This window comes from Lycorma delicatula, chromosome 6 (genome assembly GCF_047948215.1).
Source record: "Lycorma delicatula isolate Av1 chromosome 6, ASM4794821v1, whole genome shotgun sequence".
Classification (NCBI taxonomy): Eukaryota; Metazoa; Arthropoda; class Insecta; order Hemiptera; family Fulgoridae; genus Lycorma; species Lycorma delicatula.
In genome coordinates, this window is record NC_134460.1 from 134,945,514 (window position 1) to 135,000,340 (window position 54,827).

The following is a 54,827-nucleotide window of genomic DNA, read 5'->3' on the forward strand; positions in this document are numbered from 1 at the left end:
TCTTAAAGATATTTTTGTAAAGAATAACATTTTATTGTAATGAAACACATGCTTTTAGAAATTATTGAATGCGGTGTAACAGGACAATGGTAAATAAAGGGGTTGATAAAATATGAAATGAAGTCTTCAAACAAATAGGTGAGAAAAGAAGTTTGAGGCAGAATCTTGAACTAGGTTGTGAGTCATATAATAGGACGTCAAAGTGTAGTTTATTTGATGATAGAGAGATGTAAAGGGGGCTAGTATTGTATAAAAAGAAAAATATTGGAATACATAAAATATATAGTTGAAGATACTAGATGTAGTATTATGTTGTGGTTAAAACATTTGATAATATTAATTCATAAAAACAACTAACCAAAAACTTTTTTATATGTGTTCAAGTACTTTTGCATATCAAATCCATCTTCAGGAACTGAAAAAACTTTTATATTATTCTTAAAATAAAAAAAAAAAAACTAAAACTCATTCATCGTAAGTCATTATGTAAAATGTAAAAATGTACAACAGTGGTCGTCATGTTTTAAAAAATTATGTTGACTTAGCGTGCAGTCATAATAAAAGTTTCCACCATGCACGTTGAATGCTGGAAACTGTTATTATAACTGGACACTAAGTCAACATAATTTTTTAAAACATGATGACCACTGTTGTACATATTTACCTTTTACATAATGATTTACATACGATAAATGAGTTTTAGGTTTTTTTATTTTAACAATAATCTAAAAGTTTTTTGAGTTCCTGAAGATGGATTTGGTATCCGAAAGTACTTGAACAGACATAAAAAGGTTGTTGGTAAGTGGTTTTTATAAATTATTATTATTATTGTATAATCACACCAATGGGCCATGTTTGATAAAATTATTATAAAACATTTGAATAGAACACAAAGTTATTATGATCATAGGATGGATCAAAGTAGTCAAATGACTGTTGATTCCAAAAAAAATTCCATTCGCCTTCTTTTCTACGTTTCTTCTTAGTTTTCAGGTAAACAAACATATTATAAATTAATCCTGTCTGATTTTATAGCCAAGCAGTCTTTCTACACAAGAAATAATAAAAATATTTTTATAAGAACAATGTGATTACAATTTCTTGAGTTTTTTCACTGGTAGTGATGGAGCTATATTTTTCTGTAATAAAGGATAGTTAGGATTAATTATCATCATCATAATAATCAATGTTCATAGATAACTTATTTATATTACTCTTTTTCTGGCATATTTGCCAAATGTATCTCTTCTAATTCTTTTACAGTTTAATTTCTCTTTGCTATGATAATTTATAACTGTTACCTACTTTTTACAAATGTTTTATATTTTGTGTTTCTTTTCGTTGGATTTTTTTATATCTCAAAGTTTGTACAAAGTTTGAACAGGTTAATTCTTTATAATTTTTCCATTGTCATCCCTTTAAGAAAGAACTCATGAATTTCAATTACCTCTATTCTATTGATTTTTTTCTTTTGTAACTATTTCTATGGTATAAAATAATAAATCATTATATTATAAATCTTAGTTATCTGAATTTTGTTTGTGAAAACAATTTTTTGTACATTGGTAGTCTAACAAAAATTTTGCCCATGTTATGTTTGATTCATAAGAAACTTTATTATTGCTTTTTGCTCAGATTAAGTGTTTTTTTTTGTTTTTACTTTCTTTTAAAAACAAAATAATTAATACTTCCTCAAAATTTTCCAAATGTTACTCTCCTGTTTCACGTACCATTAATTCCCTCAAAATATATGTTAAATGTAATTATTTTAAATAAACATTTGTGTAATAAAGATTTGAGTTTGTTCATCCTAATGCAGGGCATTGTGTTCATTATTTTTGTTTATTTTGATGGAAAGGTCTTCAGACAGTTTATTAAAAATTACTTCTTAATTGATAATATGATATGAAAATATTTATGCATATTATTTAATCATGATCCCTGATTTATTGTGTGCGATGTAGAAAAAAATAAATATGGATTAAATTAAAAACTAAAATAAATTTTGTCTATGATGATTCAATTTTAAGTAGAATTTTATTGTAGAATAATTTGAAGATAACACAGATACATGATAGAAATAAGTTTGGACATAGCCCTGATCATGATTGTGGATTGCATTTCATACAACTACTGTATGTACTAACTCTTAATCTTGCTTTTACTGTCTTTAATTATCAGCAAACATTAAAGTAGGGTGTCATATCAAGATTATTATTGGTTAAAAATTTCTTCCTTTCTTTCTTGTAGATTATTAATATATAAATTATTTCATTATTGGCTGTTATATTATTTCTGATGTCGTCTTCCTGATGTATGTAGCACATTTTTTAAATATACTAATCTTTTATCAAATTAATTAATTGTTATGGCATCCTCTTTTTTATCTGCCACAGGACTACTCTATCTATACAATCAAAAGCTTATCTCTAAATCTAGAAAAAATCATGTGTACTACTTTTTCAGCTAATATCTCTTTAGTGCATCTCTTGTAATTAAAAAAAAAAATCATTTCTCAGATAGGACTGGGTTCTAAGAAAAACAAGAAAGAAACAGATTTTTCTTAATTATTTTATTCACTTTTTAATTATTTTATGGTTTTAATTCATAATGATAAATATCCCTCCAACATAACAATCATTTGGTACATTATGGTAATTAATAATATAGTCACTTATGGTTTTAATATGAAACAGACATATAATGCTATGAAAACAGTTACTGAAGAAATAAATTATAGAAAATATATGTAGAATGAGTCAAGAGATTTAAAAGTACTTGTGGTCAGTTGTGCATCATGGTCATGTCAATGAGGTTAAGTACTACACAATAAAAAAAAGGAACTATTTTAGCATTTGCCTGGATGAGTCAGGATAATTCATGGTAAAAGCTTGATCAGAACAGCATCAAAGAATGCACAATTTATTATAAAATAAAAAGTAGATGTAATTAGAAGTACATATTAATAATTTAATTTAAAAAAATGAAATAACAGTAAATTATTTACATGTAAAGATACTAAATGAACCAAATAAATAACGATTCAAAGGCCAATTCTACTTGATTCATGTATGGCTTTTAATGAAATTTATTTATGTACATGTTAAGCAAGGGTGTAATTGTAAATTTTCCATGTACCAGAACATTTGATTTTGTATTAAACAGACCACAATAATATTGCCTTCAACTACAGGTGGCTGGCTACATGACACTCTTATGAAAAATTCACATTCATTTCGATGTTTATATTGATAAGATGCAAAACTTATCTTTTTGCCAGATGTTTAACTTATTTTGTGAATTAGATTTTTTGTGCCTTATTTTGTCATCATTTGCCTACATATGTTCAAGCATAGCAATGTCCTGTCATACTCCATTTAAGGAAGTGAAAATATCTTTCATTAAGAAATTAATAGCAATAAATATTTAATATTAAAAAAAAAAAAACATAGACAAGCCTTTAAGTAAAAATAAATTTTATGTGAAAGAACAATTTTTTATTTATTCCAAAAAGCGGTACTGGAATGGGATTCTGGCACCAGTGCCAGAAGATGATGTTAAATGGAGGTGTAAAAAATTCAGGTTTTTTATAATTTGTAATAAATATCAATCTATATGATTGATATATGGGTGCAAATAATGATCTCAGAGATAATGTAATATAACAGCAAATATCAATGATCTGTATTATTTGCCTACAAGTACCAGTAAATTAGATATCAAAAGCACATTAGCCTATAAATGAAGAAGTCTAAAGAAATTTCTTAGTATAAAAATTTAGATCTATGAATCAGGAAAACTGTAAAAAGTATTTGTAAAAGTAAAGTAAATTGTAAGTAAAAAGTAAATTGTAAAAGTAAAAGTATTATGTCAAGAGCCTTGGACAATAAAAAAAAACCCAGAAAGGTAAAGAATAGAGGCCTTTGAAATGTAATGTTGCAAAAGGACATTCAAAATTATTTTGTTTATTAGAATTAAACATTTTTATTGCAATTAGGGAAGGAGAAAAATTTTGACAAAATATCATAAAGAGATAACTAGATATGCCAAATTCTTGTAACAGATCAGAAGAATATATATGGAGAATATAGAGAGGGAGAAAATTATTGGATAGAGTTTTGAAGGTGGAAAAGAAATAAATGATTTCAGAAAGGATCTATTTTTAAAACAAGTTGTACATACAGCTTCAGAAGATTTAAATTAAAATAAACCAGTAAGAGTAAATAATTACCACCTTAATTATTATATACCACCTTGAAAAGATGTTGCAAATCAGTCTGGTACCTATTTTTGAAGTTGAAAGTCCTGAGGTCAAATCCTAGTAAAAGTGAATTACTCTTATACAGATTTGAATATTATGCAGTGGATACTGGTGTACTTTGGTGGTTGGGGTTCAATTAACCACATTTATCAGGAATGATTGGCTTGAGTACATACAAGACCACACCTCATTTGCATGTCATATATATCATCCTCATTGGACCATGGGGACTTGCTTACTGTTCATTAGTTGAACAGATTACAACATAACTTTAGGAAAATAAAAAAAAAATAAAAAAAATTATTATCTTGTTTAGAAGAACCAGAAATAAGGCAGAACCATATGATTAATTAGGAGAGGATTAATCATATAAATGACACACAGGTTTAGTAAAACCAAGAATGTTTAGAGGAACTATTATGAGAAGGTTGTATAGATTAGTATATGACACTCATGTAACTGGTAAGTACCCTTGAAATTTAAAAACATGCAATTGTTACTTTATCAAAGAAAAAAGGAAATATTAATATGAAAACTGTTCATTGAAGAAGTTCATGCCTTGAAAATATTAGAACAGTTGACTGTAGAATAGAAGCTTGATGGAAGGTGTAATGCATGAAGAATAAAAGTACAAAGTATCCCATTCTGCCTTACAAGGGAACTTACAAGAAAGGAACAAAGCCACTTACATGACATTTTTAACATAAAAATGAATAAAATGTTTAAAATTGTATGAAAAGAAATGAAATTCAGGGGAAAATGCTATTTACAAACTGTGCAAGAATCATATAGCTACAATTTGAGAAGATCAATGAAGACAAGTTCTATGTAAAAAGGAATGAAACAAGATTATAGTTATTCGTATTCCTATTCAATTTTTCTTCATAAAATATGCAATAAAAGTATTTGAAAGCTATTAGATAAAATATATTAATATAAGGATATTGTAACAAATTAACACTTAAAAATAAAATTTTATTCTACAATAAATTACTTAAGTTTTAAAATTCCATTAAAACAGAAAATTTAGTAACAAAACTATTTTAGTGATCGAAAGATGGTAAACGAATAATGAATAGAATAGAAAATCTATTGCACTACCATGTATTTTGTTATTGTATTGCCACAATGTACTGAAATGATTAATAACTGATTACCAGTATTATAATACTCCTACTTTACCCATTGAAAAACTGAATCATAAGATGATATAGTTTTATTTTTACTTGTAAATTTCCTTTTGTATCTTATTTTTCTTCCATTTCTTTTTATATTTTCTTTTTTTGATGTTTTAATTATGTTAAGTTTATTATAAATAAATCGTTCAATCAATAAAATTATAAGAGAAAAACATATTCCACATAATAGTATTATGTAAGCAACAATTAATGTTTGCACTTCTATACTTATTACATCATCTTTTCCTGTACAAACTGGTTTTAATTTTCTCCACGCTTTATTCTCCCTATCTATTATACCATATTCCCTCATTAAAGAAATTCTAAAAGAAAAAAATGAAGATACATGTAATAAATTAATTTTATAAATAAAAAGTTATTAAACATTTATTTTGTTTTTACAGTAAACTTTTTCATGAAATAGGCATTACATATTCCTGTTATTAGGTTACATGGCACTATAATGCTAACTGTTATTATCATGGCTAGGTAATGACTTTGAATTATGAACATAAATATTTCAGAAAATCTATCTTCGCAATTTTCAAAAATAATTTTTTATTGAAAGTGCTAATTTCATTTTATTAGTTTGAGAAAGGTTTCTAAAACCAACTTGGTAGTTTTAAACTGCATTGCATTCACATGTGCCATATTTTTATCTTATGATTAATATTTTAAGTTATGTTGTTCATTGTTGTAAATAATTTCAGGATTATTAAAATATGTCTTTCCATCAACACTTTATATTTCACAAGAAACTTTGAAAGGCAAGATTTCTGCCGTGAAAGGCAGAACGTCATTATTTCTTCCAAAAATATCTTGAATGGTTTTACACATCTTTTATACATTACACTTGAACTCTATTTAGTAACTTTCCATGTACTGACTTGCAGTTTGATACTGTTCTTTTGTTGTTTCTCACAATTCGATCCTTTTCTCACAAATTTCCTTTTTACAATATTTTATTTTTTCTAAATTCCTTTTATACTTTTTGTTAATAGAGCTGAAAACTCTCTCACTTAGTATCCAATTCAAAAATAATTTCTCTTGTCATTAAAAGAGTTGTGAGGAGCCTTGTAGTGTATTTCTGAAAAGGATTCTAGGTGACGAATTTCTTAGATTCATCAGTATGATGAAAGTATGTTTATTGTTTATGAAAGCATGATTCGTTTTCTACATGCCTGGAAATGAGCTTCAGATCTTTTCATATCTACAATATAGACTGTTCTTCATTTGCAATACAGGTGGTACTTCTCTTAAAAGAGATCAAGAAACTCTACATTGTATTATGTTTATTTTGCATGTTTTTTTTTGTTGTCAGATTGAGTATTTATATTACAATTATTTTGAGTGTGTTATTTTATCAGTAGTAACTGTTCTATAAAGATTAGTTTGTTGATTAATATACGTGATTTTCCAGCTGATAAAGTGGTTCTTTTTTTATCTAATTTTTGGGACTATACACTTGTCACCAAACTAATGTGAAACACATACTGTTTCACAAAATTGGAATGCTATTTGCCTAAAGTAAATGTGTTTTGTACTATTTCCCGTAAAAAAGTACCAGACAGTTTTTCATGAACATGTAGTAAGTGGAGGAATGGCTAACCCCTCAGCTCAAGGAAGCCAATTAGAACTTCATTCTTGTATGATGGAGTTCCACCTCAATGACATATACAGGTTCAAAATTATGTCAATGAACATCATCCAAGGAGTTATATTTGGCTGTGCAACTGATGACAGCGTTGCAAACATGGCATTGATATATTGGCCTCCAAGAAGTCCAGTATTACCTTTTGGTATTCTGAACAGTTTTAATTACTGTTAATAGCCTTGTGACTACTTTTTGTGGGGTATTATAAAAGACAAAGATTTCATCCTTCTCCTTCCTGTTGATGTAAGTGATCTAAAACAATGTACCACAAACACTATTGTTAGTATTGAATGGGGTTTGCATCCAAATGTTAAGATGAATTGGACTATTATGCTGATGTCTGTCGTGTGACTCACGTTGTATGGTATGTTTACAAAGTTTCAGGTTAAAATTTTCCTCTAAAGCCATGTAAGTAATAATTACCATATTTAAAAAAACTTTCTTTAAATTATCAAAATCATCTATTCTGTTTATAATCATCCTTATCAATAAGCATATTATTCATTAATAAGTTCTTCATTTACAGAAGATAAGTCAAGAAAGGTCTTCAAATTCCATTTTGCAAAAATTGTTTACATATATAAAATTCAAGATTTTCTATACTTAAATTACAACTTTGTGGTTTTATGTGCATGTGGGTGTGTGTACGTACGCATGTCTCTGTGTAGCTATCAATGAAAAATAAAATATACTCTTTTTGTAGTTGTACTAAAAAGGGAAAATTATGTTACAAAAGGTTTAGAAAATTTTAATAAATTTTATAGTTCTACAGTTTTCTTACAACTTACAGGCTCAGTCATCACAAAATCATTAATTCCCCGATCCTGAAGAGAGTAAAAACTAAAAATTTCAAATTCCTTCATCCTTGAGCATGAGAGATGAATTTCCAACTCAGGTAAATGAAACAAGTTAAAGTACATATGCTGACAGGTTTTTATGATTAATGAAACAATAATATTTCTTTCTTAAGCTATGAACTCGTACACTGTAATCCACAATTCCTAAAAACTAATTTACAGCTGTTCCTGATGTTTAGTTAAAAAATCTGATGTGGGCATTACATGACTTCATTGTACGACTATTAAATTACATATACACATTTTTCAAAAATGAAAAGTACATAAAATTTTATTTCGTTAATAACTTATTGAATTCTAATTTATCGTAATTTTTTTTTACAGTCAGAGGTTAATAATTGTTAATAAATCAAACATGAACTTTATTTATATAATTAACATTATTATAATTGGTATAAATTAACTGTAAATAATTAACTTTTAAGATCATTTTGTGTATATGTTAATGATGAATTAAATAAGACGATGAAGTGCATCGAATGAGTACTGCAATAGAACTTTACTCAACGAGAGACGACCAAGGAAAGAATAAAAAGATTAAGAGTATAATGAATATAAAGAGAGAGGAAATTTGAAAACTAGAGAACGTGTACACAAATTAAAATCAGAAGAATTATATCAAACCAAAGAGCGATTAAATGATTGGCTACAAAAAACAAAAAAACGAAATGATCAACTCTGACTTAGGGAGAATATTGTCTGACAATATCAGAGGAGTAATGAACTGAAAGATAAGAATTTTTTGCAATTTATTAAAGATCAGGCACGTATGCCTACAGAACAGCATGTGTACATGCTGTTCTTGTGAGGGTATATTTTTAAGTCATTTTGTAGTTAACATTAATGTAGATAAATTAAAAAGAAATTTCAGAATAATTAATTAAGATTAAAATAAGTACCACTTATGATACATCACTGAATAGCTTTCAATGAGGGCTTATTACTGAAGTTAAGAAAAGTCCAAAATCCAAATTTTTTTGGATTTTTGGCTTTTTTGGACACTTTTGGTTCAGTCGATTGCAATCAAAAGGGGGAGGTGCACAACTAGATGTACAGCAGTCCTAAATCCAAAAATTTCAACATCCTATGGCTAATTGTTTTTCAGTTATGCGAGATATGTGCATATATACATATGTAGAGACATCATGCTGAAGCTACTCAAAATGGATTCAGGGATGGTCAAAATGGATATTTCCGTTGAAATCTGAAAACTGAATTTCTTCATGATCACAATAATTCCTTTACTTCATACAAGGAAGTAAAAATGGAGAAATGTCCAACTTTGTGACAAAATTATCTAAATTGTTTTTACTTTTACAACTAGCAAAAAACTACAAATAAAAATCAAACTGCTAATACGTTAATTTCTTCTACAAATAAATAATTGATGTGTTCCTGTTTGAGTTTAAATCATTGAAATTTTTATATGGATTCTATCAGAATTGTAATGCAATTTATTTTTATGCTTCCTCAGATTAATTAATACCAAAACTTAAAGATTATACTAAGTAAACTGTATAATATTTCTTTGAATAATTTATAATTTCAAAATTTTTACATACTATTCTATTTTTATATTGTAATTTAGTTTGTTTTTTTTTTATGTTTTATATTTATGTAAGCAAATGTAAATTGTTTTAATGATCATACTGGATCATACATATTCCTGTAAGTTTGGACAAATCTTTTGATTTTTAGCTGCTTAATGATGAGATATAATAATGATCAACTGTATTAATGACTTATTTATTTAATACTACTTTTACTAATTTAAATACTGAAAGATTTATTTTATTTTTCAGCAAATACAGTTTTCTTATTAATTTCTAGGAGATAAAAATTGCATGGAGCGTTTCAATTACCTCAATTGATTGCATACTATTAGTGCAACTATAATATAGTCAGTTGCATAAAAAAATTGAATTTTCTAAAATTTATTTTAAAAATCATGGTATAATTTTATTATTTGAAATCTGAATTTGAATCTTAGTTGGAAAATATATGCTTGTAAATTTTATAAATTAATTCCCTTTTGGTATTCTGAACAGTTTTAATTACTGTTTAATAACTTTCAATAGGTTGAACTTTTTTTACAAGGGTTCTGGTAATGATTACAATAGTCTGAATTAATGGTTCATTTCATTTTTCTATGACTTATTTTTTCTTTTTACATTATTATTTTGATGGGGTGTTTAATATCCCCATTATCATTTTGTTCAAAGATAAATCTGATTTATAGAGATTAACAAATAGTTTATAATCAATGTTGCTGATATCAATGCCTCACAGGCCTCTGATAATTTATGTTTTTTTTTCATTTTACAGTGGGGCTGCAAAAATAATAATGAATGTACACAGATTAATACAAGCAGTATTAATAAGAAAAGCTTGGTTACAGCAACTTCACATATTTCTCCTTTATTAAAATGACAAACAACATGCAGCAAATATAATTTTATTGCAAAGTGCTACATCAAGCTTATGTAAGAGAAAGTTAAGAGTTATAAAGAGGAGTAAACACATCTCAAACAACAATAATAAAAACCTTGATAGAATTCAGAATGACCTACAAGAAGTTTACCAGTTACATATCTCAAACTTTTGAAAAATTATAAAAAAACATGAATAAATGCATGTACAGCCCAGAAAAGGGCTTCTTTTTTTAAAGGTGTTTTAACTACTACCAGTACTAATCAATACTAGAAATGAAATGGAGAGAATTAACTCATTGCAAACTGAATAATATGATTATTCAAAAATCTAGACAGTTATAATAGAAAGGTTATGATATGAACTTGAAATAAGTTATACTTCTGATTGCCTGCAATAATATATATGTATACGTATGTATATACGAGGTGCGACAATAAAGTAATGAGGCTGATTTTTCTTTGCAAGATGTGGCAACCCTGCAGCTTGCGTAGGCACACCATCTTTGACCTTGGTCTATAAGCGACTTCTAGTCCAAGCGGCACATTGATGCAACTGCTCAGTCGTGAGTTGTGCTGTAATAAGTGAACACGTGTTTGTGTCTCTCGTCACAGAAATGAAAATACCGTTGCGCAAAATATTGCGCAACGGTATGCCATTTCTTTTTGCGTTAAATCGGGTGAAAACGCGACGACAACTTATGGTAAGCTTCAGAAGGCTTTTGGAGAGGAGGTTATGTCAAGAGCTCAAGTTTTTCGGTGGCATAAAATTTTTATTGAAGCCAGAACGAATGTTGAAGATGAAGACCGCAGTGGACGACCATCAACCTCACGGACAGATGTCAACTTGACCAGGGTGCGTGAAATCGTACGATCTGATCGAAGATTATCCGTGAAAATGATTGCAGAAGAACTCAACATCAATCGAGAAACGGTTCGTCTAATATTAACTGAAGATCTTGGTATGAGAGATTTGTGCAAAAATGGTCCCCAAAAATCTCACACTACAACAGCGAGAAACACGGAAAAATGTGGCAGCCGATCTGTTAGAGCAAACGGAAATCAATCCAGATTTGTTGAGCCGTGTTATCACTGGTGATGAAGGTTGGTTTTTTCAATACGATCCAGAGACAAAACGCCGAAGTTTGCAATGGTGCTCAATGGGATCACCCCGACCAAAAAAAGCTCGCATGTCAAAGTCAAAAGTGAAATGCATGCTTGTGTGCTTCTTCGATTCCAAGGGAATTGTTCATAAAGAGTGGGTGTCTCCTGGACAAACAGTTAACCAATATTTCTACAAAGAAATTTTAGAAAGACTTCGTAAACGAGTTCTTCGTGTCCGTGTCAACATTGCTGATAATTGGATTCTGCATCACGATAATGCGCCATCCCATACTGCTCTGTCAGTACAGCAATTTTTAACCTCAAAACAAATTTCAGTACTACCACAGCCACCTTATTCACCAGATATTGCTCCGTGCTACATTTTTCTATTTCCAAGAGTCAAGATGGCGGTCAAGGGACACCATTTTCAAACAACACAAGATGTCCAAAAAGCTGTGACGAGGGACACAAACACGTGTTCACTTATTACAGCACAACTCACGACTGAGCAGTTGCATCAATGTGCCGCTTGGACTAGAAGTAGCTTATAGACCAAGCTCAAATTTGGTGTTCCTACGCAAGCTGCAGGGTTGCCACGTCTTGCAAAGAAAAATCAGTCTCATTACTTTATTGTCGCACCTCGTTTATACATATAAAATTTACTTACCCATAGTTAATTAATTCTTTAAATGGGCTATTTTTTCTAATTGGACATGGTGTATAAACAGATGATGATAATTCAATTTCAATAATTCTGCAAACATCACTAACTGTAAAAGTATCAAATATATCTTGATAAATATCTGTTTCCTCATCGAAAAATGCAAAATATGATTTTCTTACTAAATTCATTCCTTTCTCTAAAGAATAAAAACCGCCATCATTTTTTATCTTTTTCTTATAAATTTCATATAAAATTTTATTGCTTGAATCCTGAAAAAAATACAGATTATTATTATTATTATTTGGGGGAGGGAGATTTTGGTCATTGACTGCTATGGTCAACAAAAAAGAAAAAACTTTGCCATCCAGACAAAAAATAAGCAACTGAGTCAAAAGACCAGTCTTGTCAAAGAGATCAACTTGTAAACAGACTTGTTATAGATTATTTAGGCACCAAATAACACAAGGTGGCAAGGGTGTATCGGGTCCTTGCCACTTAAAAAACACACAATACATTTTAAAAGAAATGCTGTCAAATCATCAAAACAGGTGCAAAGATCCACAATTATTTAAAATATATCCTTAAAAATAGATTTTTAGTTATTAAAAAATTACAAAATGTATAAAAGAAGCATAAAAAATCACCCTCAATATCACATATGTTTATTGTATAGATTTTCTTTTAGGCCATTCTTTTTTTACTTCTTTTTCTATGCTCCTGACAGCTTCCACTTCTGAAGATAGTATGTCTGAGACCTTGGAGATGAAATCTTCTTATGTTTCTGATACCACTGATTGTGGTGGAGAGGATGTCCTAAGGTAATCGGATGATTCTGGCTCAAGTGGAACGGGGAAAATTGCATCCAAGTTTAGAATGAATGCACTAGACTGAAATTTTTGGAGCAGCAGGAATGCTTGCCCTCTCTTTTGGATTCCCCTGTGCTTTCAGAGGCTTCATAGCTTTCTGTTCAACAGTATTTCTATCCAGGGCATTCTCTATCTGGAGTTGGACCTGGATCACATGATGCTCAAACTTCTGCATTTTTGCTTCACCTTCCTAAGGTGGGTAAAGGAATATTTATGAGATTTTTCAGGTGTCTCCTTAAGATTGTTATGTACAATCCACTAGTGGCTGCATCTTGGCGGATCTTACTGGTTCTTTTGGGAAAAATTTCATCCTATTTATGATTTTTTCAATCATTATTACAAGACTTGGCACAAGGGTAGAATTTAGCTATTCTATGTTGACCTTTGATGAAAAAAGTGGTAACAGTTGCTTTTGCATAAGTTGATACAGGTCGAGGTGTTCGTTTGCTGACAATTTTTCTTGCTTTGGGATTGCTGACTTTTTGTAGTGTTTTCATCTCCTGAATCACAGTTTCCATTTTGTAAAATGGACAGTTACTAGAACGGCAGATATGCTACCCTTTGCAGCTGATGCAAACAGGAGGCTCTCTGCATGGCTCACCCTCACAACTTGCCTCACCACACACACACACACACACACACACACACATATACACATATTTTCTGTCTTTCCCATTTGAACACAGTGTGTCCAAAGAGCTGGAATTTGAAACACTGCAAAGGCTGCAGTATGAAAGCTTGCAAGTCCAAATGATATATGCCAATATGTACCTTCTCAGGCAAGGAAAGTCTATTGCATGTTAGCGCATGAGAAGCAGAAGGAAAACCTCACTATTTCTTCTTGTGGTCAGCCTTTTGGCATTCAGTCACAACTTGACTGGATAGTTCTTCAATGTTTCTTCTTCTGTGCAATTAAGCAGATCCCGAGAAACAACAACTCCTTTTAATGAATTAGGGTGCTCTGAGGTTGAACAAACACAGGGAATACACCAATCTTCTTCAATGCAAAAGATTTTCTTTGTTTGGCTGTCATTTAGAGTTTCTATGTACAACAATTAAAAGGTTTGCAAATTTCTTTAACAGATCCACCAACACACCTGGTAATCTTACAAGCAATCAAGAAAGAGCTCACTTTAGAGAAGTTCTCTCTTTCTATACCAAAAACCCCTACTAACCAAAGCTTTTAGGGCTTCCATATACTGACACATTGGCACTTTACTACATGCTTGTAATTGTAAAGGTTATATGGACAACGGAAGAGTGTCTTTATACCTTCTATTGTTGGCCCTGTCTCCACATCACCAGCTCAAAAGGTGGTGTAAGTCTGAATCCAAAATCATTTTATAATAAACATGATTTGCAGATGACCAAAGAGTTTAGTCTTATAGTGACCTGAATTTGGAAAACAGATCAGAATCATTATTATTAAGAATGATCACATGTCTGAAAGTATTCAGAGCTTCATTAGCCAGCTTTATATTGTGCGGATGTACAGCTGTTACTGCCCTGGACGAGGAGCAGTTGGTATGTTTTGGACGCGGGAATTATCTAGCTCAGGGCATTATTATTATTTAACTTTAATTAATATTTTGTTTTTCTGTAAATAGTATTTGGTAAATTCATAAAAAATTATTCATTACCTTAGCTAATAAATACTTAAGAGATCATAGTAGATTTCAGAAAAAAGTTATAAATTTTAACTATTAATCATAAAATTCACAGTACTAGAAGAGTGATTATTCATTTGGAAGAGTGTACTATTTGTGTGAATGGTTGCCAACTAGAAATAGATTTGAAGCTCATTTTAGTTGTTTTACAAAATCTAAATCATTAGATAGATCCTAGCTAACTGGGATTTTGATCTTATTCAGCTAACTGCATCTTAAATTTATATTTATGGAATTCCATTTTCCTGAGAAGCAATACTGTGAACTTGATGCAGATGACGGAAGAAGAAGAAAGAAAGAAAGAGAGGAAGAGTAAATTAATAAATCTTCAATCAATGTGACTAGGTTATCGATGTAGATTTAAGTAGAATCAGATTTAGTCTTTTGAACTTCATTTTAAATGGTTGTTTTACATTTCTACTAAAATCAGAATCCTTACTTGGATGACAGAATAAACCAAAATTACATTCCTTTAATTTTGAAGCATCTCTGAAGAATCTAACTGCACAATGCAGCTATGAATTTCATATTACATATTTGCCTTTCCTTGCAACAATATTGATGCGCTTATAAAAATAAATTAAGAAAAAATATCTAAATTTTGTTATTTATAAAAAGTATTATTGATTCTGATTTATACTTTGTTTAAAATGAGATTTATTATATTATTTCATATGAACACAATTTTTTAATTGTAGAGTAGAGTTTATTTATTTTCCCAAACAACTCACTGTCACCCAAATAAAATTACTTATGACAGAGGAATTTATAGGTATGAAATTAAAATTCCAAATTCTAAGCCTGATTGGTTTATAATTCTTAATACTATTAAGTTCTTAATTTTTATTTATTATTTTCTTAATTTAAAGGCTATTTTTTTGTTAAAACAAAGTTTTTGTTTGTTGTACTTTTAAAAAGCGGTTTTTTTTTGTCTTCAGTCATTTGACTGGTTTGATGCAGCTCTCCAAGATTCCCTATCTAGTGCTAGTCGTTTCATTTCAGTATATCCTCTACATCCTACATCCCTAACAATTTGTTTTACATATTCCAAACGTGGCCTGCCTACACAATTTTTCCCTTCTACCTGTCCTTCCAATATTAAAGCGACTATTCCAGGATGCCTTAGTATGTGGCCTATAAGTCTGTCTCTTCTTTTAACTATATTTTTCCAAATGCTTCTTTCTTCATCTATTTACCGCAATACCTCTTCATTTGTCACTTTATCCACCCATCTGATTTTTAACATTCTCCTATAGCACCGCATTTCAAAAGCATCTAACCTTTTCTTCCCAGATACTCCGATTGTCCAAGTTTCACTTCCATATAAAGCGACACTCCAAACATACACTTTCAAAAATCTTTTCCTGATATTTAAATTCATTTTTGATGTAAACAAATTATATTTCTTACTGAAGGCTCGTTTAGCTTGTGCTATTCGGCATTTTATATCGCTCCTGCTTCGTCCATCTTTAGTAATTCTACTTCCCAAATAACAAAATTCTTCTACCTCCATAATCTTTTCTCCTCATATTTTCACATTCAGTGGTCCATTTTTGTTATTTCTACTACATTTCATTACTTTTGTTTTGTACTTGTTTATTTTCATGTGATAGTTCTTGCGTAGGACTTCATCTATGCCGTTCATTGTTTCTTCTAAATCCTTTTTACTCTCGGCTAGAATTACTATATCATCAGCAAATCATAGCATCTTTATCTTTTCATCTTGTACTGTTACTCCGAATCTAAATTGTTTTTTAACATCATTAACTGCTAGTTCCATGTAAAGATTAAAAAGTAACGGAGACAGGGAACACCCTTGTCGGACTCCCTTTCTTATTACAGCTTCTTTCTTATGTTCTTCAATTGTTACTGTTGCTGTTTGGTTCCTGTACATGATAGCAATTGTTCTTCTATCTCTGTATTTGAATCCAAATTTTTTAAAATGCTGAACATTTTATTCCAGTCTACGTTATCGAATGCCTTTTCTAGGTCTATAAACGCCAAGTATGTTGGTTTGTTTTTCTTTAATCTTCCTTCTACTATTAATCTGAGGCCTAAAATTGCTTCCCTTGTCCCTATACTTTTCCTGAAACCAAATTGGTCTTCTCCTAACACTTCCTCTACTCTCTCCTCTCAATTCTTCTGTATAGAATTCTAGTTAAGATTTTTGATGCATGACTAGTTAAACTAATTGTTCTGTATTCTTCACATTTATCTGCCCCTGCTTTCTTTGGTAACATTACTATAACACTTTTTTTGAAGTCTGACGGAAATTCCCCTTTTTCATAAATATTATATACCAGTTTGTATAATCTATCAATCGCTTCCTCACCTGCACTGCGCAGTAATTCTACAAGTATTCCGTCTATTCCAGGAGCCTTTCTGCCATTTAAATCTTTTAATGCTCTCTTAAATTGAGATCTCAGTATTGTTTCTCCCATTTCATCCTCCTCAACTTCCTCTTCTTCCTCTATAACACCATTTTCTAATTAATTTCCTCCGTATAACTCTTCAATATATTCCACCCATCTATCGACTTTACCTTTCGTATTATATATTGGTGTACCATCTTTGTTTAACACATTATTAGATTTTAATCTATGTACCCCAAAATTTTCCTTAACTTTCCTGTATGCACCGTCTATTTTACCAATGTTCATTTCTCTTTCTACTTCTGAACACTTTTCTTTAATCCACTCTTCTTTCGCCAGTTTGCACTTCCTGTTTATAGCATTTCTTAATTGCCGATAGTTCCTTTTACTTTCTTCATCACTATCTTTCTTATATGTTCTACATTCATCCATCAGCTGCAATATATCGTCTGAAACCCAAGGTTTTCTACCAGTTCTCTTTATTCTGCCTAAGTTTGCTTCTGCTGATTTAAGAATTTTCTTTTTAACATTCTCCCATTTTTCTTCTACATTTACTACCTTATCTTTTTTACTCAGACCTCTTGCGATGTCCTCCTCAAAAATCTTCTTTACCTTCTCTTCCTCAAACTTCTCTAAATTCCACCGATTCATCTGACACCTTTTCTTCAGGTTTTTAAACCCCAATCTACATTTCATTATCACCAAATTATGGTTGCTATCAATGTCTGCTCCAGGGTAAGTTTTGCAGTCAACGAGTTGATTTCTAAATCTTTGCTTAACCATGATATAATCTATCTGATACCTTGCAGTATCGCCTGGCTTTTTCCAAGTGTATATTCTTCTATTATGATTTTTAAACTGGGTGTTGGCAATTACTAAATTATACTTCGTGCAAAACTCTATAAGTCGGTCCCCTCTTTCATTCCTTTTGCCCAGCCCATATTCACCCACTATATTTTCTTCCTTGCCTTTTCCAATGCTTGCATTCCAATCTCCAACTATTATTAAATTTTCATCTCCTTTTACATGTTTAATTGCTTCATCAATCTCTTCGTATACACACTCTACCTCATCATCATCATGGAGGCTTATAGGCATATAGACATTAACAATCGTTGTTGGTTTAGGTTTTGATTTTATCCTTATTGCAACGATTCTATCGCTATGCGTCTTGAAATACTCCACTCTCCTCCCTATCTTCTTGTTCATCACGAAACCTACTCCTGCCTGCCCATTATTTGACGCTGAGTTAATTACTCTAAAATCACCAGACCAAAAATCGCCTTCCTCTTTCCACCGAACCTCACTAATTCCTACTATATCCACCTTTACCCTATCCATTTCCCTTTTTAAATTTTCTACCCTACCAACCTTTTTTAAGCTTCTAACATTCCACGCTCCGACTCGTAGAATGTTATTTTTTACTTTTCTGGTGACCCCTTCCTTAGTAGTCCCCACCCGGAGATCCGAACGTGGGACTATTTTACCTCCGGAATATTTTACCAAGGAAGGCGCCTCCATTATTATTATGTGAAAATGCAGAGAGCCACATTTTCTTGGAAAAAAAAACAGTTGTAGTTTTCCATTGCTTTCAGCTGGGCAGTACTCAGAGGACTGAGTGATGTTGATATGACCGTTTAAGTCATTGTGACTTACACCCCTAACAACTACTGAAAGAGCTGCTGCCCTCTTTCAGGAATCATTCCTTAGTCTGGCTCTCAACAGATACCTCTCCGATATGGTTGCACCTTCGGTCCAGCTACTCTGTATCCCTGAGCACTCAAGCCCCCTCACCAATGGCAAGGTCACATTATTCATAGAGGAGGAAAAAAAGTGGTATAGGACTGTATTGTACAGTTGTAAGTTAATATCACCCTAAAACTCTTATTTATTGGCGTTACACTAATATGTGTCTAGTCAGTTCACACTGCATGGTCTCTAATTATCTTCGCTCTCATTCATTTCTTCTTATTTACTTCATTATTTGCATTAATGTTACTCATATATAAAATTGTTTTTTAAAAATAAAATTGAAATACAAATGGCTTTAGGATAAAGATTAATACAAGTATCATACATATTAATTTAAATACATAAAGTATGAATAAATAAAAATATTTGAAATATGATATTAAATATCTAATCATATAATAGCAACTACTATTCTCAACCACATGACAGAAAATTAATCTGTAGATCTTCAGCTTTGGATTCCATTTGAAGAGTCTTCTCCAAATAGCTAAATGCTTATTTTATTTATCAGAGACTTTAGTTTTAGCAAAACATGGCTATTAAAATCATTACACCTTATTCCAGTTTTTAATGATTTTATATGAACTATTGTGTAATACATTCCTGGGCTTGCTTTGATTGATTCCTTATCATTATTTTTAATACAACAATCTGAAAAATAAAATGACTTTGGGCAATTTCCTTACCTTTACCTATTATTAAAAGGCGATAGTCAATCAAATATAGGGTCAAATTTAAAAGTTTGCTCTCTTTTTGTAGGATCAGGCTGGCTTATCTAGAATGAAATTTATATCAGAATTTGGACATAATTATATTTTAGAAGACATAATAGATAAGAAATTTATCATTCTGGACATTACAATGAAAATTAATGAGTACAACTACCGTTAATGAAGAGAATAAATTAATGAGAACTAAAGTTTAATAAATTAAAAATGATTGAAATTTTTCAATTTAGCTGAAATTCTTCTTATATGATTGAAGTTTATAGTTGTATAAACACATATTCATCATCGACACTTAAGTTCAATTTGAGTTCTCTGTGAATACTCTTCAATAATTGAAGAATTGGATGATTTGTTACTAAAGATATGCAAATATTAGTAGTATCTTATAGGAAACCAAAATGTTCAGCATGTTTGTTCAGTGGTGGCGCGTATAGAAATTGGATGCGCCGTAGCATTGCAGAAATGCAACATTTTGTGGTAGAGGTAAACAACTTGCAAGTTGAGATTAGAACTCCGAGCGTAAAACATGGTATTTACGTACTTTTCTGAAATCATTTTATACGTTTTTTATAAACAATAACTGGATTTAATTCGTACATAATATATCTTGTTCGCAACTGTTATATGTTAATATCTTTATCAATAATGTTGGTGTCGTTAAAGAAAAGTAATTTTTAACTCGGTAATTGTTAACTCAGTTAACTAATTGTTCGTAAATTTACTTTTTTCTAGCGTAAACATAAACCCATAATGTCGGCAAAAACTGGTAAAATTGGAGGAAAGAGGATTATCAAAAATCAGATTCCAGGAATTATTCTCAATATATATAATTTAATAAAGAAAGAAGCCGAAGAAGAACAAAGAAAAAATTGAAAAAATTCAGATTCGTGTTTCTAAAGCGACTGGTGTATCCGTTAGATTTTTAAGCGCATCTTAAAGCAACAAGAACAACACAAATTAGTGGAAGTGGATTCAGTACTCTTCGTAAAAAACGGCAAAGGAAGAAGTTGAAAACTTAACCCGGAAGATTCAACAAAAATGTTACTCGAAGGACGGTGAATGAGTTTCACCTACGGCATGGAGAACGTACCTCTCTGAGAAAATTTTAGTCATTATAAAAAGAACAAATAAAGTTTGAAGGGGCTCTTTGTGTAGTCATGAAAATTTTAGGCTTCCGTTGGAAAAAAGCTGAAAACAAGGGAAAAATTTTGATCGAGAATGATTATATACGAGATAAAAGGTTGCATTATATGCGTTCCGTAACGCGTTACAGAGAAGAAAATCGTCCAATTATATACGTAGATGAAACCTATACAAATTCTCATACGAAGGAGTCAAGCATGGACCGATGGTTCTTCAGAAGGGCTGAAAGCTCCCGTTTCTAAAGGGAGTCGAGCAATAATAGTTTATGCGGGAAGAAAAAACGGGTTTGTCGAAAATGCTCTCGTAATATTTAAGTTGGGTCAAAAAACGGGCGATTACCATGACGATATGAATTTTAAAAATTAAAAAAAAATGGATTGTGTCTTAAATTTTACCGATATCTTTAATAGTCATGGACAACCACCGTACCATAATATTTAAATAAATCCGGCCCCTAACTCGAATTTATAGAAACAAAAGAAGATCGATTAGCTCATTAAAAACAAGATATCATCTTCACATGAAATATTCAAACCCGAATAGTACATGCTGATAAAAATACACAAACCGTGATTTAAAACGTACAAAATACACTCTTTGTTTGCTGAAAAATGAAATACGGTTCTCAGATTACCACCTTATCATTCCGACTTAAATGCAATTGAGAATATCTGGGCATGTGTTAAAAATTAGATTGCCCAAAACAATGTAACATTCAATTTAGAAGACAATAGAAACGGTGAAAGAAAAATTTAGAGAAATAAATGTAAACTTTTGGTTGGCAGTTTGAAAAACTGTGAAAGATTGTGACTCAAATTATTTAAAACTTTCACCAATTTTAGTCAAAAGTTTTTTACATTGATGGTTAGTCAAGAGTTTTATTGTAAAATTACATGAAACTGATTTCAATTCGGACAGCTGCATGAATGACAGTGATGATAAAAAGGAGAACATACTGAGCAGAGTTGAAGAAATAGTGTAACTTGGAAAGAAATGAAATATATTGTATGTTCGGTAATGTGTTAATTTTGTGAGTCTAGTAAAAATTGTTTATGGAACCAAGATAGAAATGGTCTAATATTATAATGTGATTAATTTTGGAATTATGATAAGTTGTTTATTTTTAATAAGTTAATTTTTTACATTACTATTAGCATCATGATCATAGAATTAAATATAGAACTGAAACTATAGTTAAGACAAGATTGAAGACAAGCTTTGTTTTACTGAAGTAGATTTATGATTAGTTACAGAAATGTTATTACATTACAGTATATTTACTGTATATGTAATACATTAGGAACATAAGGAAGTTTTGTGATGGTGAAATTATGGAACAGAGTGTTATTAACTACGATTGTAGATGATGGTTTGCTCTCTGTATTCCAGTCTGCAGACTGAAACTGTCTGTTAGTGGATTCATGGATACTGGTGTTCTGTGGTAGTTGGGTTTCAATTAATGATACATCTCTGAATAGTCGACTTGAGATTGTACAAGATTACACTTCATTTACATTCATACATATCTTCATTATCCTCTGAAGTATAATACCTTACGATGGTTCTGAAGGCTAAACAGAAAAAAGAGAGTGTCTGTTATTGGACTGAGACAACTAAGAGTTCATGGAGTTCATATGCCTCCACTTGGGAAACGAACCTGTATGTGTTCTATAAAAATCAGGAATAATGAAGGTTACTGAGAGATACATTTTGTAAAAAACTGAACTTGAAATTTAATAAAATTTCATTTTATACAGTAGAAAAAAATTGTTGGGTTTATTAACGTTATGAAAGGGGTTTTTTGTTAATAAAGTGTGGGTTGCTGTTTTTTATTTTTTGCTTCCATAACCTTTAAACCTCCATGTTCAACAACCAAAATGTGGATCTTTTATAAAAAGATACACATTTTTAAATTATTACTATATAATTCAATATTGAATTGTATTATTTATAAGGTAATAATGAATCAGCTAACTGAATTAGATAAAATGAGTTTAATAGTAAATAAATTTACCAACCTGGAAATATGTTTTGTAGTATGTACTGTTAAAAACACCAATTTCGATTTGGCTGTTAAGTAATTGTTCACTTGTAACTATATTTGAAGGAGAAGGTTGTAGTAGTGATGAGACTAACACTGTGCTGTAGAAAACACTTAACAGCATGCCAATAGTTAATGATATATATAGAATTATTCTTTCTGGTAATTTATTTGATTTTTCAAAACCTGGAAAAATAAATTTTCTTTATGAAAAAAATTTTATGAGAAAATGAGACAACTTTCTTACAAATATAAAAGGTAATAACTATTGTAGATAAAATCTATTAAAAAAAAGAAAGAAAAAGATTTTAAAGATGACTTATTGTTATCGTGACAGTCTATCAATTCCATCAAATTGTATTGTAAATCATTTTTGAGTCTTGAAGTATTTGTGCGACTGTAACTGTTTATTGAAATTATATTGTTTCTGTTTATTCATGGAAACATGGTACAGCCTACTGCAGATAATCAGATAATTAAACAAAATTTTCAGTGTATTTGTAAATCGCACTCATGAGGTACAAGTACTGTTCATTTATTTATTTTTTTTGTTGAAGTTTTAGAGGCATCGGCTGCTGTGGTCATTAGCCCCTTTCCATATCAGAAAAAAAATTTTTTCCTCCCCTATAATACAACACTAATGACAGAGTCAGGAACTAGTCTTGTCAAAAAAAGCATCTAAAAATTGACTTGTTGAAGGTTATTGAAACCCTGAAAGCACAACATAACAAGAGTGTTAAAGGCCCTTGCTATTTTAAAAACTTCTAACTATTTCTTACTAAATTTTGTAAAAAAAAAAATACTTCATGTAATATAAAAAGTAAGACACATTGAAAAAAAAACATTTAAATATGAAATGACAAGGTTGTAAGGAGTCCTTGCCATCTAATATCACACAAATCAGTTAATGAAATGTGTTCAAAAACTATCTAAAAACACATGCTAAAATTAAAAGATACTACTTTTATTAAAAAATTCTTCATAGAAACACTAAAATAGGCTTGTCTTAAATTTTATTGCCTAGATTTCCCTTTACGCCACCCTTTTTTGCTTCACTTTTTCATCTTTCTAAAAGCCTCAATGTCAAATTCCAAGGTATCTGAGGCTTCAGAGATGGAATCATCTGATCCTCCGTAGTAAACAATGGAGGATTCCTTGCTACTGGCATCGGATGATACCAGCTTAGATGTTGCGGTCAGTAGCAATGCACTCTTATTGCTTTTGGGGGTGGCTGAAATCCTCACCCTCTCACTTATAGGCCTCTGTGCTTTTGGAGGCTCCATTTTTGTTTTTGTTAAATCCACTTTTTCATATATTTTTGTTATTTTCGTAAAATAACAATAAGTGCAAAATAGCACTTACTGATTGATCCACCTCATTAGAAGATTGTCTGTCAAAATTAAGTAATATTGGTGACATACAGGTACTTTAACTCATTCCTAAATTTACATTAATTCTACTACTTTTTTCACTGAACTTGGCTATACATTTCCTATGTACTGTTAAGGCATTTTGATATCCTTCTTCTGCCAAAAATTTGCCATTATTTTGTAAGCATAGCTCTGTCAAAAGTTTTTTGAATAATATGTTTGCTTTTGTACCAAACTATTGATGTTTTCAATAGTTTTCATTGTAAAATATTATTGGCAAAACTTCCATCCTTCCAGAGATCAGTTTGTTCTACCTTCAGAATAGTTTCTACTTTACTCATCAATCTCTGTGCTATAATCCATTAAAATATTTTATATCTGGTGATCAACAAGCTGATTCCTCAATAATTGTCACAGTTACAGAGGAAATCTCTTCTTCAATATAACTACAATTTTTTTTCTTAAACACTGTTGTAATGTTCTTAAAATTTTGCAGTATTTCTGGTGTGAAATTTGTAATTTCCTCTCTAATTCTAACTTTTAATTCTTCAGTTATTTTAAACTGTTGGAAGTATACTTTTTCTTAACAAGAAATTTTATCTTCACAAGAAAAAGCAGTATATGATAAATCAGGTGATCCGTCAGCATATTCATCATGATAAATCATTACCAAAGAGATCAAGTGATCTTTAAATATTTCTTGCAGGACTGTCATGCTTTGTCATTCACTATAAATTATCTCACTGTCATGTTGAAATCATATATTACAAAGATCATATTATTAAAATTCAGGTTAAAAGAAAATCTGGATCTTTCTCAGTTATTAGTATGCAATAACATTGATTAAGTATACTGAGTGTCCCTTAGTAATTTGAAAAATAGTGACCAATAATGTCACTTGTTCTCAGATAAAATCACCAGATAAAATTTTCTCATAATGCACTGATCATTCATTGATATTTTTTGGATTTTTGATTGACAAAAAAAATTTTCCTGTTAACAAACCCTGACGTGAAAATTTGAATCGTCAGACAAAAATAATGTTTCTAATCGCAATAAATTTTTTTGGAATACCTATCTTATAAATCTTTGGTAGAAATTCAAATGATCTACAACCTTTTATAATTAAATGGAAATTGGAAATGTAAGGAATTTTATTATCCAAAGATCTCTTGGAGATAACAATTAGCACCTACTTCAGTGAAATATCCACAATATTAGTGTGCTATTGAATAGCAGATTATTATGCTTTAACACTGATGTGGATAGTCTACAAAAGAGATGCTGATAATTAGATCTAAAAAACCTTTGGAAAGACCGTTGTTTTATATCTAATAATTTTAGAGTGCTCCAAGTTTTGTTACGCCGATTAAATTAATTTATCATCACCAATCAAAGTACACGATTTGAATCAAGAATCACAATTCTTATTAAGAATCTAATTTCAAGTTTTCTTTCATAAAAACAGGTAATTTCCTAACTTCACTTTGTATTCAATGTAATTTTTTAAAACAAATATTTGATAAAATTATGAACAATTTAATTAATTTATGATTAAATTGATTAATTTTTCGTAGAAAAATGGATTCTTAATTTGATTAAATAAATTCAAATTTATGCTTTTGGTTGTTGATTTTAATTATATTTTTGACATGAGAAGGTACTGTTTGATGTGCTATAAATGAAATCATTCACTTTTAACATTTTAAAGATTAACATTAATTTTGATGTTGGAAATTATAATTCTTTTATAATCTTTAAAAATGATTTTTAATTTGAAAACACTTTTTCTTTTCATGTAAAAAAATATTCCCCAACTATATTTTTTGTTTCTCATTTTCTCCTAGTATGACATTCTAATAATCTATTATTATAAGTAGATTGTAAACCTTTTACATTTATTAATTTAATTATTTCATCTTTCTTTTTAATCTCTTCATAATCAATAAAAAAAACTATATAAAAAACTCCAGTATTATCATTCCTTCAGCTTTATTTTGTCCTAAGCAAAATAATTTCCTTAACAAAGTTATTCTAATAGCAAACATTCTGTTTAAAATTCCTACTCTTCTATCCATTACATTTGTAACAGTTTAAATAATGTTTAAACTAATTTCTACAAGATTTAGTCTACTTATTTCACTACCCTATTTCCTTTGTCTATCAATTCTATTTAAAATTATAAGATTTATATTTTAAGTTGAGGATTATCAAGATTCAAATATTTTTTAAGCATTTGTATAATTCTTGTTAAGCAAATCAGAAACTTTACTTATTTCTTTAAATAAGATGTCCATTGGTCCACAGATTTGTACAGTATATATGAAAAAGTCTGCGACAGTGTTAGATAAGTTTTGTGTGTCTGTGTGTCTGTGTGTCTGTGTGTCTGTGTGTGTGTGTGTGTGTGTGTGTGTGTGTGTGTGTGTGTGTGTGTGTGTGTGTGTGTGTGTGTGTGTGTGTGTGTGTGTGTGTGTGTGTGTGTGTGTGTGTGTGTGTGTGTGTGTGTGTGTGTGTATTTACACATAAATAAATGACTTTATCTGTGCATTATGGACATAGATTAATGACCACATGAAGAAGTGGTAGCATCTCTATCTTTCATCGGGAAGGTTCTGAACTCAGGTTTGGAATTTATCACATGCTATAATATTAATTTCTCATTTTATAAAAAAGAACAGGTAAGTAGCTGCAATTGGTAAGCTTATAGTTACTGCAGTGTAAAATAAACAAAGAAAAAAATTAATAAACTGCTCTTAATAATGTTACCTTTTGAAGAGATTGCACCAATTATTATGAAGATATTCTCACTCCATGTTTTATTATATGTATTACAGTCTTCATAAAAATGTGCATAAAAATATTTAATAAATTTTAGGATAGTTGCAATTGACACTGTTAAAAATATAATACATAACCATAAACCAACTGAAAATGGCATTAATAGTGCTTCATAAGAACCAAATGCTCTTGGATTAAGAAATACAAAGAGAGGCCTGCAAAGAGAAAATCTATTTATACTATTAAATGTTATGAAAAAAATTCTTTATATTATAATTATTTGTTACATATATCATATCTTGGCAGGCAAAACCCCCTATGTGTTAAAATTAAAATTATACAGGAAAGCAAAAAACACAGAATAAAGTTAATAAATTTAATGTAGTACAATACAGATGTTTTGAAGAGTGGTTTTTTATGGGACTGTAAACAATTAAACACATTTTTAATTATCTTACTGACTGTTATTAACTTCTTAAAATAAATAAACCCATAAATTAATTTCTTTTTGTCACAGGTTTGACTCGTTTTCTGAATGTCATGCAGGAGTTATTATACGAATTTATTAAGATACTAAGATGGATATCTGTATAAAAAATAACTATTTTAAATTTATTTAAAATAAAGCAGAAACAAACAATAGACATTTTAAAAAATATTGAAAAAATAAAAAAATAAATAAATAAAAATGAGGAAAAAATTTATTAAAAATATCAATCATGCTAGCAGTGTATCTTTTAAAAAGTATGTAGCTACTTATATGAAAATTACAAAAAAAAAAATGTATTAATTTAGCAAAATGTAAGTACAATAAAAATAATTTTTTTTTTTTGGTTGGAGGTGGAAATGCATTTATGCACGGAGTTGGTCGGGCTCCCACTGATGGTATTATCCAATCACCATCAGTAGACTACCAACTAAAACCAACCCCCTTTCTACCAGGACTCGACCCAAAACCGTTTAACATATTACTTTAGGACAAGTCCTCCTATCCTAGCCAGAGAAGGCCGCTACTTAATTTTCATGACTATCCAGGTCACCGTTTTTGGTCTTCAAAATGCTGCCGACGAATCGGGCCACACTCTCCTAGCTGTTCAGATCACAGAGCATCATTGCAACCATGTTGTGGGGGCTGAATGCTCCGAGATCAGCTTCTAGTGTCCGTCGATCTGCCGCCCACCGAGAACATTTGAAAAAGGTGTGTTCGGCGTCATCCCGTACACCGAGGCAATAGAGGCAGTCGTGGGACAGCGCTTTTTCTATGACATAGAGATAAACGCGGAAGTACCCGTGACCCGTTAAAAACTGGGTCACGTAATATTCCACCTCTCCATGCCGCCGATCCGTCCACAGTCTGACAGATAAGCCTTGCGGTCCATCATCCTCTGGTCTTTTGGTCTCAGGTCTCTTGTCATAAGAGAAACGTGCGAGTCCGTTCCTCCTTGGCGATAGTTTCCTGGTCATAGCCTGCCCGTCGTCTCCTGCAGGCTGCCTTGCCTAAAGAACAATGGGTATGACGCCGGTGACAACCAGTACGGCAGGCTCGGAAACCGTCCGATGCGCGGAAGCGATTCGCAAGGCCGCGGTGCGTTACACCTGCGCGAGCCGCTTCCCGGTCTCTTTTGATTCCTTGGAAATCTTAATACCCAATGCCTAGGCCTGAGGTGTGAGTAAACTGATTTACTATCTTGGTCAGCTGAGCATAAGACGGCAAAGAAGTGGCTCCGTCGAGTCATCAACGTGGCAAGGCAAGCTGTTGACGAGAACTGACGGAGACCGTTGATGCAGACCTTTGGGTGCTGGGTTTCAAGAGAGTAACTCGGCGATTGGGGGTCTCGCGGTCACCAGCTCCACTAGACGAGGCTAAAGCGAAGCATGTCAAGACGTTGTTCCCGGTCCACTCAGTACGTGTCGAGCGGGACTTCGGCGACTTGGGCGACTTCCCGCTCTTCCCGATGGAGAAACTGGAGCAAGTCCTACAGTTGCTGAAGGCCAGAAAAGCCCCTGGTCCCAACGGCACACCGGGGCAAGGTGCTTAAGCTGGTGAGGCGCTGCAGGCCCCACCTGCTTCTGGACATGTATAATGCATGTCTGGAGCCTGGGGCTTTCAGCGCCAGATAGAAGACTGCGGGTCTTGACCGCGACGTGGAGCGCGCCTAACTGAGGCTCAGCCGAGCCATGCACAGAGGTAGTGGCTGGACAACCATAGGTTTAGGCTGGATGACCATAGGATTGCAGGAAATGAAAGCGCAGATGAAGCTGCTAGAAGGACAACAGTCTGTAGTAACTTGGATATAATTCCTGTTCGAGTGGCATTTGTTAAAAATTCTCTAACCAATACAGTAAGAAACAGATGGAGTAATGAATAGAGAAGATTAAATGCAAAACTAAACGCAGTTAAAACTTCTCCATATAATCATAAGAAGAATTATAGGAAGAGTGACGTGAAGCTGACTTGTCGAGAACAAGTGGCGGTGGCCAGACTCAGAATCGGTCACACTCGAATAAAAAATCATATTTGTTAACCAGTGAAGAAAGGCCTCTGTGTAGTGTTTGTAATAAACTGCTTACAGTCAAACATCTAATGGGAGAGTGTACCATATATGAAGACTTCAGAAATAGGTTCAGTCTAGTAAATAATATTGCTGCTGATTTGGAAAATGGAAAAGAAGAAAAAGTAGTTGCTTATCTGCATGCCAGTGGACTATTAACAAGTTTCTAAGTCAGTTCAAGTTGTGTTTAAGGAATCTTTATTTGAAATAGTTTAATTCTATGAATATGGATATTTTTTAATAATGTTGATATTGTCAAGACATTCATTTTTCGTTTAATTTTAGTTGGGAGTCAATGAAACACATAAGAAGAAGAAAAGTTATATGGAGTAGGAATTAGTAATTAAAAAAATTTTTAATTAATGTCAGACAGTAATAAGAGTTTTAAAAAAGGAATCTATTTATTTTACATAATCATCCCATAAAACCACATATGAAGAAATAATAAATCTATGCGGCAGGCATAGTGTCACAAAATATACATAAAATAACAATGTCACAAACTAATATCAAAATTACAGTAGACACCTCTTGCAAACATACTCCATTAGGATATTACAAATAAAGCATAATCAAAAATAATTTCCATAAGATCTAACACATTTTACATTTATTATCCTTGCCTGTCTGGAAAATGATGAAGACAGACATCTACCTCTCATCAGACATTCACTTACCAAATAATAAAATCTGTAAACCAAAAAGCCCTGCAAAACCCTTATAAATCCCTTCTGATTGGCTTCAGTTTTAGTATGTGACACCAGCTCATAATTTGGTTCAAGTTCATAGATGGATGTCCTGAGCTTAGAACAGGACAGGACATTTTTATGCCGGGTGTCATAAGTATGAATCAGAGTTATTTTTTTATTCCGATAGTCTATTTTCAATAGACTTACTTACTTACTTTGAAATTAAGCCTTGTAATATATCTCACCATCTGGAGTATACTTTAGCTTACAGATGTCATGAAGAGTTTGAAGAGATAAGTCACCTCATTTTCTTCATGGCTTGATCAATGTAAAGTTAGATTTTTGTCCATCATATTCTTAAAGTTAAATCACCTACATTTATATTGTTTCTTTGTCATATGCTTATGTTTCTTTGTTTCTTGTCATATGCAACAGTGATGATTTTCTGCAGTAGTGACTTGGGACATTTGGTACACTGCTAAGCTACTCTTCCATTAAATTTTCAGATAAAATTTGGTTATTATTTATGCGAGGAATATTAGTTGTTGTATCTTCTTTGTCATCAGTCTTTATTTTCTTCACTATGCATAGTATCTTGAGACATCTTAACCCATAGTTTAAATAAAACTTAATACCAAACCTAATACACTGAGGAGAAATTCTTGACAAACCCATCCTTTTACACCACTACTTTCATTCAGAAAAAAAGAAGGCCTTCTTTTCTTATATATCTTTTTACATTCTTCTGGTTTGTTTCATCTTCAACATTACCTCTTTCTTCACATGTATTCCTCCTAATTGTATGGTTTGTCACAGGTCGTTTAATATATGATTGCTTTTCTTCCCATGTTTGTAGCGACCAAAAAAAGTTAAAAACTTTTTTCTATCAAGAATCTGACAACATAAAAATGTCTTTAATTACTTTTTTCTTCAACATTGTGTTTGTACCTCAGTTTAATTTTTCTGGCTTCTTTAGAGTGTTATGATGAACAACTGTGTCCATTTTTTTTATAGCTGCCATATGCCATACCTAATACTCTATATCTTTACTTTCTCGTTTATACCTCTATTGCTGTTGCAGCAGCATAAAGGAAAGGTTTAGCGATCGGCAAAAACTTTGGGAACCAGGGATTTATATAAATGTTGAAGTTTCAAGATCCTTAATTTAAAAGTACTCAAAAAAAAAATCTCAAAAATATAGGCATTAATGTAACAATGAGGTGGAACTCATTCAATGGAACCCATATTTAAAATATCTTTTTTTTTTCATTTTAATTTTCAATACTGAAAATCCATATGTATCTATGTAGTATTAATGTAAACATGTAAGAACTTTTGAAAAATGGGAGTCGCTCAGAATCCAACTTAAGAATTCTAGAATTTGCTTTTGGATTTTTTATAATTTCTGATGCTGTATCTTTTTTTAAGTTGTACTAATATTATAAATGACATATGAGGTAGCTGTCAGGCAAGCAATGTCAAATTGCTCTGAAATCTCTTTATTGAATATTTTGGTTTTTTTTTCCATTTGCATTGTAAATATTGCATATTATTAAGTAATTAATATTTAAAAACCCTTACGACATATTTGAAATAAAAATTTGTCATAAGCAAAGCTGGAGAATTATACAACCTTTTGGCATTTTTTTTTAATGACAAACTGAGTCAAGGTTATTTTAATATAATTTTAAAAAATTAACATCCCAATGCTTACAGTCATTATTTAACCATTTTCAGACAGGTTCAGCTATTTTTCACTTCGAGATCAGTTGTGGAATATGGTTAAAAATTTATTTTTTTCAATGTCAGATATTGTTGTTCAGTATATGAATTATTCATCATACCTTAGAAATCTCAATTGACACAGAAGATGAGGGTGGACTGCTGTTGAACAGGCAGCTGACTTCTTGCTACCTATAACATCCTGTCCCAGTACAATATCTCTTCTCTTTATTATCATCAGTGGAGTAAAGATTTTCTTGAGCAGTTTCTTTATTAATTAGTTCACCCTCTATTACTTCTCATGTATATGAGGGTACATATAGGATATTTTACAACATGTAAAATTTAACTGAAAAACCATCTTTGTGGGTAATGGTGCACAAAGGAGGCATAACATATACATATTTTCTGAAAAATCTCAGTATAGTAAAACAGCAATACATAAGAAGTTTTTTCTGAAAAAAATAATAAGACGGCTTGCAATTGAAAAATTTAAAAATGGTTTTTTTAATTTTTAAACATGACTTAGCTTTTAGGAGTTCTCATCAAACACTAGAGAAAGACTATAACAATTGAAAAAACAAAACCCTATTTTAGAAAAAAATGACAAGAGATTTTGCCCACCAAGTAAAATATGTTACATTTCTATAACTAAAAAATATAAATTAAATATCCATGAAGGCAGTTAATAGTAAAATGAGTGATAAAAACAATTAATTTAATTTGTATTAATATATATCACAACAGACAAAGAAAATGTTATTATTAATTTGTCTACTTAGCCTCATTATTGCATGCTACTAGATGAAAATTACAGAAAGAGTAATGAAAATACTGAGAGTGTTTATCACTGACAAAACTGTTTGCACAATATTGTTTTATTTTTTATTTATTTGGTTGTATCAATTTATGTTTTGTAATTTATCAAATCTGATTTATTCAATGATAAATTAATTGTTAATCAAGTAATAATAAAGTATAAATAAATTAGTAATTTCAAGTTTATATAATTGATGATATAATTTCTTCTGGATTAGTTACAATTCTAGTAATGCCTTATATTACGTGGTTCTCAAGAATTGCAAATCTGCCAAAAAAAAGGTACTGTTATGTTTATTCATTTGCATACAAGATCTGTTTTCACTAATGTTTTTTAAAAAGGTATCATTAAAAGTAAAACATAGTCTAAGTAATTATCCCCTTGACTACTTTTATTTGGACCTAAATGGCGGTCCTGCAGTATTGTAGAATATGAGCTGCAATAGCAGCTTTCCTCTGACTACCAAGCTTAGGGTTAAAACTATTAGAATTTTGGTTTTATCATTAAAAAACAAAAAAATCACCTTATAATGCTCAATCCCTGGAATCATTCAAGGCCAAATATCAGTTAGCAAAGCCATATATAATAAATCACTTTCTATTGATCACCAAAGTTAAATAATTTTAGGTCCTGAATCATGGCATGCCCTTAGTTTTTATATTAATGCCAAATGACTTCATAGCAGTTGATACAATATAGAATACTTTATGATGCACTATATAATAAAGTGATTCCCTTATCAATTAAAAACAGGGATTATGAATAATAATGCTCTTTGCAATAGCACAGTTTGAGCAGCTGCATAACAGCTTCAAAAGATCTTATGAAATCATGTTTGCTTACATTTAAAAAGGTAAGTGGTTTTTTAAATTTGTTTTTACAATGTAAATGAAGATAATTAGTATTAATTTTAAAATAATTAAAACTTATTAATTGGAAAATATTTGAATAATATTTATTTGAGAATATATTTAATTGTCCTTATTTCATAAGGATTAAAAAAAATGTGATTTTTTTTTAAAGAAAAATAATTTTATTTAAAACTTATCAACTAAGTAGTATTGTTTTGTATAGAGAAATTCCTTAAGTTTAAATAAAAATAATTTATAATTTTTTTTTAATTTATTTTTTATAATTTTATAGTTTATAATTTTTTTTACCTAAGGATCACATCCTTTTATTTATAAATGTGCAGAAATGATGGAATATTTTGTTCATTAAATATTTGTGTATATTATTGGCTGTTATTAGCTCAAACAATGATCTGACAGCTCAATTTCTTATTCTAAAAATCATTCAGATTTTTTTTAAAGTAGTCGAAAGAGATAATGTAATAATTTAAGTGGGAATACAAATATTTAAGAATAATAAGCATTTTAACAATGTTAACAAGCTTACTATTTTATTAAACTCCATGGGGGAATGCAATTTTTTTTATCTTTCACAGGAAGGATCAAAATTTGAATTCTTGTTAACCTTGGAATTTTTAATTTGGCACAGAATCTCTCAAAAAACAGAATGGTAAATATTGGGCATCAATCTATAATCACAAGAGTGGAAAATTAATAGGAATATAATTCATGCTATAATCAATCAATGGTTCATTTGCCTGAAAAATGTAGTGTAATGATTTTATCCATATTTGAGTTACCAATTCAACCACTAAATAATCTTCTGAAATTTTGATTAATTCATGTTTAATCATCAGATCAGATCTATTATCATTTTTATGAACACTAATTTATTTTTATATATTTTTTAGGCATATTCAGTTTATTAATTATTCAAAAATATGTTTTATTAAAATAAGAGTAGGTTCTAATGTTTTTCATGTTATGTTATCTACTGCCTACTATTGAGTACTAATCATTTAAGAAGTGTAATGAGTTTAATAAGAGCCACTTAGATTTTCTTGAAAAAATTTCTTTAGAGAACCTTTTATCTGTTTGGTATTCAAAATTATTGTATAGTGTGCATAGTTTAAAGTGTTGCAATATTCAGCATAAATTAGAAGTTTCACAAATTTATGTTACATTAATTTATGGATTTAGGTTATGAAGTTGATCAGATTATATGCACAGACATTTCCCCAATCCATTACACAAACAAATAATATAATTTTTACCTGAACTTCCAGATTGGAGAAGTGAAATCTACAATATCTAATCGTGTTGTATTCATTAACAATAAGGCTAAACCTAAATCAGCGTTTCCTCTTTCAAGTTCTCCCAGCATACCATCATAATGCCCATCAGGTTTCAGAATTGCGAATTCATCAACAAACGTTACATTTAACCTATTAAAAATAACAAAATATTACAGAGTATACAAACGTATGACCAAAAGATTCATTACTAAGAGATATATATACATATGTAAGTGTAAAATGATCAGTTTAGAGGTAAGAGAAGGTATACAATTTTATATAATTTATTAAGAATTCAAAATTCTCCTAACTTCTCTGACAAGATTTTGCATTTTATTTTATAGAATCTCATTGTGAGTACTGCCAGTTTTATTTTCATGTGATTATGTCAAATAAATTTTATTTTCACCATTCTTATTATCATAACCATTATTTTTATTCTGTAGTTATTTTCATTCTGCATTCAAATTAAATTTTTATTTAAAACTATGAACTTTTAGAATGAAAAATGAAACAGAAATATAATAAATATAATGTTTTCAAACAACTTATGTCATAAAGTTTTCAGCTATTTTTGTTATCACCTAAATGTGTATCCTCTCTCTTTTTCTGTTTAGCCTCTGGAACCACCATAAGGTATTACTTCAGAGGATGAATGAGGATGATATGTATGAATGTAAGTGAAGTGTAATCTTCTACAGTCTCAGGTTAACCATTTCTGAGATGTGTGGTTGATTGAAACCTAACCACCAGAACACAACCACTAGAACATTGGTATCTAAGATCTAGTATTCAGATCTGTATAAAAGTAACTGCCTTTATGTACTAGGATTTGAACCTTAGAACACTCAACTTCAAAATCAGCTTACTAATGATGATGAGTTCACCACTAGACCAACCCAGTTGGTTGCCTTTAATGTGACCTGGTGCTGCTGTTCTCACCTCAGTATCAGCTGATGTTTGTGTTGATGACAGTTTTTTAAGTTAGGAATTCAGAATCTGGTTGAAAAGCATGTTATATTTGAATTGTGTCTGTTCATTTAGAATATTGTTAATGTGTAGTATATTGTTAATTATGAAATAATGTTTGAGTGTGTTAAGGTGTGCATGTGTAGATTATTAAGGTTGTTGCCAATATTGGTACATTTATACTTTCCATTTATGAAGTGATTGTCAAATGTTCTGAGATTGCTATTGATGAGTTCTAATTGTTGTTTTAGTTAAAGCTGCATCCCATTTTAGTAATGTAGAAGAATGCATAATTGAAATAGTTCAGTCTGTAAATTTCAGGTACACTGTGATGATGATTGACTTCTTTGAATAAGGGTTTGTTTTGTTTTATTTATTATTTTAAAGATTACATTGCATGCATTTTTTTTTTAATTTGTGAGTTATTCTCTGAGTCTTTGTTGATCTATGATGAATATAAAAGTTTGTTTTTGTCACATTTGTTTTTTGTATGCAATGATTTTTTTATTTATTTTGAGAAATTATGTGTAAATAAGTGCATTTTTATATTAATTTTATAAGAGCAAAAACAAACAGATTATTTGAGGTTGGGTATCTTTTATTATTGGTTTTCTGTTTATAGATTAGTGAATAGTGCATATATTTATTCTGCTGTTGCCTAAATTATTTTATAGAAATTACTAAGAGGAGGATCAGCTTCATTGTGTTCGTGGAAGGACTACTACTACAGAATAATCTTTTTTTATGTTAACTAATTTTTCTTATTATTTGTTCTAAACTGCATTTTTAAGTATTACAATAGTTCTTTATGATATTTATGTTTGTATTATTTACTTACGTGAAATTATACATTTTTGCTACATTCATCCATAGTGTGATAGTGAATCTATTAACGATATCTGATTTATGTTTATATGAAGAATTTGTGAGCAGTGTTAAAGATTCTTCACTGCCATTTGCTTTCAACTGTCTCAGCTGAAACATTTTTTAAAGGAAAAAATTCTTTTTCAAGAAATCTATTATAAATAAACTATACCTAATTTCACCCTGCATACAATCTATACATTTTTCAGAAACATTTGATAAAAATTAAAGTTAAACAGTAAAAAAAAATGTTAACAAATAATAAATCTGTCATTATCAACTAGTAATAGAATCCAGCTTCATCTAGACAGTTATAGCACATTACTAATCTCATTTGTAGCTGTACACATAATTTTCATAAAAATAGCAGTCAATTTACATAATTTTCCAGCTATACTGGTCAAGTTATGGAATTCATTTTGGAAATTTTTTCAATTCAATAATATTAAGCTCTCTTTATATCTTTATGATAAAATAATTCCTACATTATATTGTATTACATATTATATATATATATAAAACATTCCTACATTATAGCTCCTCCATCAGGGGAGAGATATTAAGATAATTAGTAACTTTATTGTTTAACAAAATCCATTTTGAGCATTAAAAACTTGAAATTGCAATTTTTTTTCATTTTGGGGACACCCATACACAAGGTAAAGCATTAGGGTAAAATTCATTTTTAAGAAAATAATCTCTAAGTGGAGAAAATAAATTTAAAAAGATAACTTTGAAAAATTAAAAAAAGAAACACAAAAATACATCCATAATTTTAAATAAACAAATTTGTAATTTTATAGGGAGGGGTGAAAGTTTAAAATAAATTTAATTAAAAAAAATGTTTTTGTTACCACAGACAATTGGAGTGGGATGGGCAAAAAATTCTAATAATGGTTTGAAAGCCTATTGATGTAAAAAACATAGATGCAACAAACTCCCATTAAGCTTTTCTAAAGTCTATACAACTAATAAAAGGAAAATATATAGTCATTTATAGAGAGTGGGTAAATATTAAATAAAATCTTTTTGCTAATTTGTGATCTTGATAAAAATATTTTTTTTTCTAAAAAAGTGATTTTGATTAAAAACGTTTTGTAAGAAAAACTTTTGCTGAAGTGCCCCAGTGAAGATTTGACATTTTATTTCAGTCAAAACACTCTCACCCCTTTTTTGAATTTTTTCAAAAATTTAATACATTCTTTCTCCCTGAAGGTAGTAAAGTAAGTACCTTTCTACCAAGTTTGAAGAAAATTGGTCAGTGGGGTCCAGAGTTATAGAACCAAATACAGGCCAACATACATACCTATGTAGTATCTACATAGACATACATACAAATGTCCATCTTACAAAATAGATTTATTGGTCTTAGGAGCATTGGAACAAAAAATTATTTTCACAAATTATTTACAGTCTATTTAAATATATCTTCTGTCGTTAACATTTTTTTTAAATTTTCCTTAAGGCACAAAGCTAAAAAAAGGTAATTTTTTTTGGTAGTTTTCTGAGTGATCAGTATACTTTCTCATTATAGCTCTAGCTTCTATAGCAGCTAATATCGCTTAAGTCAGGAAAGTAAAATATGACAAAACAGAAATAAAATATGATTTTAAACTTTTATTGGGTGCAGAAGGGAACTCTTTGTCTGCCTGTCCTTCATTTTTTCTGAAAGTAAATTATTAAATACAGCTTATACATCAAAGATAGAAAAATAACCATTACTTCTTTTAGGGAAACAATATAGTTATATACTGTAGTTCAATTTATAATTATAAAAAAAAATCATGCTAATTTTTCAGAGTAGAGGTTAAAGAATTATATCTATTATTGATTAGAATAATGCAAGGTTAATCTTACCACTCCAGAACCATTGATTATTAATCCATGTAAATTTTTTCGACGAGATATTTCAGTATCGTTTAATATTAAATTTAATTTTGATTTTCTATTCCAGTAACCAGCATTCGAAACAGTAACTCTTGTGTAAGTATATATTTTATATAAATCATACAATGTTATTTCATTAAAAGTATGATTAGTATTTCTATTATCAGCATCATAATAATCATTTACAACAGCTAAAATCATGTCTGTATCCAGTTGTAAGCTGTGTTTACACAATTCATTACTTATAACTTCTACATCATTAACATTATGTTGATGTTTGTTCATTATCAACCAAATGTAGCTTTTATTAAACATATTATTATAAGAACTCTGTAAAAAGATAAAATATGAAAAATTGTGAGTTATTTGTTAATAATGAGGTGGTGTGGTTACATCTACGAATAATTAATTTTTGTGAGTTGATCTAGCAAAATCACAAGTCCCTAATTTAGTCATTCTAGTCAATGTATGGTCTGAATGTGGTTTTTTCATAACTTTGTTATTGTCATTAATGTATCTTCTTGCATTGCACCACTTTAGTATTACTTTTGAATGCAAACATATTCTAACAGAAATTTCATTTTTGTTACAACAGATCAATCTTATTTCAGAATACAGATTTTTCCAAAGTATTTGTTTCATTTAATATCTACATATCTTGTGAAAAAGTAATTTGGCTGAAAAAAGGAGGTATCTGAATTTGATTGTTATAATTTTGCAACCAAAGGTATAAATCATAAAATATACCAGATTGAAACCTGCTCAGTTTTACAGTTAAAATTAGAATTATGATAATATTTTTCAAGAAATTCAGAAATATATTTTTAAATCTTCAGACAGTTTTCAATAATTTAAGAGAGTTGATGTAAGAGAGGGAATCAGTTTAAATCCATTAAATACTTGAAGTAAATGTGCAAATAGGATATATATTTTTATTTATTAATTTCCTAATGTGTACGTTGCAGTTTGTTCAACTAGTGAACAATAAGCAACCCTCCACAGCCCATTGAGAAGAGTATGATATGTATGATATAAATAAGGTGTAGTCTTGTACAGACTCAGGTCGACCATTCCTGAGAAGTGTACTTAATTGAACCCCAACTACCAAGTGCACCAGTGTCGATTGTCTGTTCAAATCCATATAGAAGCAACTAACTTTTACTAGAGATCAGTGTACTGAACTCTAGAAAATTGAACCTCAGAACCTTAGGTTTCAAAAATCAGCTATTAAACAACTGATTTGCAATGACAAGTTAACTGCTAGATCAGCCCGGAGGGCAAAATAGCACATACGTGAAAAAAATTCAAACAAATGTTAAAGTTTCCATCAAAATTTAATTTACAATAAATCTAGACATATATGTCATATAGAGTTATCCACACCTACTATAAATAATCTAAGACAGATGTATAAATATATCATAATGTAGTGGATGTATTTCCAAGGAAAAGTTAGTGTTGGATTAAAAATATTTAATGGAAATAATTTAGTCACAAAAGAAATAAAGTTTATACCATGTTTACTGCACTTCTACACCAAATGGTTATGTTGATGCAAAAACATTTGACTGAAGATTTATAAATAAATTTATGTTTTCATTTATTCAACTCTTCCTTTTTGACTACTTATTTAGATTTGTAAATAGTACCATTTTTGAATTTCTCTTAAAATAAACTGTATATAAATATTAAAAAAATATTTCAATATGATAAGTGCACATAGTAATTTTAAAAATAATTTTATTGGCAAAGAAATCCGTGAAATCACTTTAAATATCATGAAGGTAAATTTCATAAGGATAATTATGAGGGTACATATAATGAAGATTTTATGAGGCTCCATATTGTCTTATGAAAGTTATTGAGCTTGAGAATTGCATATAAAAAAAGGGCATAAAACCGAGTTATCTCACATTTCTTACTGTTTCAACATTTCTTAATAAAATAACATGTAACAGAATAAATTGTAATTGGGAGTTTTATAGTTTATTTTGCAATACCAATACCTGATAGGGTTACTAACTTATAATAGTTCAAAGTAGGTGTATCCTATCATCAATAAAATTATTAAATGATCTGCAGTTATGAATTCCACTTTTTGTCTGTAATACTTGTGTTTGTGGTTAAATGTATCCTATATGCCCAGTGTTATACTGTAATCTGGTAATATAAAAACTAAACATTGTACCTTTATCTAAAAACTGTAATTTGATTTGAATACTTCCATTTAATTCTAATTTTCTCTCTTTATTTTTAAAACATTCTTTGGTTTTTTGTTTTATGTTCTGGAAGTGAGTGATTAAAATATAACTATTTTAGCTACCTAAAAATGTGTAATAATATTATTGATCCAACCTTTGGATGACCATTCGTGAACAGCGCTATTAATTTGGACTCCGAATGACTGAAATACACTGGTAACAATATTCACATTTAAATGGTTTACCGGACTTATTCTGGTCCTTCAATATCATAGCAGCTGATGTGAGTGATATTAATATGATAATGTTTTTAAAATACCCAATTCAAACACATGATATATGTAAAAAGTTATGTCTCACAATGATACAGTTAGGAGTAAAACAATTTCTTGTTTCTTCATGAGTCGAGTGTACTTTTACAAATCAGCATGCATAGCTTAACAAAATTCTATTCAGCACTAAAAATGACACCATCACTCTTTTCACCGCAAGGACTGTATAAGTATTTACAGTAATCATTTTCAGAGATTGTAATTCTGACTGGCATAATTGATCTCAAGCATCACATCTATAAGAAAGACTGGGATAGTTTTCTTGTGGTCTAAAATACCAAAATAATGTATCCGTTTCTATGGTGAAACAATGCATCTTATACAATGCCCCAACTCAGTAGAAGAAAACGGATGATTACTATTATATTACTGCATCATGTATTATAAAATTATATCCTAATTTGTTTATAATTGAGTATCATTAGGTCACAGGAATAAATATGAAATAAGCCCCTTATAGTAGCCTACAGATATTGAAAATGAAAATAAATACCTTTTCCAATACAAATTTTCCAAATTCACAAGAAGAATTTACATAAACTCCAATTTTAGTGTGTGTTAATGTCATAATTTTATCAAATATTTTGCTTATGTTATTGATGAAAGAGTATTTTGATATTACTGTCCGATTATTCACTAATACACTTAGCATTGTTGCTGACTCTAATAAAAACAAAAAGAAAGATTTAAAAAATAATTATTTCTTTGATTTCATACTTACCCTGTTTCAATAGAATAATATTTTTATGTTTTACTACAGTTTTTTACAACAAATGAAATAAAAAGAGAAAAATGATATTAAGAAAAAGAAGAAAGTACAAGTAACAGGCTCTCTCTCTCTCTTTCTCGCTTTTTCTCCCTCACTAAATTAAATGACAAATTCTGGAGAAAAATAGCATAGGATAATTTTTATAAGTATAGGATAGTTTCTATAAGTTTGTTATTGAACTTATAGTTTAGGGATATTTTCATGAAGAAAGAAGTCAATAGAATGGACAGCATTTTCACAAAGAAATATTTTTAGTCATTTAATCTGATTTCCATTACTACAGTCCTGAACATCAATTGTAAATTTTTACAATAGCTAAGCTTCAAATATTACAATCCTCATACCACTGAAGAATTAAAAATCAGTTTAAAAAATGAAATTTAAAGAGATTACAGTATTTATATTACGAAAGGACGCTAGAGAATATGATTAAAATCATAAAAACTTATCTACAGATAGGCAGGCAATGGAACTTTTTGATAATTATTATAAAATTTGTTACTAAAGATAGAAACTCATTTTTAAGCTAAATTCAACAAAATGCGTTTAAAGATCAATTTTTTATTACTTATCTTTATTAAGTATTTTTGTATGTTATTTGATTTTTGGATCCAAGGAGCAAAAAAACTGCTTAAAAAATTCTGTTTCTGTCATTCCTAGAATTCTAGATCTTGATCTAACTGACAGTTAGATTTTAAATTAAAGAAACTGTCTGTAAATAATAATGTGTGGATGTATCCTATAAAAAATATTTCTGTATCTTATGCATTAACCCATGCTTTTAATAATTGACCTCTGTATTTAAATTATCATTCAGTCTACTTTATCACTAATTATCAACATATTTACCCTATGCATGACTGTTTTGTTTGAAGCAGTGATAACCCCTAAAAATTCATTGCTACCATTTCCGTATGGTATCATATACTTTTCATAAATTACATGCGTATTTATATTAGACTGCATTATTTTTAAATCCAATCAAATTTGACTTAATATTTTAAAATACTCTTCATTTAGATAATTACATATTAAGATCATTGTGATTGTTTGAAGCAGGTGATTTAAAAGTAAGTCTTAGCAGAGCTCAGGCTTGGTAGCCTGAGCTAATGTCTTGGATTAGGATATTTAATAAAGTATATTTACAACTAAACAGATCAACTATTTTTATAACTCAATTAAAATGTCATAGGTGGTATGTAGTGTACTACCTTTTCTTCTTTCTTTTTCCTGTTTAGCCTCCGGTAATTACCATTCATATAATACTTCAGAGGATGAATGAGGATGATATGTGTGAATGTAAATGAAGTGTAGTCTTGTATAGTCTCAGTTCGACCATTCCTGAGATGTGTGGTTAATCGAAACCCAACCACCAAAGAATTGTATCCACAATCCAGTATTCAAATCCGTGTAAAAATAACTGACTTTACTAAGACTTGAATACTGGAACTCTCAACTTCCAAATCAGCTGATTTGGGAAGATGCATTCACCACTAGACCAACCTGGTGGATTGTATAGTATACTACCTAGCTGTAGTATTCTATTTTATTAGTTTAAAAAATGTTAAACTCCCTTGAAACTTTAAACCAGTAATATTTTTGTCAGTATAGTTTCTTCTGAATTAACAGATATTATCTGATTCTCATGTCACCTAGAACTGTTACAATTAAATGGCATAATATTAAATGCTATAATATCTGATGCTTAGTCAAGGTCTAGAATTTCCATTGTCATTCCTTGTCATTTCATTTAACTCATTTCCCGTTTTAAAACATGTAATTTAATGCAAATCTGAAATCAAAAAGATATAAATTATTTCTACTTTTATAAAATCATTAGAAAGAATCAGTGGCATCCTATGCCACTGATATTTTACTTTTCAGGGAAAGTATCCCTGAAAAGGAGCAATATCCCCAAATCTGATTTCAAATATCAATATGCCATTACTAGAATATCAGTTGGATGCAAGATGTATTTACAGCACTGCTGGATGTGTATTCACTGCTGGACTTTGTGTGAATAATACTACAAAGATGTGAGGCGATGACCAATGTACTCTTATTTCCTTTTATGTTATATGGCTGATATGTACATAGAGGGTTATTTTATGGAACCACCAACAATTGTTGTCTTCTGCAGGATATGTAAATTAAGTTACAAAATTTTCCGGCCTCCATGGTGTGAGTGATAGCATTTCGACCTTTCATCCAGAGCTCCCAGATTTGAATCCCAGTCAGGCATGGCATTTTCACATGCTACTTGTCATGAAGCAATACCCAATGGTAGTCTCGGAGGTTAAAGAAAAAGAAAGAAAAAAAAAAGAAGTTACAAAATTTGGTATTTTGAATGCTATGGTTTCTGAATTGAGAGGCTTTATGTTACAATTAAGCTACAAAAGACATCTCAAGGCTTTTTAAGATTTTTAAATTTATGTGTTTCCTCAAAATTTGTTACATTTTTTAACTTTTCTCCAAAAGTATTAAAACAAAGACAAGCATATAATATTATCCTGCAATGAGAAATGGCATGACCGTTGTATGGAGTTTGAGGAGAAGGCCTTAGTGAGCATGTACATGATAAGCTACTACTCATTTTAAAAGTATTAGTCAAGTAAATGCAGTGCTAACTGTTTATCAAACTATAGTAATTAAAAAATCAAACTTGGATGTAGTGTATTTATCATGTTTTCATTACTAGTGTTATGTTTTGATTGTTACTCTGTATTTATGGCTAATTTTAGAAATATATACTGATAATGTTTTTTTGTTTTATAATTATGTAACTATTTAAGTTAGTTTTAATAATTATGATGAAAAAAGATTCAAATGTTCAAAAAACGAGATAAAACAATTCTTAGCTCTGAAAGAGAATTTATTACTCATGTCATAGATCGTTGCAAGGAAGAGACAAAGTTAAACAGGCTGACGATTCCACTGAGGCAACCGAACGAGTAGCAAAATACTGTAGTGTCTCGAAAAACAGTGATTGCTGTAAAAAAAGAAGTTCGTGCTAACAAAGTTTAATCACTAACAACCTCTGGGAAAAAAAAGAAAACCTTTATTACTACAACGAGATTGATAGTTTTGATCAGGATGTCATTAGAAATGTAATCGAAGATTTCTGTGTCCGGCAAAAAGATTATCCAAATAATTTTTCAAAACTTCTTCTGGCCTTAAAAGAGCGAATGAGATTTAAATGGAAAAGAACCACTCTCCGGAAAATTTTAACCGAAATGGTCTTTAAATGAAGACCTGTTTTTTTTTTAGTTTTTGCTGGGCGAAAAACGCTGCGGCGTTATCACCGCCCGAACACAAAATATAAAAACAAAATCAAAAGAAACAAAAATATTAAAAACAAAGACAAAACAAAAAACTTAGTCTAAATGTTAATTTTTTTGGGTGAAGAAAAATATTTTCGTGTTACCATCGCCCGGAAAAAAATATAGCATATTAAAATAAAATATAAAATCTAATAAGACAACAACGAAATTAAAAGGAAATAAAAAAGTAAAGTAAAAATCTAAAAACAAAATTAAAACTTAAACTAAAATATTATAAACAAAGACAAAATAAAAAACTTAAACTGAAATGTTAACAAAACTAATGTATAAAAAAATTTAAGAACGCTACTAAAAGGTGTGCAAAACACTAATAGCTCGAAAAATAAAAATATCCGGTCCAAAACTTCTTTATTATTGCTCAGGATATGACGAAGATTCCTGGTCAATTTAAATTTACGACGTAAAGCCGCAAAACGTATACAATCCACAAGGATGTGGCGCACAGTCAAGCGGCCCTTGCATCGTACGCATATCGGTGCATTTTCTGTTGACATCAGGTAGTCGTGAGTAGCTCTCGTATGTCCTATCCGCAATCGGTAAAGGACCACTTCCTCCCGGCGAAATTTCTTGTGGGAAGAATCCCATGGCAACACAGTATCTTTGACATATCGAAATTTGTTATCTATCGTGACAATCCAGTCATCTTGCCACCTCGCACAAAGTGCATGTTTGACATGGTTAATAAAGTCGGATGTAGTAACACGGGATAGTGCAGGATGGCTGACTACATGCGTCTTTTGCAGCGGAATTTGCACGTTCATTGCCCGGAATCCCTACGTGGCTAGGGATCCAGTAGAAACTCACTTGTGTGTTGCGGTGATTCAAGTAGGCGATTGCATTGTAAATTTCGGTGACGGTAGGATGTCTGGAATAAAAATGTTCTAAGGCTTGGAGAGCACTACACGAGTCGCCAAAAATAAGAATATGATGATACTTAGGGTTAATGATATTCAAAGCCTTATGTGTAGCGTACAGTTCAGCAGTAAATACACTCGAAAGACTGAGTAGACCAAACATGTAGATTTGGCCATTAACAACAAACGCGCAGCCAACGGTATCGTTCTGTTTCGATCCATCCCTGTATACCACTGCGTCGGAGTTTAAAAAATATGGTGAATCATTTGCTGAAAGAAAACAGGTGGTGTTGATTCTTTATTGTATTTCGCGAGGTCAAATATAAAATTTATAAGGTTAATTGTTCACGGAGGATATGAACACGGATAAACAGGAAAAATAGAAGGTGCGTCAACATTCATAAGGTGCAGTAAACGTCGGGTACGAACACCTACAGGTGCAGTACAACGTGAACGGTCCTCATATTTTCGAAAATAAGTATTACCAAGAACTACGTCAAAAGCCGGGTAATTTGGCTGTCCCTTAAGGTAGAAAATATAAGACGCCAATACCTGGTTCCGTCTATTCCAAAGCGACGGCTCTCCGCAGTCAACAATGATGCTGACGACAGGGCTTGATCTAAAGGCACCCGTAGCAAGCCGAAGGAAAGCGTGATGTACAGCAGCTAGCATTTTAAGTATGGTATAACGCGCTGAAGAGTAGGCGACACAACCATAATCCAAGCGGGAACGAACCAAGGAGTAGTAGAAACGTAACATACACGACCGATCGGCACCCCAATTGGTATTGCTAATGACTTGCAGCATATCTAATAATTTGGACACCTCGTTTACAGTTCTTTGATGTGTTTGACCCACGTAAGGCAGCTATCAAAAAATAAACTTAAAAATCTGACAGAAGGAAAGATAGCAATTAGCTCTCCACGAGAAAGACTTGCGGAACAAAGGGGTGTCGCAGACGAGAAAGGGTACACATTTTGTTTTCTCAAGTGAAAATGTGAAGCCAGAAACCTTGGACCAAACTTCAAGGCGAGATATAATGTTCTGTAGCAGCCTCTCGGCTGTGGTTGTTGAAAGGGACGCAATGTATACAGCAAAATCATCAAAAAATAAGGAACATGAAATAGGCGTCTGCACACACGTAGTTATACCGTTAATGGCTATAGAAAATAAAGTAGCACAACACACTTTCTTGAGGTACTCCATTCTTCAAGTCGGCGCTAAATGAAAGAGATTCTCCAACACGAACACGGAAAGTTCGGTCATTTAGGAAACCCCTAATAAAAGGAAGTATATTGCCTCTAACTCCCAATTTTTTAAGGATGTTTAGAATACCACGTCGCCAGGCCGTGTCGAACGCCTTCCTGATATCAAAGAAAATAGCGACGTGGCGCTGGTGTAGTAGGAAAGCGTTTTGAATTGCTGTTTCCAATGACACTAAATGGTCAATGGAGAACCGTCCTCGTCGGAAACCACACTGTTCTGGAGATAAAAGGCCATGTCTCTCCAAGTACCACGTAAATCTGTGGTTCACCATTCTCTCCATTACCTTGCACAGGACGCTAGTCAAAGAGATAGGGCGGTAGTTTCAGGGTTTCGCTTTGTTGTTACCAGGTAGGTTTAATTACAGGTATGACAACGGCTTCCGCCCAGACGAGTGGGAAGACTTGTGCAGAGAATAGATCATTATAAACTCCAATAGATGTAATACCGTATGAGGAAGGTGCAACAGAATATGGAAACGAACTTTATCAGGTCCAGGGGACGTGTCACGCGAGCTTATAAGTGAGTTAATAACTCCTTGAATGCGAATGGAACATTTAATTCACCGACCGAATCACCAATGTTCAATGGTAATCTTTCCACCTGTATCTTGTACCTCTAAAATTCGTTACCATATGATGAAGTGAGAAACACAGAGCGTAAAGTATTCGCTATTATAGTTGCCACCGCAGAAGATGATGAAAGGAGTTCCCCTTCATGAAGAAGCCCGAAAATAGACTGTTTGGGTGACCGACAAATCGCACGGATCTTTTTCCACACAGTAGTCGTGGAAATAGTGCGTAAGATGGTGTCTAATATTTCCTCCACGACCTCCTTCTAGCGTTCAATAATACCCGACGACCTACCGCTCTAGCCTGACGGTATAAATTTAAATGCTCATCTGTAGGCCTGCGGTTAAATTTACCCAGTGCTTGCCATCGTTTGCTAATAACGTTCCGGCAATTGTCACTCTACCAAGGAACGTAAGGACGTGTAGGGTTTCCCGATGTTTGTGGGATGTATCTATTAGCAGTCTCAAGTATCATGGACGTAAAAGAGGAAAGTTGATCAAGGACGCCCGCGCCACAGACATACTGTGATGGGAAGGCTTTATGGTAACCGTTCCATCCCCCTTTTCAACAATCCATCTCCGTGGCCTTGTTCTCATCAAAAATATCTTTGGTGTCATTCTCAAGTACAATTGGAATTTGTCTGGGTTAGCTCTGACTTCTGTGAAAATTTTGACGATATTCACTCGATTCTTGCCATGACATCTCATCACTATCTTCACTAATGTCACACATCATGATTAAAATATAAAAAATTTTTGAATTAGTACATTATCTATGTTCTTGCTGCCTCATTGAGTAAGATTGAGGTGGTGTAGTTCAACTGATTATTACCTTCTGTCAAACCCCGGCAAACTACACCCCACCTGCACCACGAGCTATAATATCACTGTGACTTGTTCACTATATTTACTATCTTTAAGGTGAAAAGGTTTAACAGGTTTTATTTGTAGCGAGTACAATCTTTCTTAGCTTTGTCATAATTAAATCATATTTTGATGTGTTTCAGATATATTTCATTTTCAAAACTTACCGTACTGGCAAAGTACAATTATTAAATATATATATATATATTAATAATAATACTCTGAACACAGATGATTAAACATTGTACCAGCTAATCTGAACTTTATATAATGAATAGCATACTACTGAATAGTAAATAATTTTGTAATAAAAAATTTTTCTAAATTAAAAAATTTTTTCTAACTACTTTTTATTTATAATCTGGCTTCTTAGTTTTCTGATAAAAATATTTTTTTGATGTGTATGAATTTTAATAGCAATAAATAATGCCAAAAAAAGTAAATAAAATTAAATATATTAAACATTTCATATTTACATTTATAAATTAAAAATTTTAAAACAAGATATTATAAGTAAATTTATATAAGATTTATAAGCAAGTATATAAAAGTTAACTATACAGAAACAATTGCTATTTTCTGCAAATAGTGTAATTTTCAGAGAATTTACATTAACTAATTGAATTGAGTTTATTGTAAAAAAACCAACAATAGTTGCATATTTCTTTAATGGAGCATTTGGAGCTTTTACATATAATTTAAAAGAAAAAAGATTCAAACAATAGCCTACCATACTGCATTTCAATTAAATTTAAGTCCTTGAATGTTTGGTAATTTGGTTCGAAGATGCACTTGCTTTAAAAATTAAGTCCATAAAATCATGAGAAATTTTCTCTTATCCTCTTAATTGCTACTAAGTATTTGATCTTGATAATCTCCTGTACTCCGTCTGGCCTAGATATTTGAGACGAATCCCTGCTCCAATGGATTATAAGAGGTTCTCCTTATGCTGTCTTTTATTTTAAGTCTTCTTTTGAAGAATCTGACCAATTTTTTTCCGAGCAATGTGATGAGAGTACATATGATTGGTCAGTAAATAGACTAGTTCGATCTGCATTCTTATATAAATTTCTCAATAGCAATGCGTTTTTTTTTTCTTATATATTCAACCTTCCAACAAAAAAAGAATTGTTATTTTGAAGTTTTTCCAACTGAACCTTAGTTCTTTCAACATTATTCTAATTCTCTTCTTAATTTCCTGAAATTCAATACTTTTATGGAGAGCAGAACTCAGTAGTTCTGTAGGAACATATTTTTTGCTTTTAAAGAAAAATTGTAAACCGTTCATCTTCCGACTAATCAGTCGAGATCGTCTAAATCTATTATCAGTCATGCTCTTCTTCGTATTTTATTCGGCGTTCGATGTAGTAATCTAACTTTTGGAGTCCGTTTCTAATATAGACTGCAATTCTTCGTTGATTTTTTATATCTACTGCATTGACATTCCTGTATCTTGGCGATTTTTTCTCTAGCTTAGATCCCGAAGAATTTTAAGTTGTTTATCAATTTTTTACTTCATAAACTTATACACTCTTTACTATATCATTGCTGTTATTATTCAGAACTTTACGTACAAGTTTCAATTTAAAAAGTTTATTTCAACTGATAGTAATATTTGAAATATTAACGTAAGACTCAACTAAATATAATTTTACGCAAAAAACTGTTAAATTCACTCTACAGGATTTAAAATAAAACAAAACTAAAAGTAGAACGATTTTACCTAATTTAGTAATTCACTTCTTTTACTGGTCAACTTAACCGGATCGTTAATATATGACAGCTAAGAAAGAATCAAAAATTAAAATAGTGCTGACCACTCATTTGCTATTACTCCTTTTGCTATCTAATTTCGAGGCTTAAGTACACGTCATTAATTTCAGTACATTAAAAACATTGTACAAATGAACTATTACATGCATAATATATTATTCTGGATACCATAAATAGTAATGTAAACATAAATAATTTCTTTATTATTATTATGTACGTTAAATATTATATAGGCCTATGCTGCCTACTATGTACAATGTACATACTTGGTGTTTGATTTAGATATTATATTTAATAAACGAATAATTACACCTTCATACAATTAAATGAAATGTTTCACTTAGTTCTAGTTGTAATTTCACCATAACTAGCTTATTTACACTACGTTTTGAATTATTCGTTAAATATTTGTGATGACATTGTTTGACCTTAAGTCAAACAATGATTAGGTACTTACCTTGTATTATTTATCAGATTTTACAGTATATTTTAAATTAGTTAAATCTTACTTGTAAAGAAACCTTATCATATATAACTTACCTTCTATTGAACATGTGAATACAACAGCAATTTTAACATTTTTCTCATTAAAATAATCTTTAGTGAAATCAGCTACTATATTAATATTTTTCTCAATTTGTACACTTTTTACAAAAATTATACTTTTCAATGAAAGTAAAATAGTACCTACAACTAAGCTAATTATGAATTTATTTTTCATGTTTATATATTATTATCTATTGTTAGTTATTCATAAATTATCAATAAAGCAATAATGCAAAGCATTAATAGGTTATTTCTTACTTCTTATTGAAAATATATTTTGTAAATATTGAAATAAATTTAATGAATTTAATAACTATTAAGAAATAAAATTTGATTCATTTCAAGAAAAGAAAGTAAATTTCATTAACTAAACAACAGCAATTTATAAAACTCATCTAATTATTCTAAATTGCACAGAATTAAGAATTAATTTTATTAGTTTTTTTATTTTGTTTAATAATTAGAAAGTGTTTGAGTGACAAGAAAATTATTTTAAACATTCAAATAAAGAATAGACTAAAAAGAAATGCAAAATTAAGCTTGAAAGTATTGACAGTGACAGTATGGTACTATAATTTTGTTTAATTATGAGAAATTCCTCATTACAATTCTACAGTCAAGTAATCACTTTTTAATAAAAATGAAAAACTCAGGTTTATTTTATGAGAAAATTAAAACTTTTATTTATATTTTTCCTGAATAATATAGATTACTTTATAAATATTTATGCTACCCTTTTCTCTACAAGAATAAACGCTTTCTTTACAAATAATAATTAAATGAAACATTTTTTTAAATTGCTACATCTCTTTTTATGACATGCGGTGAAATTTTTTGTCACTATCATGTTGATAATGAAAATAAAGTACTTGTGTTTTCACTCTAAAGTGGGCTTACGTTATGCCTAGGACCACTTTTGCATCATTAATAATTAATATAAATGATGTTAAGAAAATTTTGAAAAACTTATTTGGTTTTCCTAATTCATTCATGTTTTCTTTTTTCAGTAAATTCTGTTTTTTTTTTGGTTTTTTTTTTTTAATTGGACTAAATAATAAATAGAACCTAATTTACCACCTACATTTATTAATAACATTCAATACTATAATGTTCAGTTATAAACTTTTTCTATAGCTTGTTTTTCTGTAATGTAAGAACTGGTTAGTTCCTTCAGCAATTACATCACAATTCTTATACTAATCAGTGCATTATAGGCTCTCTACAACGCAAAAAAAGTAAAAATTTGCCTATAACAGCCAAAAAATATGTACCCACAAATATCCTTGAATCAATGAGCGCAATGTTTTTCAAATGTTAATAAACAAACTATTTGAACTCTGAATAAAAATGAGTTACATTAAGTCATAACTGCTGGTTTACTCCTTTCTATGAAAACGTATGGGCCAACAATTCAACAGCACAATGTATCTCCTTTTGTTTTATGTAGTCTTAAGTCAGGTGGTATCATAACTGTATTAGTTGACGCTTATCATACTGTACTGTAATTCTCATTAAGAAATACCTGGAATTTTATCGCTTGTCTAACAACTTCATATTTAGTTTATGACTAAAAATACTATACCAGTGAATTTATCTTTTCATCATTTTCTTGTGACAAGAAAACCTACAGTTTGTTTGTTGTAAATCAATGTGTAGAACCGAAGTAGAATCTTAAATGGTATACAGATTAAAAATTTACTTCTTAATTTTAAAAATGTGACCCACTATGACTCTCTTGGGACAGTGATTTCTAGGTCATACGTAAATCATTAACACTAGTTACAGTGCTGCAATTACCAGCATACTGGAAGATTAAGCAGCCTCTGAAATTGGGTACCTGCTATATACAGTACCATCTGCCATCCTGGTAGGGAATTCAAATCTGGCTGAATGGCTTACAATTCAGTGGGGATGTATATACTTGTAAATAGATACATCACACTATTCCACCATGCCAGGGGTGGGAAAGGTATTTTTGCTTTAGAAACTTGAACTTGTTTCATGCAGAGATTCTACTTATCCTATTAATAGTTTATTTATTCAAGTTTTGGGTTCTGTATAGGTAGGACCTATAAAAAAATTAAAAGGTGGGTTATGAACATGACCCACCCTGCTAGGTCATGTTCATGATAATGGGACTTGTAGAGTCGGTGCACATACGAGCTTGCTGTGATTTGGGGACTGACTGCTCTTACTTTCTGAACTGGGCTCTTACCAGTTCCTGGGAATTTATTTCCTGACCATCAGCTTCATCAAACAGATGGAGTGCCTATCAGGTAAAACCTTGTTCCTAATCCCTCTTAAAATGCAAAACACATGGTTAGTAGTAAACACCAATTATTCACATGTTATTGTGAGCCTAAGTAAAAAAAAAATTGTTTAAACTACTGGAAATCATTGCCATCTGTTAAAGAGTCTAACTTCATACTTCAAACTGGTAAAATCAGTAGTACGGATGTGTCTGAACTTTGTATTTTCACATATATGAAGCAACAGTAGTCATTTCTAACATGCAGTTCACAAATTAAATAGAAATTCTTCTTTGTTATGCATAATCTTTGTAATTCCAATTACTTTTTTCAAACAAAATAGGAATTTATAAAAGTAAAATGGAAAATAATAAGCTTTAATAACATATGAAGCCATCATTCTTTCCATCAAGTGTATGTAAAATGTAATTCTTCAGTCATAAGCTTTTTCTCTCATCATTCAAATTACAAATGTAATTTTCTCTGTCTGTAATTGAAAAAAATGTATTATGTATCCTTTCAGAATACAATAAATAAAACAAAATTCGGTAAACCAGAATCCTCATGAAATTCCTGGTCCACTTAAAACTTAGTCCTATAAAATGAAACTATCTTTAGAATGAAAATTAAGAAAATGGTATTAAAAAAAATCACAATGAGATAATGAGCCACACTTACTCTTAAGTATACACCCACGCTAATTATGTGAATTCAATTTGTTAAAAAGTTACTTGTTACAATGGTTTGTATATTTTATTCAATATTTTCATAACACTCATGTACTTTGGGTTAAATTAATGGCTTTTCTTAATTCTGATTATCTTTAGTATGAACAGGAACATTTTACAAATATTAATTGGGTTGTTGTGTTAATCTATCAAAAATTTCAAACGGTTGAACAAATTTTCTTAGATTATTCTTACTAGCCTTGTAAAAGTGAGATTCGTGGAGGTTAACATTTATTGATGGTCATGTTGGAAAATTAAGCCTTTATTAATTTATTTTTTTAAAGTAAATATTTTGGAATAATTTTATTATAAATCGGCAATAGTGTAAAAGAAAGATAATAATGAATATTATGTAAAAATGGATCTGAGCATTTATGTTATGTAATAAATAGTGCTGTACCGATGACAGTTCAAAATACTATATTTGACTATTTTTGGTTTTCTAGCTATACTTTCCAATTGAAATTTCTCCCTGATTAAAATTTATTCCGATTTTAAAATTGGTTGTTTACATGATTTTGGAGCTAGTCGTGAATCAAAATTGCGTTTTCTTTGCCATCGTATTTACAATACGAATAGCAAGACCACTCACTTATTTCAAAACTATACTCAAACAACATAATATTCATAACACAATACCTTAATAAAACAATTAATTAAAAATATTTATTTTACAAATATATGTAAGGATGCTTTCAAAAGATCCTTCGTAGTCTTTGTGTTGCTACTATTAACTTATGGTGATAACGATTTACGAGATTGTATATTTCGTTTTGAACATTTAAAATACGTCGAAAGCGGAATGATTTTATACGTTTTCAAG

General features: G+C 30.5%; 1 protein-coding gene across 1 annotated transcript; it reads right to left on the reverse strand.

Moving 5' to 3' along the window:
- Nucleotides 1–11,808: 11,808 nt before the first annotated feature.
- Nucleotides 11,809–38,798, reverse strand: LOC142326937 (putative glutamate receptor). Its single transcript, XM_075369667.1, has 6 exons — nucleotides 38,484–38,798; nucleotides 36,601–36,737; nucleotides 34,773–34,943; nucleotides 26,853–27,079; nucleotides 22,694–22,902; nucleotides 11,809–12,416 (listed from the first exon to the last, which is right to left on the reverse strand). The coding sequence occupies exons 1-6, from the start codon at nucleotides 38,796–38,798 to the stop codon at nucleotides 12,147–12,149; spliced, it is 1,329 nt and encodes a 442-aa protein (XP_075225782.1). The 3' UTR covers nucleotides 11,809–12,146.
- Nucleotides 38,799–54,827: the final 16,029 nt, after the last annotated feature.

Bases quoted from the DNA above. Each gene is read 5' to 3' on its own strand.
- LOC142326937 (XM_075369667.1), bottom strand. From the start codon at position 38,798: ATGAACAAACATCAACATAATGTTAATGATGTAGAAGTTATAAGTAAT. The intron at 34,944-36,600 runs GTAAGTAAATAA...TATTTTTAATAG, and splicing joins GCAAAAATGTATAATTTCAC to GTTAAATGTAACGTTTGTTG. The intron at 27,080-34,772 runs GTAAAAATTATA...TTCTCTTTGCAG, and splicing joins TCTCCAATCTGGAAGTTCAG to GCCTCTCTTTGTATTTCTTA.